Consider the following 72,089-nt stretch of genomic DNA (forward strand, 5'->3'; position numbering starts at 1 on the left):
AAAGATTGCGAAATGTTTAAGTGGAACAAGTTTTTAGTAACTGGAACAAATTTAGGCGGAACAGGTGATCAGCCTGCTCGAACTTCACGTGTTCCATCTAAAAAAAATGAATTATAAAAAGAAAAAAAAAAACTAGTGTTCCACTTAAAACCGTTTGATTTGATAAACATGTGCCAGGACTTAGTCAAAATTAGTGGGATGCCAGCCTTATGCAAAATTTACTGGAACCTAAGTGGAACAAGATAAACAATGTATAGATGCCTCATGCTTTGAAGGTGCGGTGAAGACGCTTCCATCTTTACCGGGAATGCGCCACTTCTATAATCCTAAATAATACTAATGGCGCGCCTAAATTACACTTGATGTGTCTACGGTTACTTAGAGCGTACTTGGAGTAGGCTAGTAGTTATATCATCTAAACATACTTGGCAAGTATACTTGGATCATGGAACGGCTCCCGCATGCCATTTACTACTGCTCTACTTTTTGTAATTTTCTATTACATTCCGTGCCATACAGCACACTACAAGTATGTAGAGTATACTTTTATTCCGCTCTTCTCACTAAGGGGATGACGGTGAGACAAAAACTACTACGTCACATATATCAGCACAACATCAGACACTCCAGTTTTTGAATTGTGATGGAAAGTCCGATGGCTATCTCAAAACTTTTTGAATTTTCACGCATTGTTTCAAATGAGTTAGACTTTAGGTATGGCTCTATTTGAAGCCGCAATTGCAATATCGGCCATTAAACTAATAAAAATAACAGATTTTGGTTAAGGAGTCATAAATAAAAATAAAATAAAAGTAAAATAAATAAATACATATACTCTGGCGTTTATCAATTTATCTAATGTACACTGTGAACACTTATATACACTCAAGACGACATACAGATATCTATCACTTCCTTTTTTTCTAAATTATTAAATTATGCTGTTACAAATAAAGAACACACTTGTCCGAATAACTGAGCACCCTTACAACACCCTTCCAGCACTCACCACCCCTCACAATGAATCGGAAGGGTACTCGCGCCCATGAACCCTCGCGCTCGTCGTGAAGGGTGCTAAACCTGCAAAAAAAAAAAAAAAGGGTGCTGGACGACTAAGTGAAGGGTGCAAACCCCCTGCAGCACCCCTCAAGGGTGCTGTAGCACCCTTAAAGGGTGTGAAACGCCAAGTGTGCACAGGAGCAATGGCGGCTGGTAGGGTGCCATATGATATCACGTGCAAGGCAGTTAAGTCCGCACGTTTTCAACTGAAGTTTTAAGACAGCCCATGCATTCATCTGCCTAGCTTGGTGCCCCAATGAGCCTAGCCCACAATATACTCACTTTTAACCACATTCGGAATAAAAATAAAAGAAAACGGCGATTGCTTGTGGCTACGACGCACCTTTGGATGGTAAAAATACACACTCACCCGTCAGTTTGAGGATCTCGGCGTCGTGATAGCCTTTTCGAGTGTTCGCGTCCCCGTCCCAAAACACCTTGTGCACCGTCCTACGCTCGAAGTCGGCCACATTCGAAGGATTGCAGTTCTTAAACATGGCCTTATGGACGCCGCTTAATTTACCATTTTTGAAAAATCGAGTGAAACCTACCTAAATATCTAAAGCCTCGAAAGCATCTAAACAAACACAGCCGTTTTAAGCCTACGACTCCACCTACTCTACGAGGAATGGCAAGGCTGGCAAGGCAACAAGCAGCACGAAACACCTGAATTTAGATTTGGATTCGAAGCTTTTGAAGACGCAGTTGCTCGAACGGATATAAGCGGCGAATGTTTTTCAAGATCTAAAGTACTGATTAAAATTAACGGATCGTCGAGTTTCGAACATTACATATAAAAAAACTGGCGCTGGCAGCAGCCGATGCCTCGGCAGGAGCCGATACATTAAACGCTGCCTGATAATTTACGAATGCGTCGGAACTCCTCTGCCCGTGCGGGAGGTAGAAGAAGTGATTGTGAGTAGCAGTCATTTTTTTTTTCCTGTCTGCGATTTATTTTAATGACAGGGGCCCGGGGCTCTCCCAAATTACAGTGTTTGCCTAAGCGGCACTGTAAGGTGGCCAAGTCACCTACGAGTGGAAAGATAAGCTCTAACGGGAGCAGTACGACGTCATTTGATGGCCGGGTTTACAAGACGACATCGGAATCTTCCGACTACAAGGTTACACTTCCAAGACTACCGCAGGGTGTGCTCGTCACCAACTCACTATTATTACATGCTGACATCACCGAAGGCCGTAAAAGGCAAGCGACTTTAAGGACGCAATATTTTCTATCGTTGACTGGAAGGGAGTCTTGGGCTAAGGCCAGTATCGAATGAGCCACGAATGGAGGTTGACCTTTGGAAATGCCGCAGCAAAGCTCAAGATCAAAGCCTACGAAGAGTTAATTATCACAGAGAAAAAGTGCATAGTAATCGATCCATGCAAAGAAAAAATCAAAATGAAGCTTTTATAGCTGCGCTTTCCTATGCCAGACTCCGAGGTGAGGAAGGTTCTAGAGCCGTTCGGAACAATCAAGGACATGAGAAGAGAAACGGAGATCTTCAGGACTCGAGGATCTCGAAACAACAACGCGGGAAGTGACCCTCGTCCTGAAGCAGGACCTGACGGTGGGCAAGATCCCACACCTCTTGAACGTGTACGGGTCCAATGCGCTCGTCGTCATCCCTGGAAGACCACCGCTCTGCCTGAGGCGCAAAGGAATCGGGCACATCCGCCGGCAATGTTGTACTCCTCGCTGCACGCAGTGCTGGAGATCTGGTCACACAAATGAAGAATCTGTAGCGACGTACGCCTCAAAGCTCCAGGGGAACGCAAAACCGGACACTGGTCATAGCGAACATATCATGCAAGTGGTGGAAATGTACAATGAGGAAGGCGAACGGCCGCAAACGGGAGATGACCCAGCAATCCAGAAAAACGATCCTCCTTGCAGCCTCAACGAAAGCCCATCGAAGGAACAAATGTGCAACGAAAGCACCTTCCCAACACCGCACCCAAAACCAGGAGAAGCTACTGCAAGCAAAGGAAAAGGGCTGAGTAAGCAGTCCGTGCAAACCAGGAAGGTGGCCCAAACTAAGAAGGACGAACATCACCGCAAAAGAGCCAAGGTTGACATCAGCGGGAACTTGACGGGAGATCCAGAAGCCATAAATATTCTGCTGGACTCCATCGAGCCCCAAATACGGCTGTAACCCAAAGAGCAGCGGGTGAAATCCAAATTCAAAGACCGGAAAACAACCTTTCCTGCAGCTTCCCAACTCGACCCAAAGCATGTATAAGAGCCCCCTCACGACCACCCAGATAAGTACCTCCACAATGTTCACGATAAATGTGAGAGGAAAAAAATTCTAGAAAAAACAATAAAAATTTTTCGTTTTGTCCGAAAATATGACACCGACATTGTGACCCTGCAAGAAACAAATGTATCCTAACTAAACACCTTATTTTCGGGATGCAGCTTGTGGAAGGATTCCCTATGACTTCTTCCACTGCCCATCTGTTGACTACTCTGCAGGGCACGCAATTCTATTAAGACGGATCTAAAGTACAAAATGTGTAGTATTCTCCAAAGGGCTGACAACGGTCATCTAATGGTAGCTAATATTATTTAGCAAGATCAGCCCTGACGCACAATTGTTGTGTAGGCATACAATTACGCAGCGCAAAGGGAAAGCCTTTTCTGTCAACCTAGAATTCACGCCAACACAAGATGTAACGTGATTCTGCTTGGGGACTTCATTTGTGTAATAAATGAAGAGTTCGCTCACTAACCATCGTAAATCCGAGCGCTGAAGCCTTAAAAGCTCTGGTTCAAGACTGTGACCTGATAGATTGAGCAACAGATCACGCACTCTGCTTTACACATTTTCAAGGGTCTTCCCATGCATGTTTCAATCGATTATATATATATCTCTGTCAGTTAATACTGCACTAAGTAACTACAACGTGATTCTTGCATTCTTTTCTGATAACTGCATGGTGCAAGCGCGTGTAGATAAAAAAACAACCCAGGAAAAATCGAAAACAACCGTCTTGGTCACTTTGAAAACTGAACAAAATGCTTTTTGAAAATGACGACTTTATAAAACGTGTACATCAGCACTAGAGATTCCTGAATGCACCCAAGAAGGCTGATGTTCAAAATTGGAATCTTTTATACTGGAGATAAGAAAAATTGCGATAGAAATAACATCAATTGTTGCGTATCACGAAAAAATACGAGAAAGGCGTCTGAACAATGGTATCCTTTGCCTGTACCATTTGCAGTGCCAAGAGCCCGGAAAATACAAGGATGAAGTAAAGAATATAAGAGCACAAATTAAAGAACACTGTAAAATAAGCTATAAAGGCGCTGGTGTAAGAACGCTTACTATGCAATCAATAGAAGGAAAGCAATCAACAAAGAGATTCCTGAACGTGGAAAGAGAATATGTTACGAAGAAATGCGTAATGACATTAAACAAAAATGGTTTTATACTGAATGGTGTGAAGGAAATAGAAGATGCCTTTGTTTCGCACTACGAACATTTATTTACTGCAAGACCACATTCTGTGCCTACCCAAATGAGGGACTTCCTCTTATTAAAGCTACCAAAACTTGAACCAGATATGACTAAGTTTCTATATACTCCTATTGACGCGGCTGAAATTGAACTGAATATAAAAAAATGAAGATTGGGAAGGCCCCAGGACCAGACGGCTTACCTGCCAGATTTTACAAAAATGGAGCAAGAAACTTTCACCCCTGCTCCTAAACGTTTTTGAGAAATCATACCAACACAAATGCTTACCTCCATCGTTTTGGATTGTGCACACAGTATTGATTCCAAACTCTAAAGATCTGGACAAGATTCAACGAGTGGACGGTTATCGACCAATAAGCGTACTAAACGGCGGCCATAAAATTTTTGCAAGGTTACTCAGCGGGCGTTTACAAAGCGCGATTACGATTTTGGTTGGAGACTATTAGACATGTACTATCAAAGGGCAGAATATACAAACAAACCACCACATCGTCCGGTCCATAGATATGCCAACGAAAACAAGAATCAGTGGCTATTCTGCAACTCGATCTGGCTAAGGCTTTCGATAAAGTTCAACACTCTATTTCTTTTCAATGTTCTCGCATATATGCAAGTAGGAGAAAACCTTATGCGTGGAATAAAACTTTATTATACTGAAGTCTCAACGAAATTGATTGTTAACGGAACTCTTACAAAATCCATTCAAGTACAAGGCTCGGTTAGACAAGGCGGTCCATTGTCTCCACTTTTTTTTACTTCTATCTTCAGCCCTTCTGCAGATACATCATGAACGATAACAAGGTTGAAGGTTTTCGCCTTTACAGCTGCGAAATAAAGCTTCTTGATTACGCTGACGACCTTGTGCTGGTATGTTCCAACAAGCCCATCACAAGAAACGCGACGCTACGCGTTTCCAGCTACTGCGCCGTGTTTGGTGCGTCACTAAACAAACACAAAAGTTGTGGCTCGTGGTGTGGGGAGGGGGGATCCACACCATCTACATTTGAGGACATACAATGGTCTACAGCGAACCCAAACCTCTTAGGAGTCCAGTTGAGCGGAATGGACAATCCCACGCCTATGTGGGACACAGCAACAAAAAACGTTTAAACCACGGCTAATATGTGGAGTTTAAGATATCTATCTACTTTTGAAAGAGTTGCCGTATGCAACATTTTTCTCTTGTCAAAGCTAGTGTATCCTCCTTCAGCAATGCATACAATTCTCAAGGACGAGGGTCAATGCGTTGAACAGAATATTGGCTACGTTTATTGGAGGTCACCATACGAGCCAATGAGGAGATCAAACTTGTTTCGAAGAATTCCCAATGGAGGACTTGGTTTTGGTCATATTTTTGTTAGGCAACTAATTGCCAGATGGAAATTTTTTGCACAGGAACAGCACCCTTCTTAAGAGTTGTTAAAGCATTTCTTCTTGGCAAATTATGTTGCAACACCAGGTAAATATTCAAGAACCACGTGTGCTTTAATAACCTTAAGAGAATTTTACAAGCAAGTACCGGACACATTGGACTTTCTAAGAACAAGGTTTGACCAAGCCTTTTTGGCCTCGTGCACTAAAAGGAGGCTAACTAAACATCTGCTACTTTCATTGTTCCCAGATCCCGTATTTCGTGTTTATACTTATGGGCCTCCAGTAAATGCAAACCGGATGTTTTGAAAAGGGTTAAACTAATGCCGATGCCACCGAAGTGTAAAGCTTTCTTTTACCGATTTCGCTGTCGTACCACAACTGCAGAAGTGTGGCTCGACAACGCGGGATGGAAACATGCCAAAGCAATGATTTTAGACTGCAAAATTACCGAAACGTTCACCCATGCTTTTATTCTTTGTGTCGACGCTGTATTCTTTTGGGATGTTTTCAAACCGACTCTGAAAAAAGGCTTGAAGTGGAAAAGACAAACCTTCGCTACTTGCATTTCGCCGAACACCTCGATACCATCCAAGACATTTCGGTAGTTCTGGGTCTTTATAGTTTGTGGACAACGCGTAAAGTGGAATTGAAGCAGGTGTCGCAAAGCGATATCCTGAGTAAATTAAAAAAAAAAATATTTGCCATTCAAGTAGGTCAGGGCATATGGGCACGCTGTGATCAAAATGGTGAATGAAAATACGTCGTAAAAAATCTCAGTCGTTCCTCTGATATTATACAATCGACGACAGCATCAGTCGATCTAGAAAGTATGAGTGGCACCTACCTTTTTGTGATGAGATTTGTATAATTTCTATTGTATAATGTAACGAGAATGAAGCGCACTGCTTGTATGTAACGATAGGTTAACGTATTCAATGTATATATTGTAACGCATTGCCTGTATATAATTAAACGGAAATGTAGCGCTCTACCTGTATATAGCGTAACGCATTACTTGTATAGAATGATGTAAATTATAGTTGTTTTAGACATGCTCTAAATAAATGTCTAAAAAAAATCCTCTGCCCGTGGCGGAGGGGTAACACGTCGGGCGGTGGAACGGAAGGTCGCTGGTTCGACGCGAACCAAGGACGAATAAAAATATTTCATTTGTGCGTTTTTCTTCTTCTTAATTTTTACTATATCAACAACAAAGCCTGCGACGCTTCTTCGGGAACGACGTCCCTGGTTCAAAAGGGTTCTGGCTGGTGCAGCTGTATACTGAATAATGTGGTTTTTTCTACCTTCCGTGTCGCCGGTTTTAGTACCTTTCGTGACTCGACGTGTTTCCGCTCAAGAACTTTGAAGGTAGACTGAACGATACGATTCCATACGAACTTTATTTTTCACCAGAAGTACAAGTGGTGAATGGGAGGCCGGAGAAAAAGCTGCACAAATGCAACTTGACGAGGCTCTGGCCCCCCATGCAGCAGCTACGACGGAGTACATATAATACAGCGGTCAAAAAAAAGAACATCAAATGAACAAATTGTATAGTTGACTGTTTGACAATTGCACAATATCTATGTTTTTAACAAAATATTCGTTCAGAATGGACGGTAAAACATAACATATTTTTAGAGCGCAGCTCTTAGGGGCCCGTTCCCGGCTTGAGCTGCGTCGCCGTCGCGGTCGGCGTTGGCGTCGCCGTCGGCGTAACCAAGGTCATCCCAAGGTCACTTGACCCCCAAGGTCACGTGACCCCAAGGTCACCCCAAGGTCACGTGACCCCTCCCCAAGGGTAACGTGACCCCAAGGTCACGTGACCCCTCCCCAAGGGTCACGTGACCCCAAGGTCACGTGACACCCAAGGTCACGTGACTCCCCAAGGTCACGTGACCCCCAAGGTCACGTGACACCCAGTCACGTGGCTCCCCGTCACGTGACCCCCGGGGTCACGTGACTCCCGATGACGTCATCAGTGACGTCACTGGTGGCGTCACCGGCATCCGCATCGTCATTGTCACCATCAATGATGACGTCATCAGTGACGTAACTAATGACGTCACCGGCATCCGCATCGTCATCGTCATAATCACTGATGACGTCACCGGCATCCGCATCGTCATCGTCATCATCACTGATGACCTCACCGGCATCCGCATCGTCATCGTCATCGTCACTGATGATGTCACCGGCATCCGCATCGTCATCGTCATCATCACTGATGACGTCACCGGCATCCGCATCGTCATTGTCATCATCACTGATGACGTCATCAGTGACGTCACTGATGACGTCATCGGTATACGCATCGTCATCGTTCCTGATGACGTCATCGGCATCGTCATCGTCACGTGACCCCCCTAGGTCACGTGACCCCCACCCAAGGTCACTTGACCTCCCACCCCCCAGTACCCTTCCCTCCTCCTCCTCAAGAGCTGCGCTCTAATTCGGCGTTACAGGGAGTTGTAAACGGCTTTCACTTTTTTGTTTTCCATAGTTTGTCATACATTTCGGAACTTGCCAGGGCTGGTGAATTCTCGATGAATAATAATCGCTTTTTCCTTTTAAATCAGACAGTTGAAGAATTATATATGAGCGTCCTAATGCCGCATATTTATACGCCATCGTTAAACGATAGTTATAGATTTGGTATATATTGATAATCTTGTATGATTTGGACAGTGACTACGTATAATGTATGTAGGAAACGTTACCTATTAATCTTAGAACCTTTTTTTGAAATATATGCAAGTTTGAGAAAGATGTATTACCCCAGATAACGGTGCAGTAACATAAATGAGAATAAAATAAGGAATTGTACAAAACCTTTTTTTACGCTGGATAGAAGGACGTGCCTATGCTTATTTATATTTCCTGCGGCTTTGCCTAATTTAGAGCAGAGATAATTCACGTGATTGTTCCAAAGCATGTCTTCGGAAAAAAATGACTCCGAGAGTTTGTACGCTATTTACAAATTCAATATTTGAAGACCCAAAATCAAGAGTATAAATTCGGTGACTTGAACCGCGTGGGCGAAACATTATTGCTTTTGTTTTTGAAGTGAGATGATGAACGATGAGACATATAAGGCTTTCCCCTTTATAAAAAAATCACATCAACAAATCATATATCATTTGCGGGATTCAACGACAGCTTTTTTTTTTCGCGGCATAGCCTCAAATTGCTTATTTTATAGCTTGCAAAGTGGCTGAGCCTCCTCGACTTTGGGCTGTTTATTCAGCGAGGCGGTGACGGATTCCCCTGATTATTTAACTTCGAACGAAGTAAAGCAAAGCAATCGCTGCGCGGTCTGTTTGGAAGCCAAACTTAATTGCCGCCGCGACCGTCCGATGCGCACTACAGAGGTCGCTGGGCTCGGGGGTGCGTTGTCAATAAAACAAAGTGTCGAAGAAAAGCCTGCCGACTTTTCGTTGGCAATGAAAGGCGTGATGAAGCATATGCGACACAATGAGCCCTATCGTAAGTACGGGTTTCCACGGTACGTATGATTGATTGCAGACGAACGCACAGTTGCCGGTGAATCGCGGGCTGAAGCGGGTTTCACATGCAGAAATTCCGCTGCCGAAATCGCTGTAGCTAGCGCCGCGGCGGCTGGGATCGCGAGGCTTCATTTCACATGAATGTTCTGTGCGGTTGCGATGGCCAATGTTGCTTGCAGCAAGCAGTCGGCTACACCCGCTCCTATCAAAAATTTTACTGCCTTAGTTTTCAGTTTGCCTTTTAATTTCTCCTTAATAAAATAAAGTATTTGAAATACAAAATAAATATTGTGTTTATTTTTCTATGTTTTTTTTTTTTTCGCTTTTCAAACTTCGTTGTCTTGGAGGGTGAACCCTCGAATCATCCTTGGCAGGGTCACGGGCAACGCCTTCCGCGTATGTAGACTCCAACTGATATGGCCGACCTGAACCACCTAGACTCGAACCTCTCGTAGTTTCGCAGTGATCATTATACTGGTCCTGTTAATCAGTTTCACGCCCTCAGTCACCTCTTGCTAGAGTTGATCCTTGTTTCCATTGTTCCTAAATTCTTTGAGCTGCGCGTCCCAAATAACCCGACGCCTTGACATTTCACTGATGAGCAGTTCATTTAAATGGGCGTGATACATTTCGTCTTACTTCGTGTGACGATCTTTGCTGAAAAAGACACGTCAATGCCACTGAGTTCTTCACATTTTGTTTTTTCTCACTAGCGGTCGCACAAGCCGCGTCTGATTAGCGTCTCTTTCGCTCGCTGCAGTTGGTACTCAGACAAGGAAAGTAAATAAGATCTGCGTAATTCAGTGAGAAAACAAATTACGAGGAAGGGGGCTGCCATCCCCTTCCTCCATAATCTCCTGAATAGTTCCGACGCGACTGCTGAAGCAAAACAGCTCGACCCGCCGGAAAAAAGAAGCCGCAAACCAGTCGCTTGTGTACTTTCTTTGCTTGCCGTCTGCTTCAAGAATGTGGAAACGCCGCCATCTTATGCACCGGCTTTCCCGCAGTGTTTCTCGCCCCGTCACGTGATTTTCCCGCAGTGTTTCCTCCCACTATGACTTCGCGGCTCTGCACAATATTGTTTTGTTTCCTAGAGTGTCTGCTTATTAATCATAGGCGCGCAAGGCCTGGCGGCCGTGTCTTGTCCTGACATGCTTTCGTAAAGGGCCTGACGCATTTTTTTCTGTCGGTGGTCGCGTGACAGAGTCGTCACTAGAGTTGCCGCTGCCAGCACAGCGGCTATTCATGGGTGATCCAAGAAGGTGCCTTATTTCGACAATGGCGCAAGAGCAGAGCTACAAAACTCCCTTGCGCTTCCGTGCCTCAAAAACGCGGGCTTTCATCCAATCCAACACGAGACCGATGTACCCTGCTACGTGCTACTACTACTGCAGCCTGCTGGCGCCATGCTACGGTAAGTGTTCCCGAGAAACATGTAACACCAGCCGTGCGCCGTGCGGACCGTGCTCGGACAGGCTGTGAACCGCGTTTGGGTCGCAGAACAGCCTTTACCGCGCGCCCACAATAGCAAAGCGAGGCACTATGGCCAGGAATCCGAGACATTCGCTTTAGTTTCATTGCGCGACGACACGTGGCGTCCAAGCCCGAGCGGAATAGAGTGCCTTCATACACACGCGCGCTTTTGCTTGAGTGGTGACATCTCGGCCATTTTTCCGCCCAATCGTTCTTTCTATGCATTTTGAAGTGCGCGCAATCCGGTGTCACTCAGCACGAGCGCGTAGCTTTGGCTAATGCATAGACGCCATTTTACCGCCCAAGTCACGCACCAAGTGCGCGAGAGCGTCACGCGCTGGCGCATTCAGGGCAACAATGGATGTCTTCACCCTGAGACAGACAGACATGTAGGCACCCTAGAGCGGAATTAAATCCCCTTTATCCCGGGAAAAGTTGCGCCATTCATTGTTGTAGAAAAGCTAGAGGCACGTGCCGTGCGCCACTTCTGGGAAGAACACGGCGTTTGAAATCTAGCTCAGTGGTGCGTTGTGCCGCCGTGATCTTCAAAGGGCTGGACATTGCACGTGTCTCCTTCATCGACGCACTTTGCGCTATATTTTGCTCTATACTTTTAAAACCTGATGGGGCTTTAAAAGGGGGGGGGGGGGTGCAACGATTTTAAGATTAAAAGAATTTGCATCTCCTCATTTTTACATTGTTTATTTCCTCTTGCAGGATACAAAAATCATATTCTTTATTAAAAAATGTCGCGATTCCGCTGCATATTCACAAAGCAAAAGTCGAACTTTTTCCCCCACCTGCAGCCGCGAGTGGCAGCCAAGGAAACTACAGCGAAACTCTTACGTGACCTCGCTCGGCTCTAAGCAGCAGCATAACGCCCGCTAATGTCACCAGAAAAGGGAGAGTAAGCGTTCTCCGAGAGAGCACACGGGAACCCACACAGCACCCCGAATTAATCATTGGGAGTGCGACCAGGTGTGTCCCTGAAGACTGGGAGTGAACCGAGGGGTGCCAGAAATGCCAGTATTTTTATCTTTTTTTGCAACACAACTAGGACACGCAGGCGAAATCGGTTCTCTGTTCTTTACTTTAGAAGTGTCAGAGGGCAACTTCCACAAATGTTTGACCGAAGTCCGGAAATCGTTGCAATAGCCCCCCCACCCTCCCCATCCCGTCCCCCCGCCCATACCCCCTTTTAAGTGGAATAAGTTTCCGATTTCTTATCTGCCCTTTCTTTCCGTGTCCTCCGCGGCTTCGACAATCTTCGGATCCGAAGAGGAGGCATCATGTAATCCGGCAAGGGGTACTACACTAAGGACGGCTCGGGACCTCGGAACCTTCAAAGGCCACAGCTGAGCGCGCATTGCGCAGAGGCGCTAAATGTTCACTTGCTTGGCGCGCTTGAAGTGTGAATTCCCTCCTGCAGCCAATGCGCATTTTAAAGCGAGAAATATGCACCATAGTGGATTTCGTCTTATGTACGAGCGAAGTTGGAGCTAGAAGCGCGACCCGAACGCGCGCGGTGTTCCTACCTTGCACGCCTGGTCGTGCAGGAATTGTTTCACGAAGCATGATTGCGCCTGTAGCTTCGGCTTCACTCGTACATAAGGTAAAAACTACAGAGTACTAGTATACGAGGTAGTCTTGGGACCTATACTTTTTTTCATACATAGTGTGTAACGCTGTCACAGCTACTTGCGGGAGCGCGTGGCTTCATCTGTGGTTTTGTTTGCGCGAGAACGCGTGCAAATGATCAACGAGATTAAGCCCCACGCTCGCGCCAATAGCTTTGACAGCATTGCACCATAAGTATGAAACATATTATAAGCCACTCGTGTGAGGCGTGTGGTGTGGATCGCGATAGGCGTTCACACTAGACAGTTTTAGTACAGCGTTGCTGGCTCTTACGTACGCAATACGCAACAGTATAGCGTACGCTAAAAACGACCTGATCGAACCGAATTTAGTTGTGCATTACGTTTTCGAGTGAACACCTCGCGTGATCTTGGTTGGATTTGCGCGAGCAGAAGCATTCCGCGTGCTTCTCATTTCCACGCTTCTCAAAATAAATATTGAAAACGATAACGTGTTTAATCTTTTATTTCAAATTAAACCAAGCCGCAGCTGCCTCGCCAAGCGCGCTTTTCTGCGGGGTATAGGGAGGCTACGAGTACGAGTGCATAGCCAAATTCGATCACAGAGCCTCCGTCAAGCGCCCCGTGGAAACGGCACCAATGCTATCGCGCAATGAAATCCATGACCTACTGAAGCGCTTCTGGTCAAGAGATCCAACGAGTCAAAAGATCCAACGAGTCAAAAGGTCCAATAATGGATCTTTTGACTCGTTGGATCATTTGACTCGCCGGACACGAGTCAAAAGATCCAATGCGGGTTGAGAGGTCCAACGAGTCAAGAGATCCATCGAGTCAAAAGATCCACGGCGAGTCAAGAGGTCCAACGAGTCAAAAGGTCCAACGAGTCAGAAGATCCAATAATGGATCTTTTCACACGTTCCATCTTTTGACTCGGCAGACGCGAGTCAAAAGATCCAATGTGAATCAAGAGGGCCAATTACTCGAGAACTGCCGCGTCATATTGCAAGGAGGTCGCAAAGAGCTCATCACGACTCCCTCCCCACTGCCTTGCACCACTAGTGCAAGGGGAGACGTTGAACATTAAAGATCAGAAAACAATTTTTTACTAAGTGCCTTAGTTTTTGTTTAAAAAAGAACAAATAAAATTGTGAGACATATTTAAGTTTGACGCGGCGCTAAACTCCGCACCGTTTTCCGGTTTGCGGCCGGAAAACGGGCCTGAAGGGGTTACCTGGAGACTGGTTTTGTGTCGCTGGCTTTGGGAAGTGGGGTGGGAGCGCTTTTCTTTGCTTCGGGTAGATGCGCCACTAAAACTTTGCGTGACAAAAATCAAGCTTATTAGTCTTTTGACGCGTCTGTTCACATTTTAACTACGACATTAAAAAAAGAAAAAAGTAGTTTCAAATTGAGCAGGTACTTATTGAGCTTGCTAGCTCTTTCACCCAATTCACGTCACGCGCGTATTTCCTTGGCCGGCACAAGCGGCTGCAGGAGGAAAGGGGAATAGTCTTCTTTCTTCTTCGCGATTCCTCCGCGGTTAAGGGGTATTCACACGAGGGAGAAATCCCGGGGATTTCTCCCCGGCACGCGCTCATCACGAGATGAAAACGCGAGGCTTTTGCACATCGCAAAGCGTGACGTTTTCGTCGTGGGATGCGCGTGCCGGGGAGAAATCCCCGGGATTTCTCCCTCGTGTGAATACCCCTTAGCCGGAGGGGGGACTCTCCTCACTTTGTTGTAGTGTTGCTGAACCGTGACTTTTTTTCCGTAAAGCAATATTGTCCGCGAAGACGAAGCAGAACAAGCATACAACCGCGGCGAGAGGACCTGCTTTCAAAGCGCGTCACCTTTGTCTTCAGGTGACTTCGATTTTCCTGGAGTCACGAATAATTAGCTGGGCAGCAAGCAGACAACAGACAAATTGCCAACATCTACACGAAAAAGGCAGGCGAAAAAACGATCTGAGTGGCGATGTGTAAACAAAAACAAAGTGTATGGCGAGCTTTTTACAGCGAAGCTGTTTATGGCTAGGGTTCTGTGGATTTTTGGTGTGCGTCACCAAAAACTTCGCGCTCGCACCGCCGCCCGCGCACGCTTTCCCCGTATAAAAGATCGAAGTAAATACTCAAAATAAAGCGTTGACGAACGCACATGCAAGATACCATTTGTTTAAGGCGTCTGCTTTAGAGCAGTTACTGCTGCAGACGCCGGCACGTGCGGCGCGTGGAACACTATTCCCTGCATTCTCCTTGATGCTTGGGTAATTTAGCAGTAGGTCTATTTAGTAGATTGGTTAACAATAGGCACGATTTTCAAGATCAGTAGACTCTCAGGTATATAATAACGGTTTATCAAAGATGTGCCGCTGTGCGACCTGCGGGGCGGCGGAGCAAATCTCACCGGAGAAAAGCTCACCGGAGATAACCTTACCGGAGAAAAGCTCAGCGTAGAAAAGCTCACCGCCAAAGTGTCCGATGCTGAGAAAAGCTCACCTACGAATCTAAGAATCGAGCGTCGACTCCAGGGAAATACGCTCACTCAACTGAAGTATGCTGTGATGGCTTATGCGCATACGGTCATTCTGGCCTTCACTAGCAGAACATATTTTTAAAATAATAAAACATCGTGTAACACGTTAGGCGTTGCCCGACGAAAACAAAATAAATATTGCCGGTAAAAAAACAATTAAAAAATGTCGATAGAACGCTAATTGAAAAAAGGTCGTATTTCCTCTATCCCGGCTACGTCAGAATTAAATATGGTGATCACACAAAGACGCTGTTGCATTACACGCAATCACCAAAAAATATATTTGAGGTTTGTGTTCATTCAGTGTCAGGTCGGTTTGCCTTTGAGGAGCGGCGAATCTGGTTTACGCTGTAGACGAGAAATTTTGACAGTGCAGTACCACTACAAGTCTGTGGTCTTTAACGTGCATCACGCAGTAGCCATACATGATTGCACGCACGCCACTACAAATATATAGTATGTTCATGGTAATGTCTGATTCATCAGGCGGATATGTTTTCTTGCACCACCAGTGCGCTAATTCAAAATTATAAAAAAAAATATCATCTGGTTTTTTTCTTCCCGCGTTTAAACTACGTTCTAGTAAAGCTAGAGTGCAGCCGACGCTACAAGCTGACAGGACCAATCAAGCAATGGTGAAAACAAAACGTATTAATAGCTTTCGTCGACTTTTTTGTGCATGTTATTATGGGCTAGTTTAATCAATTGCAGAGTGCCTCGCGGTTTTGCGCTTTTAGTGTGCGCGTGTGCATTTGTGTAGTGACTTTCAAGCTATACTTCGTTTCACCTTATGTTGTACCGCAGCGAAGGCTAGAAGCGCGAGCTCATAGCGCTGGCAGCTGCTCTTAATTCACGAGAGCTTGTGCCGCCGAGATGTGCCCCAGAGCAAGGAGCTCGCGTTTGTAGCCTTTCCTGTGGTACATCATAAGGTGAAACAGAGTATAGACGCTTTACACACGCGCCAGATTGAGCCGCCATAGCCGCCCTTTTCTTGTCTTAGCGAAATGCCGAGCCACTGAAGCGGGCGTTGACGGGTCTTCACAAGGGCCTATGCTTGGCACAAGAACACAGTAGCATATAAAATGGCAATAACCTGTCCTGCCGTGGTAATGATGAAGTGAAGCGAACGGAATAAGAGGGAACAAAAACTGAAGGTCAGTTATGGCGGCGCCCATGCACAGCTGCTGTAAAGCGTCTATAGTACAGCGCGCAAAACTATTGAGAAATTCCTGAGGTAGTCAAGCATACAGCACGAAGAGATGGCGTTGGTCACCAGCCGATTGAAATGAAAAACGCACAACGCCGTGGCACAGACACCGATTTAGGATCCCGAAACCTGTCGTTCCCGAAGCCACTGCATCATCTTCTCCCATCATATTTTTTTTTTGTCGTTGTTGCTTTTTTATTATTCGCGGGATCCCACCCCGTTGCAGTGCAGTGACCGTCACCCCCTCCTCGCCACCCGAAAGCCGTCATTCATCGTTGTTTTGCTTTTCTTTCTTTTCCTGTTGTTTTTGTTCCAACTTTCTTCAAAAACCTTCACCCCCTCCCCCTTTCCCCGTTATCGGACAGGGAGTCAAGAGGTTCAACGAGTCAAAAGATCCAATAATGGATCTTTTTACTCGATAGATCTTTTGCCTCGCCCGACACGAGTCAAAAGATCCAATGTGGGTCAGGAGGTCCAACGAGTCAAGAGGTCCAGCGAGTCGAAAGATCCACGGCGAGTCAAGAGGTCCAACGAGTCAAAAGGTCCAACGAGTCAGAAGGTCCAATATTGGATCTTTCGACGCTTTGGATCTTTTGACTCGTTGGACCTCTTGACTCGGAATCCTACTGAAGTCCCCTTGATAGCGACCACTTCATATATTTCTTGAAGATTCGTCCCAAGCAGCACGTTGTGATGGATTCCGAGTCAAGAGGTCCAACGAGTCAAAAGATCCAACGCGTCAAAAGATCCATTATTGGATCTTCTGACTCGTTGGACCTTTTGACTCGTTGGACCTCTTGACTCGCCCTGGATCTTTCGACTCGTTGGATCTCTTGACTCGTTGGACCTCTTGACCCACATTGGATCTCTTGACTCGTGTTTGGCGAGTCAAAAGATCCAACGAGTCAAAAGATCCATTATTGGACCTTTTGACTCGTTGGACCTCTTGACTCCCTTCCCGATCACCGGGAAAGGGGAGGAAGGACTTTGAAGAAAAGCAGGAAAGAAAGAAAAGCAAAACTACAATGAATGACGACTTTCGAATGGCAAAGAGGGGCGTGACGGTCACTGCACTGCAGCGGGGTCGGATCCCGCGACTATTAACAAAGCAATAAAAAAGAGGGAGTTAAGAGAAGAGGATACAGTGGCCTCAGGGATGAAAAGTTTTAGGATCCTGAATGGCTGGCTGTGTCACGGCGTTGTGCATTTTCCATTTCAATCGGCTGGTGGCCAACCCATTTATTCGTGCGGTATGCTTGACTAACTCAGGAATTTCCCGAGAGTTATGCACGCTACACGGTCGTAGGGACGCAGATTGTTTCTCGAATTTAGAAATCAACGAACAGTTAATCGGTGACTGAATTACGAGGCACGTATGGACCAACACGCAGTGCTGACGTCCCGCCACTGCGGTGGCGCTGCTATTGGTATTGCGTTTGCGCACACACAAACGGTCCACTTGACGCACTTCCTGCGCACGTGCAGTACCCACATCTCGTGCAGAAACTGCGCCTTTCCCCACAGCTCGTGAGGGCTTGTATGGAAAGAGCGCGTTGGTCTTATACGCAGCATGAGCTGAACTGGGAGGGAGAGTTATGTGAATCATTTGGACAGCATAATGTTTGGCAGCCATCCAGAGGGTCAACATGTAGCAGTATCTTGCCGGTCAGTACAGCATGACTGCTGACTGGCACCATGCTGTACGGAGAACCAGCATCGGCGTGCGATCGTATAACCACTACTGCGTGGTGCACCTAAAGACCCCAGGCTATACTCCTTTTCACCTAAGGATTCACCGCAGCCTTGCTAGAAGCCGAGAGCATCATGGGGCATCTCGCTCCGCGCGACGCCTTGAACACATGCGACGCCTTGAACACATTTGTGTTCGAGGCATTTTAGTGTAGAATAAAAACCCTAGTACCCCTTGTCTTGCTGTGCATGCACACGCGTCACTGACTCGTGTCCAGGTTGAGCAGCATTGATCAAAAGAAATGCACAATTTTATTCGTCTTTCGATGTATCGCGATAGTACGTGCATATATATTATTTTATTTTTTTGGTTTGCATAAACACGTAAATCATATATTACTTCTCCTTTTCATATACGGCACCTAGTCAATTTTGTCCGTTCAAACTGAAATATTTTATTCGCACGTAATAAAGCCGAGGAAAAAACAACATTGTACCTTCCATATTTTCGCGACATATTTGGAACCTTGCATCCCATGATCCATTACTGCAACCGCTTATCAAATGCTAATTTAAATTTCGATATATGTTATATCGAACCTGAAAGTTTATTAGAAGGGAAAAGTTTACCATAATATCAACCCGCCTTAAAAAAAATACATATATATATATTTTTTTTTTTAATTATTATTTTAAATTATTTTTCGTCATACTGCCTTCCCATTGGCCAAGTTCGATATCTTACCTCCACGAAAAGAACCGTTGAATTATCGAGAGTTACTTTCTTCGAAGTGGCCATTTAAGGTCGCTTTAAAGAGATGTTTCTCTTCGAAGTAGAAAAATCTAACAATTTTTCTACTTTTGCTTAATACTACTTAGAATCGCTTCCTAACGTTAATAACTGAATAAACTTGCCTGAGCAGTTTTTCCTAGGCAATGGCAGTCGCCAATAAAATTCGAGAAATATGAGCATCGTTTATCCCCTCAACTCGGAGCCAGAACAAGCGGCCAGGTGGCATGGTGCCTATTATATACCTTCAACGTTAATCATGCCCACGTGCTGGGGTTGACAAAGTAGAAAACGCGTGCTGAGCTCCGGGCATTGTTAGAGTTCAGCTATCCTCATCACCGCAGTGGTTGGACACGAGCCACAACCCGAGTGTCCGCCGAGACATTCATTGTTACGAGCTGAAGTCGAGTACTCACGCAGTTCTCGTGTCCAATCCATGCATGAGCCGCGCTCGAGTGTCGTCAGTCAAGTGGTTTCGATTCCACAATCACGTCATCCAGCTTTGCAAATCAAGACTGAAAGAAGTAGTGCCCTTTTATCTTCGTAATTTCACAATTTCCCCACGACAGAGAAGTATCTGAATAAATGGTGGTCTGTGCGAGCATACTTGTGCCAGGCTGGGACCAGTACGAACCGGCAAGGTCAAGAACGTTCCAACCCGATAACGTTTCGTGACCCCTTCAAAGGGGCCGTGGAATGATTTTAATGTTCAAAGAATCTGGTGCGTGTCACTTTCGCTTAACTTTCGGTTAGTAAAAAAAAGGAAAAACGGAAAGCACGCTTTGAGTTTTCTAAATGTCGCGAGTACGCGGAGAAATCGCGAAGACGAAAGGGGACTATTTTCCATCCTGCAGCCGCTTGTGCCGGCCGAGAAAACTACGCGCGTGACGCGAACTGGTTGAAAGTGTATTAAGTTAGCAAGCTCAGTAAGTGTCTGCTCGATTTGAGGCTAATTTTTTCAGATGTTGTCGTGGAAACGTGAAGAGACGCGTCAAAAGCCTGATATTCTTGATTTTTTTTTACGCAAAGTTTTATGGCGTCATCGGACCTTACGTTACATTTACTACCACATTTACGGACCTTTATTGTGCAACGCCTCCCCGCTACTAGGGCATGAGTGGTGAGGGGCTTTTTGTGACCCCTTTGCAATATTAAGCGGCAGTTCTCGGGTAATTGTAGCTCTCGACTTACAATGGATCTCTTGACTCGTGTCTGCCGAGTTAAGTGATCCAACGCGTAAAGATTCATTATTGGACCTTCTGACTCGTTGGACCTTTTGACTCGGTGGACCTCTTGACTCGCCGTGGATCTTTTGACTCGTTGGATCTCTTGGCTCGTTGGATCTCTTGACCCACATTGGATCTTTTGACTCGGGTCTGGCGAGTCAAAAGATCCAACGAGTCAAGAGATCCATTATTGGACCTTTTGACTCGTTGGATCTTTTGACTCGTTGGATCTCTTGACCAGAAGCGCTTCAGTAGGTCATAGATTTCATTGCGCGATAGCATTGGTGCCGTTTCCACGGGGCGCTTGACGGAGGCTCTGTGATCGAATTTGGCTATGCACTCGTACTCGTAGCCTCCCTATACCCCGCAGAAAAGCGCGCTTGGCGAGTGTACTACGGCGAACCAGATTTTTGATGGCCCAAGCTAGGCCAAAGCAGGACCAGCTTGAATAGGGTTGGTCCTGGGCCAAAGTGCTCGGCATTAGCAGTGTTTTCGTCCTCGTCTGGTGACTTGTCATTCACTTTATGCCTGTCGCTGGCCATTCACTTTAGGCCACTGACTGGCCAATCACGTTTGGCCAGTCATTAGCCATTCACGTTTGGCCAGTGACTGGCCATTCGCCTTTGGCCAGTCACTGGCCATTCCCTTTTGGCCAGTCACTGGCCATTTACCTCTGGCCAGTCACATTTGACCAGCCACTGGCCATTCGATTTTGGCCAGCCGCTGGCCAGTCACTTTTGGCCAGCCAGTGGCCATTCACGTGTGTCCAGCCCCTGGCCATTCCCGTTTGGCCAGCCACCGGTCATTGACTTTCGGCCAGTCACTGGCAGAAAGTGGCTGTAGTTATACGCTTCATAAATAATTTATCACAGACTGCCAGAAAATGTTGGTGTTCCTCAGACGATTGTCAACAGCTTCGGGCGCTCAGGTTTGTGAACTCAATTCCAGAAACTTTTACATATTAATGACAAGCGAATCTGCTGCAAGGTTGCTCAATATTTATTGGAAGTTTTGAGTACTACGTCTTACGACACTGGTTGCGACCACCATTTCAGACGTCCGTGGTCCCACCACTAAGATCCCCCGGTAATGCAGCACTAAAAAAAAAGAAAAAGTTACTTTAGCTGAAGGGACAGTGCAACGATATTCAGTTACAATATTTTTCACTTTACAGAAGCTTACTGGCACTAATGGGAAAGCGAAGCCTTCAATACACAGTAAAAGTTTTTACACATTTAATGATGTAAATCAGTTTGTACCAGGGCTAACACCCTCATAATGTTCGGGCAAGCACCCTTCGTAATGGGTGCTTGATAACACCCTTGGGAAAGGTTGCTTGGTATGGATGGGCGCCCGCTGGGGTGGCCCAGTGGATGCTGGGCCACCGTAAAGTCACTGGATCCTGGGAAAATAACGCCAAGCTCCCCGCGTGGTCGCCATCTTGGTCCGTGGAATGGGCAATTTTTCCTTGAACCCTCCGTTCTTGGTGAGCCGATCTAGATTCGGTGGTGACGAGTAGCTTTATTGAGTCATTTTTTTGTATACCGAGATTTTGCTAGCCACACACCGGCGAAACAGGCGTACACGTTCGTACCATCACCAGATGCTGTGTCGGTGCTGGGAGGCACTGAAAAATAAGTTTACTGTCTTGAAATGCGCAAGAAGAACAATATAATTGTAAGAGATCCACGGAGATGGGCATGATTATTAAGTTGATCGCGTACGAAGTACCGAAGACTCTTATATTGGCGAGGAACGCTTCCAGTACGATGACGCTCCATGGTGATCTTGGCGCGACTGGTTTAGGACGACCCTCTGGGAGCTTCGAAGATTTAAATGGACCAAGATGGCGATTTCCATGGAAACGTAGGCCGATTAGCCAATCGCCTTGCGAGGTTTGGGTCGTATGTATGTTAGTACCCGTTCGTGTGCGGCTAGCATGTAGGTAAGGCAATGGCGCTACTTTCCCAGGATCCAGTGACTTTAGGCCACCCCAGCCAATCCGACGCCGGGAGAGTATCACGCGAAGTTTTGGTTATGTGGAGTTCAAGGTCATATGACGCTCTCTCGACGCTGGAATGGCTGGTAGTGTCCGTCGCGCTCGGACGAAGGGTGAAATGAAGTATAGGTACGAGTGAAAATATTATAAGAATGTGTGCAAAACATATCAGAATGTGTAAATTCTACAAAAATCAAATATGGTGGAAACAGGGTAGAGGGGGCGGTCTAGCTCTTGACTGAACCACATGCAGTATTTCACTAAGGGTCATTACGACATCAATTAGAATGTGTTAAATTGAACGTTTATTGAACCCTGAGAGACAAATGAAAAATACAATGTATGCCATTCCATGATATAAAGAATGCTATCAGCAAATATGTAATGAAAAATATCACATAATGAACTTGCACTCCACGGCAAAAAAGCAAATGATTCGGTAGAAGACGCTATCCTCCTGGTCACGTACAAGAAAAATTATAAAGTTCCGGAAGACGACTATGGATGAGGAACTCGTACAGGTAAATTCTGAGCATGCCTCGCCTTCAGGAGGTCAGCATAAGTTAATATCACAGAACGTTCTCAACATTTAAAATAGAAAAATAAATCATGCCTTCGTAAAACCTTCTATCATTCGTTCTGGAAGCAAACTAAAAATGAACCTGATAATACTGGCGAGAAAAGTGCATTATATACTTTTAAAACGGCTCAAAAATCATCTCTTCAATCACATACCTGTCTGAAAACTTTGTTCAAAATTTTGATTACGACTGTCCTTGGAGTTGTGTCGTTCAAGCCAAGGAAAAGCCTTCCCAGAGCAACCCGAGTGTTGGAGGCCTTGCATTCGTAGTGGATGCTGAGCAGCCAATATGCTGCCAACAACATGCACAGCTCACGATACACAACAAAGTGAAGAAAGACTGCATCGTCCAGCTCCTGCTTGGTGTACAGGACACATGGTGTCGGTGGGATGTTCTCGCCCTGCGTTAGGTAAAAGGATAAAACACAATATATTTTAATGCAGCAGGCCAAAACATGTTTGCTCTCGTCAACTGCTATTATTCGCTCCCATTAAGGCCATGAGCATCAGCCTCCACACAGACATACAGTGCTTATGTTTAAACAAGTAACCAGTCTCTGCAGCAATTTGAAACGAATGAGGAATTGCAATCGGGCAACATCACGACATGAAAGTATTGCTATATAATCTTAGCGACCGTTCTGAGTATTTCTATTTTTGTATCATGATGCATTCGTGAAATCTATTTCTCTTTCAGTAGTGAAATACTTTTGCGAGGTATTATGATACGCTGCTAGACTTATGTATCTTGTTACATTTATAGCTGCAAATGAACTGCCAGGTCTGGAGGTAAAAACAAAATTGACGCCACACCATAAATCCGACGCATCACTGGTTCGTTTTCGCAATGAGTGATTTTTTGCTTTGCTCTTACATTTCCCTTTTACAGCGGCCAGTTTTCTCTCTGCAGACCGCAGCCTCACTGTGTACATTTGAGGCTACTGTTTGGGTAAGAAGATGCACAGCTGAGGAACAATATGTCCAAAAGAGTCAGAAGACAAAAAGCAAGGACGTTTGGGTAGACGCACTTTGCCAGGCGGCGTCATCGGTCGCCAGCGTTCATCGGGTGCGATAATGAGTTCTTAACGGTATTAGTGAACACAGCCAAGGGAAGGCAAATTTCAAAAAAAAAAAAGGACAAACACAGACAGAAGGTGGGGAGCTCAGGTGCTACAATCTATGTCTGCCACGGACGCACCCTTCTCACCACGCCACTCTGTATTATTAACCATATAGGGCCGCCGACTGAACGTAACGGTACATGCTAATATTTGTCCTTTGGCCAATATTAATTTTTCGCCCCCTCTTCTACACTGAAAAAAACAAAAATGAAGGCTACAGAAAACAGCAAACATAATGTGTCTCATGTAGCTGTAGAAATTAACTTTCACCAGCTACATTTTATGACTAGTCGCTGGCCATATGAGCTCCCCCGTCGAACACCAACCGGAGCAGCGGAAATTTAGCACGCAGTGCGTCGAGCCCGGCGAGGTTGGCGGTTGTGGTTATCAAAGGTGGAGAGGGCGGGGGGGGGGGGGGGGGGTTGCAAATAAAAAGCTGCTCGAGATAATATATTTCTACAGCTATCTATGATACATTCTTGAGTTTGAACCTCGCTGCGCCCCTGGAATTCGTGACAGACAAAAAGTGTCCTGACAAAATATAAAAAGAGCTGTTTAGGTCAAGAGAAGAGCAATCTCGGAGGCCCTAAAGGTAACCTGCGTCTGCTGGATGACCTGCTCTAAACGGACCCAGAATTCGCGAGCACAGAGAGAGGTGCAGAAGCTATGTGATATTCAACTGAAAAGTTAATATTCTCAAATCATTATTCAGTTTAAGCCCAAAATCTATGATTCACACATGCCTATTATTTGAAGCATGAAGCCAAAGGCAAACAAAGTACTACTCTGTGGATTTATTGCCGAATAGAATACATTTTCAGTAGCAAACTAGATAGTTTGCTTATGTCCTAAAGGTTGCGATGTAACAATTATGTGAATGATTATATTCTACAAGTCGTTTTACATGCATACACAGCACTCTATTTGAAAGCTAATAGAATTTTAAAAAAAAGGCCGTGAGAGTTACGTTGTTGCCTTTTTCACTGCGTGTTCGTGGGACACGGCGGACATCAGTAAAGGGAATAATGCTCACAGTATGTTGACTAATTGGCCATAATTTGTTAGCTTTGTAATAATGGCTTTATGGACTATGTTGCAACTGCAGTGTTAAAAGCCAGTGTATATGAAAGACTATACCGATTTAAACCAATCACGAAAAGCCAAGCGGCTTCGAGGTATTCATTGTCAATCTTTTGCATTTTTAATCTCGGGTGCAAAAACCGCGCTCAGCTTGAGCTCAAGAATTCGTGCCGTTAATGGTGGGTACAAGAGTGACATAGTTGTACCGGGTACGTCGCCACTATCTCGACAGTGTGTCCTTAGTGGAAACATCGGCATCATACTTCCAGGACAGTGAACGTGCGTCCGAAGCAACCACGTCCGCACGACATCCTGAGGCCGTCTGAGCGCAAGATTTTGTTATGGGCCAAAAAAAGGCAGAAGTTTACGATCGAATATCTCAAAATTGTTGCCATTCGCAAATTGGGTCGATTGGGTCAGTCTTTAATATTCACTGCCTTTGAATCTAGAATTGAAAAATGTCCCATAAAACCATTATAGAAAAATTATTAAAATTTTGGTTAAATAGTTTTGAATAACATACTGCGAAGGGTTTTCCCTTATGTAATGTCCTCAGAGCCTCACAAACATACGGTGAAGGCGGCATCCAAGCAATACTCATGCCGTTCTGTTTTTTTTTTTTTTTCGGTTTTTTTTTTTTTAATTTTGTTTGAATTGAAGTAGAAAGCTTTGTATATATGTATATAAAAATATATATAAATTCCGGGTGCATGTGCATGCAGCCGTGCACCATACAACTATAGAGGTTCACTTTTTCGTTAAGAAACATTGGATCAAAGTGGACAACGCCAGGTTTACATAAACCCCCAGGACAGCATGTGCCATAGACCGCTAGCAACGATTGCTCACCTCATAGAACACTCTGCGTGGCTTGAAGAGAGCGGCTTGCAGTGTTAGACGGTGGGTCTACCAACTTGGTGCAGCTGGGACCTACAAGAAAGTTAATGCAGCTTGCCATATACCAGAAAGTAACAAAGAAAACGCCAGTGTTACATAAACCCCCAGCACGGCATGTGCCACGGACCGCCAGAAAGGACTGCTCACCTCATAGAACACTCTGTGCGGCTTGAAGAGAGCGGCTTGCGGTCTTTGACGATGAGTCTACCCGCTTCGTGCAGCTGGGACCTGCAATAAATTTAATACAGCTTGCAATATACCACAAAGTAACAAATAAAAAAAACAGTAATGCATAAGCCACAGCGTGACATGTCCCAAGGACCACTAGAAACTCTCGCTCGACTCATAAAACACTTCATGCGACAAAACCCCGCATCAACGACTAATTGAACTTAGTATAAATGTTGCAGAAAAATAAGGATCTGTATTCAGCTGTGTCAAAACACGTGATCTTATGTAATAATTGTGTGGACTCCTAGAACACTACTGAAAAATTTTTGACTAACGAGAGTGACCTAAAGTTTATACTGAACGAATCAATAACAATGATGAAACCCAGAAATTGGTTGAATGCCTTCCCTGTGTTTTGCCAACGAGTGGAAGAAGTTTCTTGGCCTATATTTTTTCATTAGAAACAGGTGTGATGTCCATCTGTGTTTCGAAATCTTGATGTTGTGCATGATATTTTTTATTTCCTGTTGAAAGCTCAAGGGCATTCCCTGTTGTTTCTTTAATCAGATTTACCCAGATGTTAGTAGGTTGCAGGGTTGTAAAAGTTACTTAACAAATGTACCTAAGATACAGTTATAGTTACTCATACGAAAAGGTACCTAGGTATGTACCTAGGTACTCGCTTAAAAATATACCTAGCTACATGTACAGTCACTTCAAAGATACTTTCTCTATTTATTTTTTTTTAATTTGTCAGAAGATACTGTAAACGACTTAAATTTCTCGGGCTAAAATTTTCGCGAATCGGGCCAAAGCTAAAAATTTCAAATTGTTCGCAGGTTCTAATTTTCGCGAATCGAGTGTAGCTTCCGTAGCGTTCACATATTGGCCGAATTGTTCGCGGGACGTATTTTTCGCGAATTGTAGGCGATTCGCGAAATTCGCGAAAATTAGGTTCTCGCGGAAATTTAGTCGTTTACAGTATTCGAAGTGAAGCTTCTTATATAAGGATGCACAGAAAAAACAGTTCGATAAATGTGTTTTGTTGCTGTCAATTTGATGTTCACCTCGGAGGTGAGTCCTCACGTGCCTCAGCCCCACGCTTCAATTGGCTCACCTAGGCCACAGCTTCCGCTGTTTGCCATGTCACGTCAAAACCTCCGAAACTCGCTTGTTGACGTTCTTGTCCTCAAAACCGGTGCTGACGTCGACCCAGGCTAAACACGAAGTTATTCGTGTTTAGCCTGGGTATAGCTAGCTTGTACTCTAGTTTTTATTTTTGTTCATTATGAATGACTAGGATTCAACTGCAAGCACAGTGTTAATGCATACTAATAAATAGTAGCATACTTTTATTGACGATAGTCAATAAAAGCATGCTCCTATTTGCTACCAACTAGCTCAAGCATCAGCACTATAGTGCTGATGATTGAACCAGTTGTAGCCAATCATTAAAAATAAATCATGAAGAATATGGAAACAGAGGATACCGACACAACACAGCGCTATGTTGATCTCCTCCTTCTTATCCGCGCTCTTTGCACTGCAGGTTTCTAATAATACAATTTCCAATAATTTTCTCCTTGGCATCATCTGTATAGGGGTTCACCGGAACGACCCACCTGCTATTGCATTCACTTTAGGGCAGCTCCCCCTACCTCATGGTGCCATCGTTAAGGAAGTGAAAGGCGGGTGTCACTCTCTCTCTTGCGGTTCAATTCCCCAGGTTCCCATAGGTTTCAAGCTGCTAGCCAAATTGAGTCAGGCCTTCCAGCCCTGAAGGAAAAGTAAATTCCACTGTTTTAGACCTAGGCACTCACATTTTGTGTATACCTGAAAGAAGCTCTAACAGAGAAGAAACAGAATGATTGGCGCTTTTTGAATGCATCATTTTCTTTCGCTGAGAACATACATACAAGTCACATGCTATTGTACTTACATTCAGTACTCCATCTTAATTTATGAAGAACACATTTTTTATAAAACTTCGAGCTCTTAGAGAAAAGATTCAATATAATGGGTCGGACATAAATGGTTGCTATGAACTGTCCTATACACTTACACCTTATTTGATATCACGATATCATAAAAAGAGTAGAGCAGGCTAGGGCTGCACTGCATCATTTACGATTTTTTTAACCAATTAACAGTTGGCATTTATTTATTTCTTACTATTGGCTATTGTTCTTTGACAGAAAGAATAACTGGGCGAGTTGGTACGGTGGTAGTCCTCGAGCTCCATGCAATAATCACATTGGACATTAGGCGTTTAAGTTAATTGTTTTTCTACTTTTCTTTATGTTTTCGCTATAAATAAAGCTATACGCACTTCGGAGTGCACTTCGGACGGAAATGGCTATACGCACTCCGCTAATCTCGCATAAAACAAATGGTCACAACGACGTTTCTGAGCGATGGCATAGCATAGGGGTTAAGGTGTCCGCTTTATACGCAAGTGGACGCAGGTCGATCAGCGGTGGGCCTACCTTTTTTCTTTTCGATCATTTTGTTTTTTCGAGGCATTTGGCGATATTTATGACATCTTGGTTTTACAATAAACATTAAACAAAGAAAAAAAGACGAATGTTGTCGACGAAGCTTTGCAGAACTAAATGGTATGGGACTCTCTTTTCGGAGGTGCGATAGGGGACAGCGGGGCTTGGGTTGCAGGCTGGACGCGGCGAAGCGAGGTGTACTGGTCAAGTTTTGTAATTCGCAGCCGCATACTGTCGCCGCGAAGCGGCGTGAACGCAGGCGGGGGGCTGTGTTAACGAGCTCCCTAGTGATACACGCGTCGTTCGAAAAGGGTGGCCCGAGCGGCATGAGCTCTCCGCGGAGTGCGTATAGCCATTTCCGCCCGAAGTGCACTCCCGAGTGCGTATAGCTTTACTCTTTTGCTTTTTTCTAGCTGTTCTATTTTTCGTAAGGGATTTCGCCACCACTAAAGAACGTGACATCTAAACTCTTCGTTTTTTACATCACACAATCGTAAACTTGGAAAATGTGCCGGTTCGGCAAACGCGAAGAGACCGCGCGTCTGTACCGCACAGGCATTAGCTTGGGCAAAAAATCATGCTGCTCGCTCTTGTAACGTTTTTCTCGCTCCCGCTTAATGAAACAAATCAGCGGCGAGTTGCTGTTGGGACAAGACGTCAGAACTAGCATGACCTGTGATTAACACTTTGGGACGGCGACTGAAGGCTTGAACTTTCGTCAGACGGCACTTGAACGCTCCACAAAAGCGTCGTCCGAGGAGCGTCGTCGGAGGAGTGTCGGAGGATGAGCGTCGGAGGTCGGCGCCCAGAACATGCCCACAGTTCCGCCGCACGACAATCCTCACACTGCGGAGACAGCCACAGGTTTTGAAGAAGATACGCTATTTTCAAATAACAAAATAACACAGGGCAGAAGCATAGTTAGAATCAAGCATAGCTGAGCAAGCACACGGTACACGACAAAGTTTGAAACAGCAACCCACTTCGCAGAAACAAAAGAAAATTGCTTACCGGCGTTTCCACGAGTCGTTCATGCTGTGGTGAACTTACGGGCGTTGGCATGACGCAGCGTCTCCTAACTCTCAGTCATCGCTTGCTATTCTTGAACGCGGTCCTCGTAAGGAGGATAACTAAAATATCCGCTAAAACGGCAAAAGCGTAAAAAGAAAGGAGACTTCTGAAGCCACGGCAACTCCAACGGCCATTCAACGTCAGCCCAAACCGAAACTGGTTGCAATTGAGGAGTTTCAGCGACGGTGTCACCGCCCTGGCGGCCGGTCACCGAAAGAGAACGAGGGGGATAGGGGGATAGTTTCGCTGCGCGTTGGCTTTGTGTAAATGCGTTGGCCGCGAACGTACGCTTATAAACTTCGGTAGCCAGAATATAACGCGGCTCTAGTGTTCCGGTACCAGCAACAGAGGTGACATGATCAGCTACGACTAGCTACGACCACCCGCCGCAGCGATGCAGGCGTCGAAGGAGCGCCGGAGCACAACCTGTGTACTACGCAGTCAGTCGCTGTCACCCGACGCAGGTCGTTTGGCATTCAGGGCTTTCCGCCCCGGGTTCTTCGCTTGTACTTGGAACCGAGTATTATTTTCTGTGCTTGTGTATGCGCTCAGTGGCTGGATATGGACTTCATAGAGCAGTTCTTCAGACTCAACAGCGACTCAAAGTTGACGGCGGAGGGGCTTACAGCAGCGTTTTCGGTTGGTGCACAGGTGCGACGACTACACGGATAAATTTTAAGATTGCTGCTAGCAAGGTGGGCCATAGTCGCTTTATGTGGACACGATTTTGAGTGTAAGTACTCCGTGCAAAGGCGAATCTACCGCGTTTCTAATCCACCTTTGTTTTTGTTGTTGTTTTTAGCACCCACGACCGACTGCTAAGCAAATGCTTCTGTACCGATCACGGAGTGAATGTCTTCGGCCTTACACTGCGGAACGCCCAATAAAAAGTCATGTTCGTTCAGCGGGAAAATTTCCCGTTCGAGTGACCTTCTTTGATTGATATTTTCTCCCGTACTTAAGTGCTTTAATCAACACGATCGATTAAATTGGCTTCCCTAGTTAGAACATCTTTGTGCCACATGCGGCACTAATGCTTGGCACGACGTATGCCACTGGTGGTATTGTGAATCGGTTTACTTTTAAAGCTAGCAGTGTGACAGGTCTGACCATTCAATTTGCTAAAAATGTGATGATATGGGAATTTCGTTGCATAACTAGCGTTTCACGTTTAAGATTGATAAGAAACATGCTCATGTGATGATGCATTTCTACAGCATACGTTTTGCAGATCCAGAATGGATGTGCTATAGGCTGAAGCCCCAAAATTTTTAATGAACCAAATTGGTGATTACACGGCAATAAATATTGTGGTGGAAAACTGCCCATTGACTCAGTGAGTCTTGATCGTGACCGTTGGTGTGCTGTTGGCAAATTAGGTAATGGCACACCTTTTCCCTGACCATCTGGCTTCAAGGGACATTGCATCTAGATGTGCTTAAATATCTTTATTTCAAGGTTCTGTGGACCCTTTTGCATTGTTACAGGAAGGCATTCTCAAGCCACAACAAACAGCAGTGAATATCCAATGCATAATACCAGGCACCAGTGTCCAGGCGTATAGTCCGCAGAAGCCAATTTGAGCCTAAAAATGTTTTTGTTTTGTTTAGATAGTTTGCATTTGGTTATAATCCGCAGGTCCCGATTTCCGCGCCCAGTGCATAGTCCGCCAAGCTGGTGCGTTGCGTCTTCGTTCTTTTTTTTACTGGGTGGCATTTTTTTCAGAAGTTCATCGGCGAACGCTATTGAGCTTGAAGAACTGCTCTTAAAGCCGATATCCAGCCACTGAGCACAGACAAGCACAGAAAACAACACTCGGTGCCAAGTACAAACGAAGCACCTGGTCGGAAAGCCGTGAATGTCAAACGAGCAGCGTCGGGTGACGGCGACTGACTGCGTTGCGCCCCTTCGACGCCTGCATCGCTGCGGTTGGTGGTCGTACCTAGTCGTAGCGAGATGATCTTCACTTCAAGCAACAGATCTTGCCATACATAGTCAAGATATATCTGTAAGTGTTCGACGACGTGGGCTCTCTCACGTTGGTGCAGTTGATCAAGAAAGGCACATATCAACAATGTTGCGTGTTTTAGGCTGAAACTATGACGCATATTTCTCTAAACCTAATTTGTCGGTCTGCGGCTACAAACATTTTCGTTGACGTTGCTTAGATGATGTAATCGTTCAGGCCTCGCATTAAATGGTGTTGCGAACTCTTCGGTTATGTTTGAAAACCTATGTCTGCCCTAATAAAAGACATTTTCAAAAGGACACCTGTCTTCTGCTGATACATATCTTTTAATTTACAATGCAGGGGCAAACAGAAAATCAACTGCGTACATCTACCACTTAGCGTAAGCACCTTTTGCCATTCATTCTTGAGCACACTCAGATATCAGCTTAGGTTGCTCTTGTTTTAGAAGCTTTGCCCTGTTCTGTAAAAAGAAAACAGTTAAAGAAGCTTTACCTTCGTTCTCCTTCTCGCATTTAATACAGACTTTTTGTCAGCAGATCACACACAGCAGATATCACCGTGGCACAAACAACTCGAATGACCGATGAGACTATTGCTATTAAAATAAAGCTTTCCACAAAAGCCAAAACAGGGCTTGTAGGGGTGCACCGGCACATCGAAATGAGATTGGCGCTTCCGGGGATTGTTTACATTATGCGTAAAAACAGGACGATCGGCAAACAGCTGATCGCAATATAACACCAAGGGTACCAATGTTTGGATACATAGAACGCAGGATAAAGACCTCAATCGCCCCTTGTATGCTGTAGTTGTCATACTTTCCATCCAACGACTTTTTAGCACAATTAACTAGAACAACCGAAGAGTTCGCCACACCTTTTAATGCGAGGCCTGAATGGTTACATCACCTAAGCAACGTCGACGAAAATGTTTGTAGCCGCAGACCGATAAGTTTAGTTTTAGATAAAGTACGCGTCATAGCTTCAACGCGCGAGCATTGTTGATATGTACCTTTCTTTGGACCCGCGTACATTCGGTTCCACTTGATGACAGCTGCACCAGCGTGAGAGCTCACGTCGAACACTTGCACACATATCTTGACTATGCCAAGATTTCTTGCCTTCGACTGGCTTGAACACTTCATCTGTAGCATCACGGTAGGCCTTGGTTGAAACGATGATCGTCTCGCACACGGCAACAAACAGAGAACGACACGCTTTGTATTAATTGTACGCTTCCGGTCTAAGGTCGTCGCAAATCTATCCCCCTCTTGTCCGCCATGTTGGATCGATGGGAGCGCCCCCTATATTCGCTGAAACTCCTCAATAGCGATGGTCTTGCTCAGTCTTCAAGAGACTTTTTTTCTTTTTGGAACGAAAGGAAGCAAACCATTATTATATTAGTAACAATAAGAATTTGACTGCAATAATAATGAAAAAATATTAACAAAAATTTACTAAATCTTAGGTTTTATTTAAACTTTAGGTTGTTTTTTTTTTGTGGAAAACCGAAGCTAACTCAAGCAACGTTTCCTTCGTCGTATTTGTTTGCGTGCATGTGTGTGCGCGCGCTCGTGGATGCGTCCGCGTGCATGCGTGTGTGCGTCTGTGCTTATGCATGCGTGTGCGTCGGCGCGCGGGCATGCGTTTGCGTGCGGGCATGCGTGTGCACGTGCGGGCATGCGTGTGTATGTGTACGACTGCGAGCGCGCAAGCACCTGTTTGTGCCTTCTCTTGAACTGCGTCAGCAAGACGACCAATTGAATGTCCCTGGCCACTGTTAAAAACGCGCTTATTTATTATTATTATTATGATTATGATTATTGTCGTTGTGATTGAAGCATGGTCCTGAGTTTTTAGACTCAGGACCATAGAACTGTCTATAAGCGGGAAAGAAAATGTATTGGTTCCAATGGATTTATAGACACAAGGCCCTAGACTTTTCTATAGCTGGCTGTAGCTGTATTTATAGATTTCTAAGGCCGACCATGCAAGGCTTTAGGAGGAGATAGCCTCTCATTTAATTTTCCATAGACGACCGTAGACCATATTTGTGGGGTGTCTCGGACTGGTTTATTATGGGTTCTGCCACTTTATGTCTGTGAGTTATTGTGCATGTAATCATATTCTCAAATGAATGTTTTACCTAGGTTGCCATGGTCATGTGACAGGTTGTAGCCGCACGTCATGAAGATTTGTCGAACATATTTATTTTATTTTTATTTCATGTCGTATTGTCAGATAGAAACTCGAGACTAACTGAATTTCTTACTGTACACTTCCATCAATAAATATTTGTAAATAACGGAAGTATTGAGCATTTCTCCATGGTTTCAAATTTCGGAGTGCGGAGTAATTTGTAAGAAAATTAAATATTAACTTATATATAAAAATTTGTTGGCAGACATAAAAATTGTATGCAAAAGACGCACTTTATTATCAGCTATTTGCATGAATTACAACTGACATAATAAAAAAGAAGACTGCTAGCAAGCGTTGGCATTCAAGCAGAAATCTAACCTGTACATTATGAAGAGAGCCATCTATAAGCTTTCCAAAACCTTTTCGTATTATTTATTTAGCACTCTCTTCTACACCCTTCTTACACCCTTTACTAAATGGAGGGTGTAACAGAAAACAGCGCGCCTTTTGGTAAAATTATGAGGGTGTATTACTAGATTTAAAGGTGATAAAAAAGTGGAGCCCAGTATGTAAGTTGCTGCAACACCCCTTTTACACATTTACACACTTAAAGGTGTGAAAACGTGTACTGGGGGTGTACCTCCGGTATGGGGTCTAATGCTCCCGGAATGCAGTGGAAGCGTATGCGTTAAAACAAAACCAAATAGAAGAAGCGCGACAATTTTTCAACCTCAATATTTTTTTTCGATGCTTGTCAATCTGAGCAGCTTGCAAGCAGTGCATCCGCTTCCTTTAGATAATGAAAAAAGCACATTGCATTGATTTCTTTGTACTATTCAAAAATAAAACAAGAAGAAAACTTTGATCAAGGAAGGGTTCACATCATTCTTAATGAAGTCAAAGCAGCTTGATTTTTTTTACTGATACTGTTGATATTTTTATGAATGTAACTCAAGTGGTACAGCTTGCAGCAAGTGGAACTGGTACATGGCAATGCATGCGATTACAGTAAAATGGCATTATTGGACCTCCTAGCGCATTAAGAAGTTAAAAGTAATGTTGGAATGAACGGCTGCTTTCCCTTTATTGAATAAAGTTGAAGCAAAACAAAAATGAACCGAATTGCTCAAACAATTATGAGTACTTCAAAATCACTTGTCCAAGGTCTCGTTTACCTATTAAAAAGTATCCACATGCGGGTTGTCATCGAAAATATATGCCCGCATACACACACGCATACCGCTCTTTCTCGAGCATTGTTTGTAATCCAATTTTGTAGACGACTCCAGTTTTCTTCCGCATAAGTTGACGACGTCCAAGGCTCTGGATAAGTTCACTCGTTTATTTATCATCGAGATGTTCTCAAGAGCTTGGCTCACAATAGGCTAGAATGTTTTCCGTAACCTCAACCAAGTCGTCGTGACGTCAAGGATGACCGGCCACCATCAGCTCTTTCTGAATTATGCAGCTGAATATATGAAGCACAAGCAAATGAACAGACGCGATCAAGCCACGAAAGGCACGGTTGGCTCACTTGCTCTAGCAGAAGCGTAGCCACGGCATTTTCTTCGCTGTCCAATGCTTGCTGAAATAAATCACTCTCAAGCTAGAATCTGGCACCCAGGCTAATTATTCGTTAACCCTAAATGGGCACCATCTGGAAGGTCGGATATCTCAAACTTATTAAAGATGTCCAGAACTGAATTAAAGTACTTAAAGTATGACGGAAACCCGTGAAAAAATTACTCGCGCAGGTGTTTGTAAACGGGCAGGAAGACAGACACGAAAGTTTGTTTTCAAATCTCCTCGAAGTTTATTACGCACAGCATGTCCCGTAGATAAGTGCAAACGTGGAAGCGCTGTGCGAAATGGAAAAAAGGTGCTTCTAATCTTTTATACAGCTGAGAAGATTGCAAACAGGAATGGGCAAAATACATGCAAATATGTATCGAAATACAAATACAAAATACTTCGTCAAAAATTTATTTAATTACAAATCTAATTACATTTCCAAAAAGCATTTAAGTACAAGATACAAATACAACCAAATGTATTTGGTCTCCTCCAAATACTTTTCCAAAAACATTCCTCAAAATTTGCGTCAGCGACTTTAGGGCACCTGGAACGGGTTCCTGGGTATCTCATTTTAATTTTGCATCGCACACTCGGGAGTTAGTGTGCGAGGCTCTAGTAATGTAATAGAAATATAATCACAAAAAAAAATGTAATCAGCTTGGACGTCATAGGTTAAAAAAGTACAGAGCTTCAAGCAGCTTTTTTTGTTGATTATGTTTTAGTATAGACCACCAAAGAATCGAGACGACCAAGACGCGCAGCACTAGCCAGAGAATTTTTTATTGTTGCAACACGCACCAGTTACGAAAATCTGGACGGCAAAAATTCCAGGCAAAAATATGGATGGAAATCTGGCTGGAAAGCATCACAAGTTGTCACAGGTACTTATTTAGCCAGTCTGCCTGTGAACGTCGATTTCGACACTCTTCTTGCCCTGGACTTGCACCGTAATCACAAAGTCACTAAACGCTTATGTTTGATCAAGAGACACTGCATTCGGTGGAGAACGTAGTTTTCTTCCTGCTCTGAACACGTGTTAGGATGAGCAAAATGAGACGTGACAGAAGTCTGCAGATGAGTATTCGTCGTGAAGTTACCATTATGTGAGAACATGGGGGGTCATACACAGCAATACATTGTATGTTTGCCTGTGCCTACCCAATCTCATCATTTTGTGTTCAGGAATCCGCTGTAAATGTAAAGGATATGATTTGTCATTGTCTCAGTAAGACTAATAAATCGCTATATTTACCTAAAAATGCTGGATGTGTATATCAGGGACTGCGCACTTATCGTGACGAACAACGATGTTAAGCCACATGACGACCACTTGCTCGTCTCTCGGCATGCCCTTATCAAATAACACAGATGATTTCCACAAGCCTTTCTCTAAAGTGAGCCTTTCCATACAAATCGATGACCTCGATTATGAGATAACTTGACCATTTTGCTCCTTGGACATCCATTGTGTTGTTACATGTGTGTCACTTAGGGCAATCGAGGTATTTTTGTTGTAATATAGTCTCCAGATTAAAAAAAAAAAATTAAAGACAATTAAGTCATTAGCTACCAAAAATTTTCCTTTTACATGGGCTCCTTGTCTCGTGCTCCTAACCCCACTTTGGAATTTCTGAATTATTAAGTGCAGCTGGTATTGATTTAACCTGTCATTCTACTCTGGTGTCGATTCTCTTTTCGGGTGCTGGAATTAAGCACTCGCTTTCCCGGGTGCATGGTCGACTTTCATCACAAGCTGCTTGAGATGTGTAAAGAAACTGCAGCCTCTTTCATCCAGCGCACTCCTTCGGCGACAAGTCCATGATTACCGGACAAGCTGTAGCTTCACTGCAACTGACAATAAACAATTACGGTAACAATTTTGTATGTTTCATTTACTACCCATGTATGAGTGGCAGATTCAGATGGACGTGGCAGCTGCTTTACGAAAAGGTGTATACCTGTGCCAGAAATGTACTTTCATGCAGGGTGCAAGATAATTGTTGACACACTTTATTTGTTAAAGTTTCCCTTCCTATTAACTACATATTTTCTATTCAGGTGTGCATTGCACACAACACAAGATGTTAGCCCGGAAAACAAGACCGGGAACTTTGATTTAAGCCCTCTAGCGTGGGGTCTCGCTGGTATCTTGCGGTACTGCTGGTACTACGACGGGGATTCGTGCTGGCAGCATCCCGGGAACTCGCTTGGGCAAAACAAGACCGGGAACTGTATGGCTTGAAGCCGGTAATGTGGGCTCTTGCTGGTATCTTGCCATATTACTGGTACTTCGCTGGAAATTTATACTGGCAGCACCCCGGGCACTCACGGGGACGGCCATTGCCGGGCATCCCAGTCAGTCCCAGTCACTGGCCAGTGACTTGCAATCTCACTGGCCCGCTGTCGCCCCACCGGGGCATTTCCAGCGTCGGCCCAGTAGGGTCTTAACGACAGACCGGTTCCGCCCCATTCCCAAACCGGTGAGTTGTGCTAATTTGGGGGGGGGGGGGGGGAGGGGGGGGTATTTCGGCGCGCATCGCCATGACCGCGGTTGCAAATATGCAGACCTTCCCACCAATTGTTTTATTTTGTCAGTGATAAAAATTACAAGTTAGTTTTGGGGGGTGATTTCAATATCGACATAAGTTCTGACTGTAGCTCGAGAAATTCTTTTTCAAACAAATGTTAAAAAGCACCCTACAAGAATAACTAACACGTCATCCTCTTTGCTTGATATGTTCATAACCAACTACGAAGACTCGGTGGTGACATCGGGGGCTCCTTCAACTGCTATAAGTGATCATCCTCCCATTTATTTTTGCTTGCAAAATAAACATTCCAATAAAAACCGTAGCGACTGCGTTCGTGTGGCTCGAGTTCATCCGATCTCCCCTGACCAGTTGCGCCGTTTTTGTGAAGACATGGAACGTACATCTTGGCAACAAATTTTTTCTACAAATTCAGAAAATTCTGCATATAATTTATTTCTAGATATATATACTAAACATTTCCCTTTTGTCAATCTCAAAGCCACTAAAAAGTCGCGTAGACGTTGGATCACGCCTGTCGTAATATCAATGATACGAAAAAAGAATTTTTATATAATAATTTTTTAAAAACTAGAGAAAATAGTCGACTTGTAATCTTTAAATCTTATCGAAATATTTTAAAGAGTCAGCTAAGGACTGCTAAGCGTGACTACCCTATTGAAAAGTCGATCAAGATACGTAATTTGGGACACTGACTGCCAGTCATCAGCCTTGGTGGAACGTGATGGACCATCAGACGTCCTCTGATGATCCATCAGATGGCGTCTGACTGCCACTGCCAAGCGAATTTCATCAACAAGTTCAGCATTTATATAAGAGTAATGCTATACGCACTCATAAATATCGCCAAATGCTTGATAAAACAAAATGTTCGAGAAATAGAAAAAATAAGCATGACCTCCACGGATCGAACGCGCGACCATATGCGTAGAAATCGGACACCTTAACCCCTATCCTATGCCATCGCTTTGTAAACTCGATTTCACCATTCGTTTTATACGAGATGCTTCGGCTGCAAATGCAGTTAAGCCTTCAGCATGTTAAGCAAAGCACTCGTACGTCACTCGCCGTACTTCAGTTGTACTCACCTGCCATGTAGAGTACTTTCGCGTCGTAGAACGATCCTTTTGTTCGCGCGTCTCCGGCCCAGTAGACCTGGTACATCTTGTCGTCCTCAACTACACCGCTAAAGTCCCTTACATCGTCGGAACTCACAACAGGCTGGGTCTTGTCGAGTAGGAATTCTACTAAAACATAAGACATTGTAGAGCCCGGGCAGGATTGATAGGTTGGAGCAAGCGGGCAAACAAAACGAGTCGAGAGCGATCGTTCATGAAAGCTCGGCGAAGCCTCCATGGGTGAAGCGAAGTGGCGTGTTCGGCATTTCGGCGGGCTTTTGATCAAGGTTGTCGGTCGGCTGCGTGTCATATCTTTAACATCAGAGGTTTCATGGGCTCATGTCCTGAAATCGTTTTCTTGTGCATAGATTATTTTCCGTATTCATAGATTTGACGAAATAGTGGTGTCCGAACGAACTTTACGTCCTTTGATCGTACGTGTGTTTGCACGTCAAAGCTTTTTGACGTACAGTCAGAGAAAATCGATGTACAATCAGAATCGCCACCAAGACATCTTGATGGCATTTCGCGGCGGCCGATTGCCACCAGGAAACCACCAGAGAGCCGACAAGTGGAGTCTGACTGGAGTTTGACTGTCGGTCAGAGTAACCTGCTGGCCAATCAGACATGCTTGACGTACAGTCAGGCACAGTCAGCGGTCCACTAGAAAACATTGACTGCCAAACAGGGTTACATTGATGGATTTTTCCTTCGGGTATTACAACAGACTTTTTGATAGATTAGAAACATTGAAACCTGATATTATGTGGAAGAGAATCCGATCTTTTAATAAACCATAAGTCACCCCAAAACGTACCTCGTGAAGTAACAGTAAGCGGCGCTCAAATAACAGACGTCACCATGGCAAACCCGTTTAATGATTTCTTTGTAAAGGCTGGTACATCAACGTGTGTGTCATCTTCCTGTACAAAAAAGCCCTAGAGTTCATGAAATCGTCGCAGACGAATACAATGTTTTTGTTCCCCACTGATGAGGCAGAAGTCTCCTCAACCATCATGAACCTTAAAAATAGTAAAAGTATTGACGCCGATAACATGCAGATGAAACCTATAAAATATGTTATTGATAAAATTGCACCATATCTGACATGTATATATAACCTTGCACTTGAAACCGGGGTTTTCCCACTAAAAATGCAGGTATCAAAAGTTAGTGTCCTACATAAAGGCGGTGATATGTTCGACATATGCAACTATAGGCCCATTTCAGTTCTTCCTGTCTTTTCTAAACCACTCTAGAAACGTCTACATCAACGACTCCTAACGCATCTCGATAAACGTGCTTTAATTTCTGAATCACAATTTGGGTTTCGTAAGCATCGATCTACTGAAATAGCATTGCTGAACCAAAAATAACTCATTTTAAAAGCATTCGACACAAAAAAGATAACATTTGGCGTTTTCCTCGATTACTCAAAAACATTTGATTCAATTAATCATGACATTTTGCTTGCAAAATTACCATTTTATGGAATAAGAGGCATAGCGCATGATAAAATCCTACTTATTAAATAGAATTCAGTACGTGTATTTCTTATATGTTCATTCAGATAGGCTACCCATAACATCGGGAGTTCCCCGGGGAAGCATCTTAGACGCATTGTTATTAATTCTGTACAGCAACGACATCGCAAACGTGGCTCAAAACACTGATGTAAAACTGGTAATTTACGCGGACGATACCAGCATTTTTTCTTCCCACGACCATATCTGCACTTCTATTTCCGCAATGCAAGAGGTGTTAAAACAAATTACTGCCTGGACACTAAACAACAAATTAAAGTTAAATTGTTGTAAGACCAAGGCTATTTTGTTTAAGCCTAGATATAAAAGGATAAACGATCCACTTTGTCTTAAAATCAATAATGAACAAATTTAATTTGTAAACTGTATTAAAATACTGGGTCTGTTGTTTTCACAAGACATGAGCTGAAATGCTAACTAGATTATGTCCAAGCAAAGCTATCCAAGAGCCATGGCTTAATAACAACTTTTAAAACAATACTTCCTACTCATATTAAATTAACTATTTATAAATCGTTAGTTTCTTCCCATTTAAATTACTGCAACCTTATTTGGGGCACCACAACCAAAACAAACCTGGCAAAGTCGCACCTTTTACAAAAAAAGGCTGTACGTGCAATATCTTCTGTTCCCTATCTCCATCATTATTTAAGGTCCTAAAAGTAAAAACAATTCAGCAAATATATACGCTTAAACTTTTAACAACTTTTAGTGGGCACGGCGAAAATGCTACGACAATGAATTTTAGTTTTTTAAACTTTTAACAACTTTTAGTGGGCACGGCGAAAATGCTACGACAATGACTTTTAATTTTTTAAACTTTTAACAACTTTTAGAGGGCACGGCGAAAATGCTACGACAATGACGCCTAACATACCGCTTCTGTTTGCTCTGCAGTTTCTTCTCGTGGCGAGTGACGGTGGCCTTCCATCTTTCTACCCGAGAGCGACCAACGCCACGCCCGTGATGACGAAGACAGCACCGCTGATTACCCTGGCCGCCCCTCTCGATGGCGATGAATTCAACGCTGGAGCGATACCAGGATTTCTGCCGCCAGTGTCGCCTGACACGCAAGCCCTACCAGCATCGACGTCAAGCACACTGCCTTCAAAAGCCTTCTCGCAGGCGTTTTCGATTAGTGGGCACGGCGAAAATTCTACGACAATTGCGCCTAACATACCGCTCCTGTTTGCTCTGCAGTTTCTTCTCGTGGCGAGTGACGGTGGCCTTCCATCCTTCTACCCGAGAGCGACCAACGCCACGCCCGTGATGACGAAGACAGCAACGCTGATTACCCTGGCCGCCCCCTGCGATGGCGATGAATTCAACGCTGGAGCCATTCCAGGATATCTGCCGCCAGTGTCGCCTGACACGCAAGCCCCACCAGCATCGACATCAAGCACACTGCCTTCAAAAGGCTTCTCGCAGGTGTTTCGACCAGAGGGCACGGCGAAAATGCTACGACAATGACGCCTAACATACCGCTCCTGTTTACTCTGCAGGTTACTAGGCAAAAACTTTCGTACTCCGTTAGAGGAAATTACGTTTGTCTTGTTTCGCCGTGCCCACGGATGTGTCTGAAGCGGTTTCTTGACTTGTTGTTACTTCTTAGTGGAGACATAGAGCGTAACACTGGTCCCATGTCTAAACCTGAAGCCGAGTCACTAGCGAAAATAGAGTAGCTTGTAAGCGAAATGCATTCCGGCCAAGCAAGCGTGTTGATTCAGCTCAAAGAAATCAGGGACGAACAAAAACAAACACATGACTCTATAACCACTCTCACCGCGCGTGTTGAAATGATTGAAAGTGATCTCGCAAGTTGCAAATCGAAAATGAACTCGACAGACGAACTTAAGGCGAAATTGGAGTCGGTACTTACGGAATGGGCCATTCTGAAGCGGCGTTCCGATGACGCAGAGTGTCGTTCCCGTCGATCCAACTTGCTTTTCTTTGGAATAGATGACTTGGCTAAGGAAACGTGGCCTCAATCGGAAAAGCTGGTTTTGGATGTGTGCTCAGATAAGCTTGACGTACAAATTGACCCTGCTACAATCGAACGGGCTCACCGCTTCGGGAAGTTTGACACCAGCAAGAAAAAGCCTATTGTTGTAAAGCTTTTCTTCTTTAAACATAAGGATGCGGTGCTGGGGTCGTGCTACAAGCTAAAAAATACGGGTATTTCTATCAGCGAGGATTTTTCACAAAATGTTCAACTTGACAGAAAACGGCTGCATGAATTTGCTTGTACCCAGGGGAGTCGTTACAAACTTCGTGTCGACAAACTGTATATCGGCGATAAGCAATTTTTGTTTGACCATAACACAAACGAAGTTTATGAAGCCGCCTCCTAACTAACTAGAGATAGCGTGTTTGAATGTGTCCCCTCTGAGCTAAAAGAAAACGCCGGTAAACACACGCGTAGTTCCCTTTCTTTGCCAAACGAGATTTCAGTTCTTTTTGGTAACATAAGAAGCGTAGTCCGCAACCGCGATGACCTGTTAATAGTTATTGATGCATCATCAAGCGATATTGTTGTTTTGACAGAAACTTGGCTTTCAAGTGTTGTCCGTGACAATGAAATTTTCGACTCTGTTAAATGCTACAATTTTTATCGGTGTGACAGAACAGATAGGCGTGGGGGAGGTGTTTTAATCGCAGTGAATAAAGCCATTGAATGTTTTCACGTGAATATTGTTTCCCCGTTGGAGCTTGTGTGCGTACGCCTACAGTGCGCTTATAGAAATATTATTTTGTGCGTTTGTCGCCGTCCTCCCAACGCTCCTGCAAATTTTTGTTTGAATTTGCATGATGCTTTAAATATGATTTGTTTAAGGTTCCCCCTTGTACCCATGTTTTTACTAGGTGATTTTAATCTTCCCTTGATCAACTGGTCTGGACCGTTTCCCGCTGCATCTAGTAGCTCTTCTGATTACTCGGATTTTATTAGTCTCTGTTCTGATTTTTCTTTTTTTTCAATGTCTCACTGAGCCTCCTCGGATTACTGATGCGACGGCCAATGTGTTAGACCTTATTCTTACAACTTACCCTAATCTCGTTTCTTCTATAACTTATTTACCGGGCATTAGCGACCATGCTATTTTGAATTTCAGCCTGCAAGCTTCCTCGTATGTTGCTAACAAATCTACCAAACACTTTCTCGATTGTAGCAAAGCAAACTTCGCTGAAATAAATAACGAGCTGGCTTGCTCTATTGACGAATTTCTGCCTGCGTTGTCAGAACGCACGATTGAGACTAATTGGAACACGTTTAAAAACAAAGTAAATTCTCTAATAAATTTATTCATTCCGTGTAGGAACATCGTATCTAACCACGTGTCTCCCTGGTTTAACGTAACTCTTAAACCCCTTGCTAATAAGAAAAACGCCTTTTCCGCGCTGCAAAGTTGTCTGGCCTCGCTGAGCGATGGGAGCTTTATAAATCTGTTGTCAATGCTTATAAGGCGGCCATCAAGCAAGCAAAACTCACTTTTTTTAATGTTACCCTTCCTTCAATGTTAGCAAATAGCCCTAAACAATTTTTGGCGTGTTATGAACGGGCCTAAAGGAATGGCTGTATCACTCACTGATGTTGAGGGTATTGACATTCCGAAAGCTCAATGTGCATCCATTCTGAACGACGTCTTTGTCGAGGCGTTTACTGAAAATGATGGTTTAGATTATCCCATTTTTCCAGATTATGCATTCTTTCCCATGGATCCGCTTGCTTTTGATTACGACGGGATTGTAAAGTTGATTGATAATTTGAAAGTTTCTTCTTCGTGTGGTGTTGACAACATTACCTCTATATTTCTTAAGAACACTAAACATTACATGTCAATTTGTCGTACAAAAATTTTTGAGCAGTCACTCAACCTTGGTGTCTTACAGGATGATTGGAAAGAAGAAAAAGGTGGTTCCACTTCACAAGACAGGTAACAAACATAATCCTCTTAATTACAGACTCATTTCGTAAACCAGCACCCCCTGCAAACTTTTAGAGTACATTATTTATTCTCACTTAGTTAATTCCTCAGTTTCGAGCTCTTTCTTTTCACCCTCACAACATGGTTTACGCAAATCTCTTTCTTGTGAGACTAAGCTTTTGTCCTTCACTATTGACCTACTTTCCATTCTTGACCGTGGGTCCCAGGTTGACTGTGTGTTTCTTGATTTCGTCAAAGCTTTTGACGAAGTTTCGCATAAATTATTATTTTTTGAACTTAGCAAACTTAACATTGATCCTAGTGTTTTGTCGTGGATTACATGTTTCCTAACTAATCGATCTCAATATGTTTGTGCGAATCAAACTAATTCTTCCCTTAGTCCTTTTACCTCTGGTGTCCCACAAGGTTCCGTTTTAGGACCTCTTTTGTTCCTTGTTTATATAAATGACTTACCACTGTGTGTATCATCCTCAATAAGTTTATTTGCCGATGACTGTGTAATTTATCGTGAAACAGCTAACAATTCTGATGCAACACTACTTCAATGTGACCTGTGTGCTGTATCCGAATGGTGTAACTTATAGAAAATGACTCTTAACACTAACAAATGCAAATCCATGAGGGTTTCCCGTCGGAACACGTCCCCATAACCATACTCAATTTCTAAAAACCTACTGGAATCTGTGACGTCTTACAAATATCTTGGTGTTCACATTACTTCTAACGTTTCATGGAAATTACATACTGATCATATTATCGCTAACGCTAACTCTATGCTTGGATATCTGAAAAGAAACTTCTCCTTAGCCCCAATATTATTAAAATTGCTTCTGTACAAAACTCGAGTTCGTTCAAAATTAGAGTACGCCTCATCAATCTGGGACCCCGGTCACACAACGCTTGTGACTAACGTTGAAGCTGTTCAAAATCGTGGAGTACGTTTTATCTATTCTAACTATCATCGCACCGCTAGTGTATCATCTATGAAAACCTCATTGTCCCTGCCTCTTCTTTCCTTACGGCGAAAAATATTTTGTCTATGTCTTTCTTTAACCCCGCATATATCTCTTCACGCATTGATCACCGTTTCAAGGTCGGCATTCCTCACTGTGAGACATCAGCATACAACGACTCCTTCATACCAAGAACGTCTTCTGAGTGGAACCACCTTCAAGCATCTTTAGCAGCTATCCCATCACTTGATTTATTTAAAAAAGCGCTTACTAATCATTTTTGTTAATATTTTGTCGAATTAATTGTGTTTTAATCACTGCCTTTTACGCTTGTATTTTCTTTTGAGTAAATTCTTATATGCCTCACCTCCTCTGTAATGGCCTATGGGCCCTCAGGGTATTGAAATAAACAAATAAATAAATAAATGCATCGTAGGGCTGCTCAGCAAAACAACGTTCATTACATTCACTTAGCTAACCTAAAACATCGCATCATCCTGCGCGACCTTAGGCAAAATCAGCCCTGGGTAATCCGTCCATCCCGCACCAACTACATTGATCAGACGCTTCATTTTAATTTGTCTACCATACTAAACACTTTGTACAAAAAGAGTATAAATTTAGAGGCACTTTCACATAAAGGGTTAGTAAATTTGTTTTTTTCTTTATGACTTTTTGAATAGTGGCGTTGTTTTTATCCTGGTTGCTTTCTCTGTGTATTTGCTGACCGCTCTTGTGATATATTGCCGGGTATTGTGTTTTTTTTTGCCTAAAGTGCTCATTACACGAAACATTTGCATAAGATGTGTCTCCATTTATGTGATATTTAGTTGTTTTTGTGTGTGTTTTTTGGTTTTTATTTACCTTTTTGCTGTTCCGAACTGCACGGGGGCTGGGACCTTCGTCATGCTGCTGCCCAGCAGCGTTTTGTCCCAAGTCCCCTGTTGTCATGTAATGAGATGTGAGAACAAATAAAACTTAATTTGATTTGATTTTGACTTGAATTAAAACAAAAACAAATCGAGAAATCTTAGTGGCTCGTTAAACTGAAAATAGTAGGTACTGTGTGTTGGCACATCCTCATTGCTGCTGTCAGATAAGAAACTATCATATGCAAGAGTGGGAGGAACCAGTGGCAATGCTGTAGAGAACACGGAGTTTGTGCATTGATTTTGGCGTTTTAGTTCTAGGTGGAAATGTTTGGTCAATATTATCTTTTCCAATTAGCCGGCGAAAAAAACATGACCGGTTGGCGCGTTCCACTGGACAGCTTAATTATACTAGTTTGCAACGTTAATCGTTGTGTCAATGCTTTAATGCTAATCATATTCAAAAACATTTTTTAGCACAAAATAACATCAATTTAAACCACCGTCTCGATTTAATTTATAATTCAATTTATTACTTTGTTTATTGAAGAGTAAGGCAGAAAGAAAATATAACAGCCCTCATTTTCGTCTGTTACGGTTAATTACATTAGTTAAAATAGGTTACATGTTGACAGGTTCCCATAATGTGTTCGCTTTATTGATTTCCTTTATTTTTTGCGCGACTAAACACGTATAAAAACACGGTTGGAATCCTGGTTGTCTGAGCTTTGTTTTTCAACCATGCAAACATTTTCCTTAAATATTATTCTGAAAGGAGGGCCTTCAAAAATAAATAATTTATTCATTTAGTTTCTCGTTTGCAATCACACGCACTACGATGCTTGATATATTAAATTGTTAATTTATTGGGCTTTGGGAGGAAAGACATTCTTTCCGAAGATCATGCGCTCTTTTTGAGTAAAGAAATGCTTGACACATCTTTGCCACAAGCGCATGGCTCGTGGCAAGAAGGCGTCAAACATCTGTTTTTCTTTTCTCATTACGCTTTACGTTTAACCAACAAAGTTTAAAGTTTACTTTCACAGTTCGTTACGCTGTTTGTATTAAACATACGAAAATTTCTTATGGTGCCTAAGAGTTGAATGCCCACTAAGAAGAGAATGTGTAAATTATAACAGATTCGTGTCTGAGCAATTAAAAGCTCTTCTTACATAATGGAATGCTCTGTATCCAATGGTCTCGATGGTCGTTGCCATTTCGGGGGATTGTGCCTTAGGCGGTGCCCGTTGGTGCTCTTGGCAAATGCTGCACGCCTTTGCCTTGGCTCCGATGTCTTTATCCATTCCAGGTCCCCACACGTAACCCCGGGCAGCTGTCTTCATTGTCACAATGCCTCAGTGTCCAGCGAGAAGCCAGTCGAATACTTGAGCTCTCGCTGTACTGGGAATCACTACTCATGAACCTCTGATCCAGCAAGCGTTGAGTGTCGAAACTTCGTTGGCAATTCTTTTGTAAGCCCTGCACTCGTTCTTGTTTAGCTTTTCTAGTCTGCCGTGATGTATGGCCTGGCAAACGAGTGTTAGAACTTTGTCTTGTTCAGTGAGTGCTACAATGCGTTCTGGACAGAGTTGTGGAATTGGCGAGCAGCCTAACATTCGCACGTCGCCAGGTATTGGCTGCCTGCTCAGGAATTGGCGAGACAGCCTGCTCAGAACGTCTGCGTTTTGGTGTGTCGGTCCCCGTCAGTATCCCATCCTCGTGACCAGTGTCGTATCTGCGTAGTAAGAAGACACTACAGCCCGAATACTCGTTGGTATATTTTCCAGGACATCAGAGTCTGGCTTGCACCATCAGCCACTCGCAGTTCTAAGAGTTCGTGCGCTCAAAAATCACGGGATTCTCGCAGGCAAAACGATCTTCTTCTGTTTACGCGCGAGTGGTGCCGCACAAGACATCACATACATAAGGAAAGGAGAAGCGAACTTCACATTTCGCGGGAGGAGCAGACGACGCTCTTGCTCGACTATATTGGAGGAAATGAATGGGTACGAAAAAAGGGGTAGCCTTTGCGTGTACCCACTCACCTTCCAATCAAATCCCTGCTTGTTGATTTCCCGACACGCTTCCATATCGACCTCTAGTTCAGTTTGTCACCCTAGTAAAGTAACGGGTCAGATCGTGATAATCAAAATTCTCTATCTTGTGGCCGTATGAATAGATATATACGCATCCAGAAAGCTTACATTCTATGTCAATGTAACGCCAGCGGTGGTGATAGATTACAAAGGTATGACAACGCGACGTTTCATGAGTTGAGAAATAAAAAAGTGAAACTAATTTTCTCTGAGCCGACGTACACCTATAGGGCTAATATTCGTCCAACCAATAACTGGCATTACGAGCGCCTCTGGCGTTGGTTGTAGCGAAAACACCTTGACGGCAAAGAAGAAAAAGACAGCTGTCTTTCTTGCTGACAATTCTTGTGTTATGTGAGACAGTACAAGGGACACTGGTCTGGCTACTAGTCTAGCGCACACCAGCTCGGAGCACGTTCAGAAAAAGCTCGTGCTGCAGAACCCAGGATCCTAGGTTCAATCCCCACTCCTGGCCGTTTCAATCTGGCTGAGCATCACACCGGCAAGTGGTCGTGTATCACAACTGCGTGGTGCACGTTAAAGACCCCAGGCTATGTGTTGTTCCGCACTGGTTAAATAGCTCATCTACAGCTGAGACACCAGACGCCCAGAAGGCAGACTGCCTTGGGGCTGTATAAGATACACACAACAATTTGCTTTGTTTGCTTTCTAGACAGCACGCACTCACGCTGTGTGAAGTGCTTTTGAATGTACCAAATGTGCCGTACATTTAGAATAATGTTGATGTTCATGACACTACTGTTGCACCATAGATAAAGCCAATGTTGCCGTCGTGTCAAGGCGCATAAAGAGTAGGTCATCATTCTGATCTGCTCATCGGAAATGATTAGGCGACAGGCTTTCTTGTTACGCCCGTGGTGCTAAGTTTTCTTTTTTCTTTTAATATAAATATGGCGAATGCACTCTCGATACATTTTACATTCTATTTTATCCATATTTATATTTTCTAATAATATATTTGTGGGACAGATTATCGTCGGCTTATTTGCTTCTTTCAGCGTTTACTACCTTGGTTTAGTTTACTTGTCTGATTATTAACGGTCACATATTTGCTCCAACTATGGTTCCTTTAACAATAAACTAGTCACAAACCGTCACTTCACATAATTTTCATACTACGACAGCCTGCATGCTACACCGACAATCAGCTTAAGAAACACAAGTGGTGGCTTATTGTCTTCTTACTAGAACAAAGCATAAAATCGTTTTCATAGCTGGCTTCTCGCAAAAGGAACTGCTGATACCTAGGAGCACGCTCGGCTTCTACTTTGTTAAGACAACTTTGAATTTTATTATCCAGCTTATAAATTGTTGCGCGCGGTCTGCAGATTTCGTAGAATCCGCGTTACCATAAAAACGTTCTCCGCGAGAATATTTTTAAACGTTGAGGTACTAAAACATATACTATGTTGGACACGTCTTTCGACGACTAACGCAGCCGCAGCACATCAATTATTTTTGTTTTAGGCCCTTTGTTGTATATTTTATTCTTGCGAAATTATTCAACCATTCCACGGAAAACAAAGACATATGCGTTTATCCGAGCAATCTTTCATTATTTTTATTCGAAGGACACATTCAAAGGAGCATCTGAAAACTATAGTTTTATTAACATACTTTAGAATTTCATGGAATCAGAGACAATCTACCTTCCCTTTCGCACTTCTTATCCGCACGAAACACAGAAAAAAATGTTGGGGCTGTGCGCGACGACGACCTAATTAGGATATTACTAAATAAAAAAAAATATTAAAACGGTGCAAAAAAATGAATTTTTTTTGTGCAATCGGACAGGGCAAGTATGGTAGACAACCATGGCCAGACTTGAAATACAACCATACGTCGTACATTCAGAAAATGGCATATAATGGGGCATGTGGCTTTTTCGTACGGCATTATGGAATATGGGTTGTCTGGGTGTGCTTGTCTTTCTTTTTTTGTTTCGATTAGCACCGCAGGCCGGCTCAATTAACCACCGGCGTGCTTTTAATCAGCCCATCCCGATCTCGGCGCTTCTTTTTACCACCCTCAGGCCCACAGCCTGAATATTAAATATGGCCACTTGAATCTTAAAAGAAAAACTTTATGTAAGCTACTTCTTGAAGGGACCTTTAATATATTTGAATAAAAACCATGTGTTCCGGGATGAAAACTGAACGACCACTAGCCGGTTCTGTTTATTTGCATTTTTCCGCTTGTTTTTTTGTGTGTTTTTTTGCGAAACAGTGAACCTTTGGAAGTATAATAAGTAGGGTGTAAATGTTCCGGTGTTTACAGGAGCAGTACAACAATTTTAACTTCGAAAAAAATTGTCGTTTTAAATTTTAACATTGTTTATCTTACCAACAAGAACAAAGAAACTTCGCAACTTTTTCTTTGAAAAAAAAAACAGTTCTTGCTAGGTCTATTAATTTTCCACGCTGCTCTCAGAAATTCATCGCTGGGATGCTGGTGGGAAGACGAACTAGATGACTTCTTCGATGTTGATTTTCACTTCGGGATGACATTACACCACCGGTCCTTGAAAAACACATGTGGGAATTCCCAGTGTCTGCTGAAGTTCATGAATTCTTGTGCTTCGAAGCAGGGACCGTTGTCTGTTTCAATGACTTTGGGGACGCCAAGAGTTGCTAGTTACTCTTTCATGGCGTTTATTACTTCTTGGGACAATTCTCCTGGAAGCTTCTTGAAGTCTAGGTGTCCGAGTAGCTGTCGACAATGACAACGTACGAACATCCTTCGAAGTTGAAGACATCTGATGCTACTTTTTCCCGCGGGAGGTCTGGTACTTCTGAGAGATGAAGTGGCTCTCTCGCTGGTCTCTTGTCAGTCGCTTGGCATGCGGCACACCTTACCACGTAGCATTTGATGTCGGTCGTTAGCCCTGGCCAGTATACTGTCTCTTGGGCTCTCTTCAGACTGCTGTTTATGCCTAGGTGTTTAGCGTGGATCTGGACAAGCAGTCTGCTACTCCAAGTCTTCGGAATGACAATCCCATTGTTTCTGGACATGTCTTCATTGACAGCGAGTTCATTTCTAAATGGCCAATAGAGATTCATTGGTTCACTGAGCCTTTTTGCGGTGCTTGGCCATCCTTCTTTCGTGGCTTGGATCACTTTTTGGATTTCTTCGTCTCGGGAAATGTCCCTCTTCAGTTCTTCCATTGTTTCAGGTGACATAGGTACAATTGTAATCACTTGTACGTCATCTGTGTAACCACCTGCTGACTCGTTATTGTTGCAGTCTCTGCTCAGTATATCTGCGATCACTAGTTCTGTTCCTCTTTTGTAGACGATGATTGGTGCGTACTGCTGTACGTCGAAGAAAAGTCTTTGTAGTTGAGGAGAGGCTTTATTCAGCGGCCGGTTTGCGATACTCTCGGTCGGCTTGTGGTCAGTCTCTATGGTTATCGGTCTTCCATAAATATACCGATGAAATTTCCGGCAGCCGTAGCGGATTGCTAGTGCCTCCTCCTTGATCTGAGGGTAGTTCTGTTGTGTGTCTGTCACTGCTGCTCAGCCGTAGGCAACAGGCTTTCCTTCTTACAGGAAAGCAGTTCGTAGGAATTTTGTGCTTGCATCCACTGAAAGGGTCATAGCACCATTAACGTTGTAGTATACGAGTTTTGGCGCGCTCTTCAACGCTTGCTTGATTTCGGTCAGCGCCTTGCTCTGTTCCTCTGTCCACAGGTGCTCAGTGTCCTTGGTGACGAGCTTTCTCACTGGTGCAGTCTTGTCCGCAGCGTTGGGCACGAACGTCTGGAGATACTGGATCATCCCTACCAGTCTCTGTAGCTCGGTCATGTTCGGTGGTTCATCTAACTGGTCGATGGCTGCTACCTTCTCTTGAGCGATCTCGAGTGCTTCTGCTGTGATTTCGTGACGAAGAAATTTGACTGCAGGCTCGCCAAAGGCACACTTGTCCTTGTTAAGTTTAGTGACAGCATCTTTCAGAGCATCCTTGACCTTCTGTGTACATTCTTGCAGCTGTTCGCTTGTTCCGACATACACCAGGATTTCGTCCATGGAGTCGACGGCATTCGGAATCCCTTCCAGGATTCTGCTGATGATTTGCTGAAACACTTCCGGTGCTGTGGCTATGCCGAAGGGAACTCTCTTAAAGCAGCACCTGCCCCACAGAGTGCCGAAGTCTAGATACTTCTTAGTGCGCTGCAACACTTGAATTTGCCAAAATCATTTCTTGGGGTCTAGCAGAGTGAACTGCTTGGATTTTCTGACAACGCTACACAATTCCCTCCAGAGTCTTGAGAGGATAGATTCGTCTTATAAGAACTTTTTCAGTTCCACTGGATCCATGCAGATCCTGATCTTTCTTCGCTGCTTTACAACAACCATTTCACTACAGAGTGGACTTGGTCCTTTGATTTTTTCGACAATTTCCTTTTGTTCCATGCTCGTGAGTTCTTGCTTTACTTCATCCATAGGTGCGTATGGGACTCTTCTTGGTGGCTTTTTTTTCAACTTCTTGCTTGCTTCCTCTTTGACATCAGCATCATAGACAAAGTTCTTGATGCAACCGGTGCCCTGAAATATTTCGTCATCTTCTTGCGTTGCTTGGACTGTGTGGACTCTCTTCACGAGATTGAGGAGCTCGCATGCCTTCTGACCCAGAACTGGTGTCACGTCGGAGTTCACGACGAGAAACTTCAGCTAAGGCGGCTGATTACGGACAGTGAATGTTTCTCTCACCTCACCGATCAATTGGATATTGTGATTGCTGTATCTTGCAATTCCCTTGACTGGCGAAGGAAACTCTTGTTGTTTCATCGCTTGGACGTTCTTGTTTGGCAGGACGTTACATTGTGCTCCAGTGTCCAGTTTCATCACAACTTTAGTTACACACTTGAACTGGATTTCTTCTAGCCACACTGTCTTGCTTGTCTTGGTTCTCAGCTCTGACACATACATTTCTTCTTCAGGGTGTTCGCGGTTGTCGATGACATAGACCTTGTGTTGCACCATATTTATGCTTGATTGGCGCACTGCTGCAAAGTGTCCTTTCTTTTGGCACTTGTTACACATATTGCACTACGATGGACATTCCTTTGGTCTGTGAAATCCTCCAAAAGAGCTGCATGCTATTCTTGTCATTCGGAAATTAGTCGGAGCTTTGAAGCGAATTGTGACGAAGCACCCGTTGGTGGCACGTGTCTTGCGCGTTTTTAAAACAATGGTTGATGGTACTTGAAAGCGTGAATTTAATAAAGGGTCTTTACTACTGGTGATTGCAGTTAGAGGAGGAAACAAGCAGGGCTTGTCTTCTAGGAGGTGTGTGCTCAGCATGTTCGTCAATTCCGAAAGCAAACGGAGAGTGCTTCGTACGTACAAGCGCTGAAAATGACACCACGACCAGAAGCTATTTTCTACCTACGATTGTGGATCCTGCATAATCTGACGCTAGTCGTTGCAGGCCAACATCTAAAGGCTAAACTCAGTGAAGCAAAGATCAACAGAAAATTTTGCACTCGTAAACTCTATTGAAACACGCCGCTGCGTTTTTGTCGGAAGCCAAATTCCACGCGACAAACACGCGATGAACGCCGCCAAAGCCATGATGTCAAGGAGTCGGTTGCGTGAGCGACTTCATCTGCACCACGGTGATCTGCACACAAAGAACGCACTTGAAACGCCGAAATCTCGAGTGCGAACCAACGCACAAAACCTTCAGCAAATAGGGTGTTCACGAAAAAAAAACGTTCAAATGTTTCGAACTACTGGCTCTTGTTCGAATGTGGTTCCAAATTCGGAGCCAATCAGAAAAAGGAGTCCTTTTTTACTATATTGCACGCGCTCCACGCCGGCCGTTGGGCCCCTGCCGCTAACGGCGGACGCCGGTCCAAAAAAATCTAGCTCGCCTAGATTGACAGCGAACAGCCCGTGGCCCGAGCTCACACCAAGCGCCCGACGTGCATGCGTAGCTGCGAGCACGCAAGGCGTTTGTTCCGAAACAATTCTCCGCCGTATACGAGGAAATCCCTGTGTCTGTGTCAGTGTCAGTGAATAACCTACTCGGTGTCTAGCAACGGACTGAGAAAAATGAAGACCCGGATGCGTTAGTACGGGCACGCGGGACTGAATCGGCTGTATCATCAAGAAAGAAGAAGCCCCATTCCATTCACGTGTCAGCTACCAGGCGTCACAGGCTCAAAATGGATAAGCCTCCGAGCCCTCCCCCAGCGGGTCAAGGTAATGCGAGGAAGCGGGATCATTTGAGGTGTCTTTGTGCCTCAGCAGGCAGTGGGAGGCAGGGACGTCTCACAGAAAATTTATCTCTTTTGACGGACGTTCCAGCGTCTTCTGATGCCACATCCTTGTGTTCTGGGGGGCTATCTTGCACGTTTTGGACTTCCAGGCAACTAGGGAGAAGGAAGTGACGTCAACGACACAGCAAACGCAGATTGGATGTTGACAGAAGAAAACAAAATCAACATCCAATCTGCATTTGCTGCGTTGTTGATGTCACTTCCTTCTCCCTAGTCTCCTGGGAGTCCAAAACGTGCAACATAGCCCCCCAGGTTGTTGCTGTTTCCGAGCGTTTTCTGATAGTTTTAGTCAAAACCGCCTAGAGGACAAGACCTCGCCCCCCTCTCCCAGACGTCATCACTATTGGATTGATGCAGCACCGCGTAGCTTGCGTCAACATGGCTGACAGCGCGTCTTGCAGCGTCTCAAAACAAGCGTGACACCACGACAGACACGTCTGCCATTTTGCCGCGACTTTTATCGATCTTCAGCGTACTTGTCACTTGGAACGGGTCGGGCATCCTCTAACGATGACGTCATGCGCAGGCCTTGTCTTCTACGTACCACCGCTTCAATACATATCAGTTTATTGTTTCTAAATAAAGAGGAAAATATTCTAAAACACTTTTTTCATATTTCATACATGTCCTTTCAGAAAGATTTACAGTGTTTGTTGGTTTTTCCCCCCAAAAATAAGCTAGGCATCGCCGAAGGCTCACTTTGACGTCCAAATATAGGGCTAGTGGTTCGAACTATATGCAGAAGGCTCAAAACTATTCGTAATCTCAGTCAAAATTATAAGTGGATTTCTCAAAACTTTAATGTGAAAATTGGGCCTGTCTCTGTTCCCTTTTCGGTAACTGGCGCCAGTTAGAAAAGATATGTTCACTGGATGTCATATTTCAGTGCGCAGTTCAGTGCGCATGGGGAGAACGAGATCGCAATCATAGGCTTCTAAGACTGGCAGCTTCCAAGGGGCGGAACACACCTTGCGCAATAGCCGTGGACTGCCGCCGTCAGCCCGTGTCCAGCAGCCGCGGACTTAGCTATCGACGCCAATGAACGCTTCCTATTCGAGAACTCTGTCGGCCGTGATTTTCCCATTAAAAATACAAAAAATAACTTACAACTTTCAATTAAAGAGCGGTCATTGCTGGTGCTTCGGAACTTGGTTCGGGACGCAGGCGCTATGTTTGGGCGAAGAATGAGCGTTTGTCGATGCGTAACTTAATTTCGCGGAGAAAAAAAAAAAAGAAAAAAGATCATGTCATTTGTTTTTGGGAACACCCTTTGTGTTCCAAAGTTATTCTAAAAACGCATTGTTTAAGTTCTAAACTTATAGTTCGAAGTTTCGGTCATGTTTATTTAGTTTCGTTTTGGGAGAACATGGTTCAAGAAAGGTATCGTGCAATAAACGTTATTGCTGCGGAAGCCTCCTAATATTTAGGGCAGATACCTATGCGTCTAAAGTCACTGACTAAGTGAAAACTTAGGAGGAGCTAAAGCTGTCCAGTCTCTAGTGTAAGCTTTCTACATGAGAAAACTCTTAAGCATATCTTGCACTTCGACCGCACGTTCGGTCAAAGCTCAGCGTAGAGTATGAAACGCGTGCTCAAGGCAGGGCGTTTAAAAGACACGCCCTGTCGTTTCTGCTTTATCTGTAAGTACCTCATACCGACCCCAAACTACACACTTTGTTATCTACAAGGTCCGCTTAGAAAAAGTTGCCTTCACAAAAACCTGTAGTAATAGCACTAAAGCCATAAACGTAAGGTACACCCGGAACACAACCTTTTGTTCCCTTCCAAGAACCTCAAACCAACCCCAAATCACTGACTTCGTTATATACAACGTCCGCTTAGAAACAAATCCTACTGGTGCCCCAGGAACGTTGGTAAAGCGCTAACTACTGTCCGAAAACGAGGATAAAAGCGCGGCATCTGCATGTCATCGTCCTATTTCATTTGATGTTGGTTAAGTCGAGGTGGTAGCTTTAAGATGACGGTCTACTTGCGAAGTAAACGTGGAGGGTCCAAACTTCTGTACGAAGGGTTCGAATGCGACAAGGAGCGCTGCTTCAAAGAGAAGGTGAGTGCTGTTTGCCTAAAGCATTAAATAGCGATATCTTTTCAAATTTGTAAAAAGTAAAAAACGACTGCGAAGTCAATCAATTTGTTTAGCTTATTCTTAGCGTATTTTGTGGCCTAATCGTATATCCAATAGAATAATATCACTATGATGGAATATGACTCTTAATTAATTATTATTGAAGAAAACTGAAGCGTTTTGTATTAAAGGGAAAACACCTAAATCGTCTTCATTCGTCCTCCAGGATCACAAATATCGAGATTATTTTTCAATATAGTTCATGGAGCCTGCAGAAATTAATTTTTAAAGTACGACTGAAGCCCCCCTTCCCGGGGCGGGGCGTCATATTAGGAGTTTTCGGAACATCCGCTCTCACGTATCTACAGCGCCTGTCAAAGCTATGTACGCGCACTCTTGTTTTTTTTGTGTGTGTTTTTTTGTTTTTTTTTAACTCAGAAAGAGACGTTACGACTGGTGTCTGTACGGGGGAATATACCTGGCAAACTTGTAATTGCACGCGCTGCCCACACGCGCGACATGCGTTTGACTGCCAAAAGATCCTAGTATGACGTCACAACTGGTCGGAGGTTTTTCGTGCTTTCTCGTGTCAACCTGATATTCAGATTCAAGGGATAAAAATACGCCAAACTTCACCTCTCACTCCTTTTTTTTTTCTTAGAAAGTGTTTCAGCTTCCCTTTAATACCAGACAAAAGGCTGATTCACACTGCCCCATTTTTTACGTTAAGTTACGTTACGACCGAAACATTCCTGCCTCGAATGTCGCGTGTCGTGCTTTTCCCTTGAACTGGTAGCCTCACTTAATATGAAGCACAGAAGTCCCGGTGACGCCAACGTAATATTTCGTAATGTAACTTAACGTAAGAAATGGGGCAGTGTGGACAGTCCTTAATGGTCAAGCTCTAAACGACTTCGATTTAATTCACCTTTTATTCCTCGCAGACGTATTGGACATGCAGCAGGAAGCTGGAATGCAAGGCAAGAGCACATACCATTGATGGGGAAGTCGTGCAACTCATCAACGAACAGACTCATGCCACCTGCCAAATGCAACAAGAAGCCAAGTTGGCTTACTCCTCGATCAAGGAGAGAGCCAAAACAACGGAAGAATGCAACCAAGCCGTTGTCGGACACCTCATCACGGAGAAGACGCCGGAAGCGTGTATCTACCTGCCACCTCAAGATGCAATCAAGAGAACATTGAGGTAAGCATTTATAGGCTACTACAATTGCTACCCAATTTGCAAATATAGACCGTAATAATATATTTTGGAAGGAGAAAGTTTAAAAGAGGTATGGCAAATGGCAGTGGGAAAATACTTACTATACTTTCGTTATTTTTACAGTTAAAAAAAGTGTTTGAACGCGTACCTATGATGGGCTAGTCGGTTAAACATGTAGACTGTCAAATAAAAAAAAAGTGCAAACGACTAGGAAAATAAGAGGGGGACAGGACAGGGCGTTAAATGCATGGCGCTCCGCATAAAAACAGAATAAATAACAAAGCGCGCGCAACAGTTCACGACTATGAGCAGTCTTGTCCCCCTCTCACTTCTTTAGTCGTTAGCTATTTTTATTTCACAGTCTAGAGGTGTTTAGGGCGTAGCCCCTCGTAGTGTTTAAAATCGTACATTGCACGCATTTCTTATTCACATGTGTCACTGTTTTGAACCGTGATGCCAACGATATCCCAACTTTTTTACGTGCAGGAGAGTTCGTGCAAAAGAGCAAAGGCCCATACCCCTACCCTTGAGGTTAGAAGACGTTGCCATTCCAGGTAACTACGCGTCGAAGAAAGACGGCTCGAGGTTTCTTGTATTCGACTCCGGTGTGCAAGATCAGGACCGCTTCCTTATTTTCTGCAGTCCGCAGATGATTGCAGTTCTTCAAACATCCGAGAAATGGTTTGCCGACGCTACATTCAAGGTTGCACCAGAACTGTTTTAGAGCGCAGCTCTTACGCGCCCGTTTCCGGCTTGAGCGGCGTCTCCGTCGCCGTCGCCGTAACCAAGGTCACCCCAAGGTCACGTGACCCCCGAGGTCACCCCAAGGTCGCGTGACCCCCAGGGCCGGTTTTCTCGAAGCGATGGTAAACCCATTTTGGTAAACCACGGTGCCTAGGAAGGAAAAAGTACCTAGGTACTGTAATAAACGGCTGGATATAGAACAACAATAATTAGTTTTGATTGGGCAATAAGATGCGCCATCTATCGGTTTAACAAGCCAGTCATTTTGTTTATCCTCTTTTCCCGCTGGTTGTTATCGATCTAGTATGGTATTTTAAGTCAAAATATAGTAATGTTGTACTTGAAGACCAATTTATTTGCTTCCGATGGTACGAAGAAATTTTAGCTACTATGCCATAGTTTGTCGACGAATATTCGAAAATCTAAAAAAAAAAAACATTTCCTTCAATATGTTTCGCCATAAAAAATGCATCACTTTCCCGTGTTCCTTCCGGTCTGGCAACGCCGGTGCTGTAGTCTCGTTTTTGTTCCTTGCAACGCACGTTCTTGCGATTCCTGCTGATCTCAACTGCTTGCCCTCACTTCTATTTGCCCAGCCGATCCACCGGTGACGAGAAACTAAGCTTCTCGTTACCGTTGAATTGCTGCCCACCGGGGATATGTAGAAACCTCGATGCTGTCGGCATACTGCGAACCAAAAAAAAAAAAAAAAAACAGTACAATGTTTTAGCTGTTCACCAGAGATTTAAAGGTAAACATTTTTGACAGAGGTCTGTCTGGTTAGGAGGAAATTGACAGAGTTTTTGCGGACTCTAACCAAAGTTTTATTTAAAAAACACATAAACCCGACGTTTCGGGACCCGCTCGGTCCCTTGGTCACGAGTGACTGTAGGTGGGGGCGCGGTGGGGAAGGTTGCCCAGGTGGTTGGCCTTGCTCAGGCTTAACCCAGAGGGCGCGGGGGAGGGGGCGCGGTGTGAAAGGTTTGCCCGGGCGTTTGACCTTGCTAAGGTTTACCCCAGAGGGCGCGAAGTCCAGACACGTACGCGCTCGGGAGAGTGCCCTTGGACCGGTTCACGTTCTTACTCGTTGTTTGGATAAACCAGGACTCTAGATGAAGGCGTTTCCTCCAATGTCCCTCGGTGGCCACGATCTGAGTCTCGTCGAGGGAGAAAGAGTGCCCCGTTTTTTGCTCGTGCTCTGCCAGGGCGCTGGCCTCAATATCTTTCTTTCTCACGTCGTATTTGTGTCGTCGAATACGATCCGGGAAGTTTTTCGTTTCCCCTACATAAGCGACCGGGCAATCCGCGCACGGCACGCGGTACACGAGGCCTTGAGCCCTTTCCCTTCCTGGTCTGTCTTTGGGGAGAGGAAGCCGCCGACGGATGGTAGAAACGGGCTTGTGGGAGACGGCGATGCCGTGTTTCCAAAGGACGCGTCCGACGGTCTCACTCACATTTTTCACATAAGGGAGACAGATCCGATTAGACGGCCTCGAGGTCGGAGTCACAGGGTGGCGGCGAAGGCGTTTGTAGATGTCGTTAATGAACCGCTTTTGGTAACCATTGTTAACTAGATCAGCTTTGATCTTCTTAACTTCTTCTCGTAGGGCCTCCTCCGTAGAACACACGGACAGCGCCCGTCGGAAAAGGGCGCTGACCACTGAGGCCTTGTGCGATGTGGGGTGATACGACTCGAAGTCCAGGTATCTACCGGTGTGCGTAGGTTTTCGGTATACCGCGAAGTTGAGCGCGTCAGAAGCTCTCCTGACGCTCACATCCAGAAACGGGAGCACTCCGTCCGTCTCTCGCTCCACCGTGAACTGAATCGACGGTTCAACGGAGTTCAAACACTGGCACAGGCGCTCAACCTCACTGGCTTCGACGATGCAGAAACAATCATCCACATACCGGAGGAAGGTCTTGGGCTTTGGATTAAAGCAAGAAAGAGCTTTTTGTTCGATGTACTCCATCGTGAGGTTGGCCATGGTAACGGAGATCGCAGCTCCCATGGCAGTTCCACTCGTTTGCTTGTAGAAGCGTCCATTGAACGAGAAGTATGTGCTCGAGAGACACAGCTCCAGAAGGCGGCAGATTTCGTCCACGGACAGACAGGTTCGTTCTGCTAACCCGGAATCGGCGGAAAGGGCCGTCCTGGCCACAGAAAGTGCCAGGGGCACCGGCACACTCGTGAAGAGTGACACGACGTCAAAGGAAACCAGAGATTCGTCGGCGTTCACCTTTAGTCCTTTGACGAGATCGATGAAGTGACTCGAATCTCGCAAGTATGTGTCCGTGGTGCCAGTAAGGGGGGAGATGAGCTAGTGTAGGTACGCCGAAACTGCACGTAGTGGGGAAGTAGTGAAGTCCACAATGGGGCGGAGGGGGACCTCGGGCTTGTGGATTTTTGGTAGACCGTACAAAGCGGGAGCGGACCCGTTGCGACAAATTAACCTAAGATAAAGGCTGCGTGAATCCGGGTGCTCTTTGAAAATGATAGACAGGGCCCTGTTTATAGTATTCTGGATCTTGCCGGTGGGGTCTTTTTGTAGGGGCGCGTACGCCGACGTGGAGAGCATATCCGTCACCTTGCGGATGTAGGAGCTCTTGTCCAGGACCACCGTTGCGTTGCCTTTGTCTGCGGGCAGAACCACGATGGCGTCGTCTTCCTTCAGGCTACGAAGGGCGCGGTGTTCGGCGGACGAAATGTTATTCTGGCGACGGCGCACCTGTGCGATAGCCCCGATAGCCTTGAGCCGAACCTCTTCTTGCAGAGATGGGTCCAGTTTACGAATGCCGTCTTCAATGGCGGCCGCCATAGCGGGAATTGGAGGCTTACTTGGGATGTTGAACCCGTGTCCTTTTGCCAGCACGGATGTTTCTGTCGGCGAGAGCACCCTTGAAGACAAGTTCCTTACGAAGTTGCTGTTACTCCGGCAGACGCTAGGTGACGATTTCTGCCGGAGAGCCGCGATCTTCTTCTGATGTTCGTAAGTTCTTTCCTGCGTAGCGGTGATAGCCGTGGACCGGGCGAAATCATCAAGGGCGTGGAAGGCCTCCGGTATCTTGAATTCCAGCTGTCTTCGCAAGAAGAAAAGGTCGAGTTCCCTTCTTTTGACGTTCTCTCGGCACTCATGGATGCGGGCGTCGAGAAGACGGCGTTCCGCTTGATCGATGACCCTGTGACCCTCGGATGAGCTCACCAGGCGCTTCAGCCGCAGGCTCTTGGGAATCAGGTTGAGCTCCTTGCAGGTCTTGTTAAAAGTGAGGTGGGTCTTGAAATTGGCGGTCGTGCGATTGGCGTGCACAAACCTCTTTGCAAGCTTCACCGCGTCCGGACCGTAGTCATCGCATAGAGATTTAAACGTAAACATTTTTGACAGAGGTCTGTCTGGTTAGGAGGAAATTGACAGAGTTTTTGCGGACTCTAACCAAAAGGACACGGGTTCAACATCCCAAGTAAGCCTCCAATTCCCGCTATGGCGGCCGCCATTGACGACGGCATTCGTAAACTGGACCCATCTCTGCAAGAAGAGGTTCGGCTCAAGGCTATCGAGGCTATCGCACAGGTGCGCCGTCGCCAGAATAACATTTCGTCCGCCGAACACCGCGCCCTTCGTAGTCAGAAGGAAGGCGACGCCATCGTGGTTCTGCCCGCAGACAAAGGCAACGCAACGGTGGTCCTGGACAAGAGCTCCTACATCCGCAAGGTGACGGATATGCTCTCCACGTCGGCGTACGCGCCCCTACAAAAAGACCCCACCGGCAAGATCCAGAATACTATAAACAGGGCCCTGTCTATCATTTTCAAAGAGCATTCGGATTCACGCAGCCTTTATCTTAGGTTAATTTGTCGCAACGGGTCCGCTCCCGCTTTGTACGGTCTACCAAAAATCCACAAGCCCGAGGTCCCCCTCCGCCCCACTGTGGACTTCACTACTTCCCCACTACGTGCAGTTTCGGCGTACCTGCACCAGCTCATCTCCCCCCTTACTGGCACCACGGACACATACTTGCGAGATTCGAGTCACTTCATCGATCTCGTCAAAGGACTAAAGGTGAACGCCGACGAATCTCTGGTTTCCTTTGACGTCGTGTCACTCTTCACGAGTGTGCCGGTGCCCCTGGCACTTTCTGTGGCCAGGACGGCCCTTTCCGCCGATTCCGGGTTAGCAGAACGAACCTGTCTGTCCGTGGACGAAATCTGCCGCCTTCTGGAGCTGTGTCTCTCGAGCACATACTTCTCGTTCAATGGACGCTTCTACAAGCAAACGAGTGGAACTGCCATTGGCGCTGCGATCTCCGTTACCATGGCCAACCTCACGATGGAGTACATCGAACAAAAAGCTCTTTCTTGCTTTAATCCAAAGCCCAAGACCTTCCTCCGGTATGTGGATGATTGTTTCTGCATCGTCGAAGCCAGTGAGGTAGAGCGCCTGTGCCAGTGTTTGAACTCCGTTGAACCGTCGATTCAGTTCACGGTGGAACGAGAGACGGACGGCGTGCTCCCGTTTCTGGATGTGAGCGTCAGGAGAGCTTCTGACGCGCTCAACTTCGCGGTATACCGAAAACCTACGCACACCGGTAGATACCTGGACTTCGAGTCGTATCACCCCACATCGCACAAGGCCTCAGTGGTCAGCGCCCTTTTCCGACGGGCGCTGTCCATGTGTTCTACGGAGGAGGCCCTACGAGAAGAAGTTAAGAAGATCAAAGCTGATCTAGTTAACAATGGTTACCCAAAGCGGTTCATTAACGACATCTACAAACGCCTACGCCGCCCCCCTGTGACTCCGACCTCGAGACCGTCTAATCGGATCTGTCTCCCTTATGTGAAAAATGTGAGTGAGACCGTTGGACGCGTCCTTCGGAAACACGGCATCGCCGTCCCCCACAAGCCCGTGTCTACCATCCGTCGGCGGCTTCCTCTCCCCAAAGACAGACCAGGAAAGGAAAGGGCTCAAGGCCTCGTGTACCGCGTGCCGTGCGCGGATTGCCCTGTCGCTTATGTGGGGGAAACGAAAAACTTCCCGGATCGTATTCGACGACACAAATACGACGTGAGAAAGGAAGATATTGAGGCCAGCGCCCTGGCAGAGCACGAGCAAAAAACGGGGCACTCTTTCTCCCTCGACGAGACTCAGATCGTGGCCACCGAGGGACATTGGAGGAAACGCCTTCATCTAGAGTCCTGGTTTATCCAAACAACGAGTAAGAACGTGAACCGGTCCAAGGGCACTCTCCCGAGCGCGTACGTGTCTGGACTTCGCGCCCTCTGGGGTAAACCTTAGCAAGGTCAAACGCCTGGGCAAACCTTTCACACCGCGCCCCCTCCCCCGCGCCCTCTGGGTTAAGCCTGAGCAAGGCCAACCACCTGGGCAACCTTCCCCACCGCGCCCCCACCTACAGTCACCCGTGACCAAGGGACCGAGCGGGTCCCGAAACGTCGGGTTTATGTGTTTTTTAAATAAAACTTTGGTTAGAGTCCGCAAAAACTCTGTCAGCTGTTCACCAGGAACGAAGACTTTAATGTGGATAACCCCCTTTCTCCGCAAAGTAATCGCTGCTCACGAGTTGGCATGCATAGTGTAACAAATTAAACATGTTAGAATAAATATATAAAAACAATCGTTCGCAAAACATTTTTTTACTCACCAGAAGAACACCTGCAAGGCTTACGTACCGTCATATGCCTTGGATCCCGGACTGCTGAAGAGTGATGCGTTCGCGGAATGCTGCCGTCGGTTAGTTTAGGTAACCCTCTGAACTACCGCTTTGCTTTACGTGCTAATAGGTTGATGGTGCGTCATTAAAATAACAGCCGGATTGAAATGAATGTTCAGCAGAACCAAGCAGAATTATTATCCCTCGTTGAGCGACGCCACGGCCATTTCGCTTCTAGGTACTGCTCCTCCCTGCTCCCAAACTACCTTCACCAGACTTTTTCACCTCTCGTGGGCAAAACGACGACCTATATACGAAATTCCAGCGACTTCGTGGAACAAATTTTGACGTTGAAGGTGACCACCGAAGAAAGTCTCGTGTCCTTCGACGTCATCGCGCTATTCACAAGCATCCCGGTTCCCCTGGCTGTCGCCACGGCCAAGAACGCCCTCGAAAAAGACCAATCCCTTAGCGAAAGGACAAAATTTAGCGTGGAGGAACTCTGCCGCCTGCTTGAGTTGTGCCTTAGCAGCACCTATTTCAGTTTCAAGGGAAAATTCTTCAAACAGTCCAGTGGAACCGCAATGGGTGAATCCATTTCCGTCACAACAGCGAACCTATGTATGGAAGCCATCGAGGAAAAGGCGCTACAGTCATTTCACACGGCCCCCAAAGTGTTCTTGAGGTACGTGGACGATTGCTTTTGCATCCTAAAAACGTCGGAAGTGGACACGTTCCTTACCCACCTCAACTCCTTCGAAACGTCTATACAATTCACCGTGGAGCATGAAAAGGACTATACCTTACCTTTCCTCGATGTGCTCGTCAGAAGACAAAATGAAGAGCTCCAGTTTTCTGTCTACAGAAAACCGGCACATACTGGACGCTATCTCCATTTCCATTCTAATCACCCAGCCTGTCACAAGGCATCAGTGGTCAGAACACTCTTATCTAGGTCAAAAAATATCTGCTCATCCGAAGCTGACCGTAAAAAAGAGGAACACACCACCTTCGCCGACCTACAACATAACGGTTATACAAGCAGCTTTATCCGCCGCATTGCGCGTGATCAAGCCCGAGATCGCCGACACCTGCAACTCCCAGGAAGTAGACAGACCCGTCGTACCTCACGCATCAGCGTTCCTTACATAAAAGGTACAAGCGAGGCGCTGGCACGTGTACTGGCCAAAGAAGGGATCCAGGTGGCCCACAAGCCGATGTCTACGCTTGGAAGACTCATGCCCCGTCCAAAGGATCGCCCGCCTAAGGAAAGAGCACAAGGCGTCGTTTATAAAATTCCATGCGCGGACTGCCGGTCACATACATCGGGGAAACGAAAAACTTTCGGGAGAGAATCCGCCAGCATATGAACGATGTTCAAAAGTTCGACCATGAACGAAGCGCCGTAGCCGAGCACTGCGACGTCAAGGACCACAAAATTGACTTCGCCAACACCAGCATCCTGGCTGTTGAGACCAATCCCAGACATATACTTTTTATTGAATCTTGGGACATACAAACAACGCCAGAAAACATAAATAGATCCCTCGGCACTCTGCCGACCGGCTACGTGAACGGACTTCGCCACCTCACCGATTCAAAACGATAGACACTGCCGTAGAAGAAGAAGAAAACCGATCACTGCTCCTCAACGGCCATAGCCGCAGTCAACCCCCGAAGAAGAGACCGAGCTGGTCTCGAAACGTAGGGTTTTGCCTTTATAAGAGGATTTGGTTGGTGTATATTTTATTTATTATTATTTGCCATATTTACTTTTAAAAAAAACTTAGCACCCAGTGCGTTAGAAAAATAAAGAAAAGTTTGTCGCCTAATTATTTTTGATGAGCAGATCAGAGTGGCGACATACCCTTTATGTGGCTTGAAGCGACGAAAACATCGGCTTTAGCAATGGTGTGGCAGTAGTGTTATCAACGTAAACATTACTCCCAATCTACGGCACATTCAGTACATTCGACAGCCCTTCATACAACCTGAGTGCGTGCTGTCTCACATATTACCAGAATTGTCAGCCAGAAATACAGTCGCCTTTTTTCTTTCTTGCTGACAACTTGTTTTCACTGAAACCAGTGCCAGGGGCGCTCGCAATGCCACCTATTGATTGGATATATATTGGTCCTATAGGTGTACGTCGGCTCAGAGAAAATAGCTTCATTTTTTCTCTCTAAATTCCTGCAACGTCGCGTTGTCATGCCTTCGCACTCCATCGTCAACGCTGTGGTCACATTGGCACGGAGTATCAGCTTTATGGACGCGTAGATATCTATTCATACGGGCCAACAAAGAGAGATTTTGATTGCTCCATCTGACCTGGTACTTCAGTACACTCTAAGAAATGCCTGCGTGTCTACTAACCCCTAAACACTATGATATCCAATCTCTGCAATCTACAAAATCAGTTCAGCAAATGATGAGGCGGGACATCTGTTTAGAGTCTAGACCCGAAAAATGAAGTCCGTGTTGTGGCATTACGCAATACAAAGCGCGATGCTTGCATTGCGTAATGCCACAGCACAGACTAAATTTTGAGGACTAAACAGATGTTGCGCCTTATTTCTTGCTGAGCTGATTTCCTTAATCGCAGAGATTGGATATTTTGGTGTCTTGTGGGGAAGTAGACGCGCAGGCATTTTTAAGATAGTGGTGTGACAAACTGAAGGACAAGAGGAGATGGAAGCGTGAGGCAAGATCAAAATTGGGAGTTCTGATTGGAAGGGTAGTGAGTAGACGCAAAGGCTAGCTGACTTTTGCTCTACCCACTGTTTTCCTCCAATCAGAGTGAGCAAGAGCGTCGCCTGCTCCTCACGCGAGATGGAGTTCGCTCCTTTCCTAATGTTTTTCTCCGTATATATTCGCAACGACTGTAGGAGTTCGTAATCATAATAAACTCGTAAAAAAAAACTTGCCGCAGAATTATCAATATACACGATGTTTAAAAGGTTGAAAATCAAACTAGAGATTTACCATTTACCACGCGCTCGCATAAGCCGTTGCTCCAATCAAAATTTGAGTAACTACACAGTTTGCGGTCAAAACCAGCGCACATGGAATGTGCGCCACTACTATTGCTCGCCCCAATTCCCTCTGATCGGCTGCTTCAGTCCTCCGCACTCCTTCTTGTTCTTCAACGGAAGACACTGCACGAAATTTACGACCAGTATTTGCCACGAGACAGATAACAATTACCCAACCAAGGCTCATTGCCTGATCATGTGTGACGCCACATTTTGGAGAGGCTGGTTAGCGTACGCGTTCCCACCGCCGCAAACTGGAAGCCGCAAACACTGCCAGGAATGAAGACGACTCGATGGACATTCGATTTCGCCTCGTGTTAATACACAAAAATATGGCTATAAAAACCTCCAGTTGAAACTCTAACCAAGCTCTATTAAATGCAAACATCCCGTCGTTTCGAAACCAACTCGGTCCCTTGATCCCGCGCAACGGCATTTTTATTTTTGACAGATGTCTGTCGAAAATGTTTTTACATTTAAAAAAAACATATGGCTATACGGAAAAAAATTCGAGGAGAGGAGATGAGAGCTTGCGGTGACGTCATCAGGGCGCTGAGCTCTGATTGGAATGATTAGTGGGTAGACCAGCTGTCTCCCTCTAATCAGAGCGAACGAGAGCTTCGTCCACTTTTTGCGTAGCGTCTCGTTCTTAAGCGCCGGATGCCGGCGTTTTGCATTCGACGTTCGAAGGCGTTTGAACAGAGAGAAGGGACAAAGGCAGCTGGCCTTCCCGTCTGCCAGCTACCCTTCTAATCGGAGCTCGGCGCTTTGACGTCCCTGTCGCCTCTGATGTCATCCTCCGTCTTATTTGCTTACCGTAAAGCTCATTACCACTTAAAAAAAAAAAGTCAAACGTAAAACGTTGCGTCTCCCAAGCATCTCCTTATGGATTCACCGCTATTGAGGACGCGACATGTAGACGATAAGAACGCCGGAGGACACAAATGAAGAGGTAACAATTGGGAAGGCAATAAGGAGCTTTTTGGCTTGCTTAACCTGCCAACGTTACTGGCAGTTCAAGAACGGCACGGCGTGGCGCGTCCGGAGCGTTGGAGTATAGCGCTGCGCATGCGATAAGGTTTATGCATTAGCCGAGATAAACTTTGAAGAACGAGTGAACGACGCGAGAAGCGCGAACACATGAAGCCACTCCCTGCTGTTCTTAAGATGTCAGTGACCATATACTTCGTTTCAGGTTGAGGCGAGACGCGGCCGGCGCTACGAGATGACGGGATCAATCAGAGAGCGCCAAGAGAGCACTCTGAAGGTGTTTGTCACCTTTCTGTAACGTGTTCTAACGTTGTTGAACCAATGATTAAGAGAAAAGGCCCAGTGACTTGCGGACGTGACGCTGCTCGATTGACGCCGTAGCTCGTAGCATCGGTTGCGACTGGATTTAAGCTGAAACGAAATAGACACAGCGTCCCCCCCCCCCCCAAAAAAAAAAAGAAATATATATATATATTTACAGTGTGTTTTTTTTTTGGAAAACTAAAGTATGCACCGCCGATTCTGGTTCTCCGCCCAAATGTAGAGGTAATTGTTCAAATAAGATGCAAAATGTTCAGCAATACCCTTCTCTCAGTCAAAAGTTATAGGTGATTTTCGTTTTTAAATTTCTATGGGAAAAGGGGGTTTGTTTTCACTCTTTTTCTGTAATTGCCGCCAATCACCTCCATGTATTATGAGGGGTTAATCGGCCTTCATTTCCTCAATGAAAATTTTAGAAAGTGATTTATAATATTTTTTATTAAGATCACGGTTAGTTCTAAAACTTTGCCATCTGTTTTGGACCGCTATAGCCAGCCAGCAACGGCCAGGCGGCGCCAGCAGGGTGAGAGCCCACGGTTATACTCTATCTCGTAACATGGCAAAGGGTAAACGGTAAGCCCCACATTGCGTGTCGAAGGCTTCGAAATGCGCGACATACACGAGCGCAACGCACACATATTGGAGCATGACGCAGCGAAAGGCCTGATACTTCTTCGGACTTGAGGCGCGCTCCGGTGATACGCAGTCACGTTCCAATTGGCCCGTCAGGGCCGTAGCTTCCGCTGTACTGGCACGTTACGCGATCACGGCTTCCTGGGATACCCAGTATTTCTTGCTTCAGACACTAGGCTCAGCGGCGCCACCAGAGTAATAGCTTACGTTTGAACAATGCAGTCGCCACTCCCAGGGATACTCAATATTTGTTGCTTCAGTCGCTAGATGGCGCCAAACCAAACAGCATTGCAGGTTGCCTATGCGGAGTGCAAGTTCGTCTGCTTCTATTGTGCGGGTCGTGGTGACGTCAGAACACCGAACTCTGATTGAAGAATGGTGGGAATAACTCAAAGCAAGCTGCCTTCATATCTACAGAGTATCGTTCAATAAAGCCAATCAGAGCTCGGCCTTCTGACGTAACTATGACCCGCACAATAGAAGCAGACGAAGTTGCCCTCCGCTTAGGGCTACATTTAGGCGAAGAATGAGCATTCTGTATAACGTAGTTTATTTTGAGGCTATTAAAAAATCCTGTTAATTTGTTATTGTGGCACCCTGCATAATGCTGACTGCTTAAGAAACGCTGGGCATAATCTTTTGGTCACGCTTGTTGCCTAAAGATTTTTTTTCTGGGAGTTGTTATCCACGGCGGAGCGAAAATAAAATGGTCGGGAATCGCCCTGCCGTGCGTTTCTTAAGCTGTTGCCAGCTAAAAAGTCTGCGAGTCGTTTTCCTCAACAGTCTGCCTTAGAAGTTTTTTTTTTTTTTTTCCGCGTGTGTACTCGTGGCAAAAAAAAAAAAAAGTAGAAAGAAACATTAGCAGGGACTTCCGCCTTCTCGGTCCTATAGACCTTCGTGTCGCTTGTCATCCGTGCGAAAAAAGCTGAGTCACTGAGCTGTGGACGCATGCACAACGTCTGATCTACCGCGGAGCAGAGCAACAGCGCATGCTGAGAAGCCGCTCCATAGCCCAGCAGACAAAGATGGCAGCGTGCAGAAGGCGATTCTTGCGAAGGTCTATAGTGCATGACGTTGGAATCTAGGGAATAAATGAGGGTGCCTCACGTGACGTACATTTTCTCGCAAAAGTTTCGGGTGAACTGAGTTAAAGGGATGCTGAACCGAAATTTTGATTCCACAAAACATGCGGTAAAAGTGTGCAACGGGATGCTACAAACACCAAAACACCACTCATACAGCGATTTCTCGAACGGATGACCAAATTTTTCAAGAAAAGGAAGCGCATTTGACAGAGATGATGTCGTCATGTTTCTCCGAGAAGGAGAGGGAACGGCCTCGCGTCTTCCTCGCCTCACAGCCTTGAGGGAGCGAAACGGAGAGAGGAGGAAACTCGGTATAGTGATGTCACGCGCCTCGTCAGCCTAGTTCAATCTCGACCTCTTTTCCCAAAAATACGGCCATCCATTCGAGATATCGCCTTACGAGTAGTGGTGTAGGGATTGTAGCGTCCCACCTACATTTCCTGCATTGTTTTTTTTTAAATCCAAATTTCGGTTCACCATCCCTTTAACGTATAGGTCACGTGACGTCACTTTCCCCAACTAAATGTTATGGAAAACGAACGGACGGATGGACGGATAGACAAAATGTTGGGATTGGGCGGTAGCGCTAAAATTATTTTAATAATTAAGAAAAGACAGTAATTGCTCAGAGACGATCTTGTCATAATTTACGCGGCCTGTTCTTCGTGAACTTTACACTATTCGAACCGATAAGAAATTCTAGTGTGTTTAAAACGAACCTGCGCGACGAACCGGCATTTCGAAACATGAAGAATTTAATGTACCAGATATCGTAGTGCATGTGCTTCGGAACTACAGGTTTTCCCGCTCATTTTAATCCAAGCGACGACCAATTTAATCCCGGGGTCACTCAATTTAATTCAAGCGCCATAGAATTTAATCAAAGTCCCATACAATTTAATCCCGGGGTCAGTCAATTTAATCCACAATATATATATACATGCACTTATTGTGTTCAGTGGTCGTGTTTTGCTTACACATTTGGTAACTTAGAACAATTGTTTATACAATTAGAATTTTTAGGGGAATTGATAATTTGATCACTAACGTGATTACTTCGAGTTACTAGCCCCACTATAGACGAGGCTCATTGATATGTTGGTTACTCATTTTAGAGCGAAGCTCTTAGCTTAGGCACCCGTTTCCGGCTTGAGCAGCGTCGGCGTCGGCGTAACCACGCGGTGCATGATGGGTAAATTCCCCCTCTAATTTTAGCGGAAAAATTTCCCCGCTAAATCTAGCGGAATATGTTCCCCAGCAAACGTAGCGGAAAATTTTTCCCACTAAATTTAGCTGGAAATTTTCCCCGCTAAATCTAACGGAAAAATTTCCCTGGTATATTCAACGGAAAAATTTCCCACTAAATCTAACAAAAAAATTACCGCACCAAGTGTAACAGAAAATTTTTTCCGCTAAATTTAGCGGAAAATTTATGCCGCTAAATCTAACGGAATATTTTCTCCGCTCTATTTAGCCAAAAAATATTCCCTGCTAAATCTAGCGGAAAGATTTCCCAGCTAGATTTAATGGAAAATTCGCCCCCACCAAATCTAGTGGAAACTTTTCCCCACTAAATTTATCGGGAAATTCGCCCCGCTACATCCAGGGAAAATTTTTTCCGGCTATATTTAGTGGAAAATTTTCCCCGCTAAGTCTAGCGGAAAAGTTTTTCCCGCTAAGTCTAGCAGAAAATTTTCCGCGCTAAATATAGCGGAAAAATTTCCCCGATAAATTTAGCGGAAAATTTACCCCGCTATATATAGTCAAAGGTTTTCCCCGCTAAACCTAGCGGAAAATTTTCCCAGCTAGATTAAGCGGAAAATCTGCCCTGATATGTCTAGCGGAAAATTTTCCCCGGCAAATCTAGTGGAAAGTTTTTCCCGCTAAATTTAGA

Source organism: Ixodes scapularis, unplaced genomic scaffold (genome assembly GCF_016920785.2).
Source record: "Ixodes scapularis isolate PalLabHiFi unplaced genomic scaffold, ASM1692078v2 PGA_scaffold3__209_contigs__length_174095766, whole genome shotgun sequence".
Taxonomy (NCBI): domain Eukaryota; kingdom Metazoa; phylum Arthropoda; class Arachnida; order Ixodida; family Ixodidae; genus Ixodes; species Ixodes scapularis.